Source organism: Vitis vinifera, chromosome 13 (genome assembly GCF_030704535.1).
Source record: "Vitis vinifera cultivar Pinot Noir 40024 chromosome 13, ASM3070453v1".
Lineage (NCBI taxonomy): Eukaryota > Viridiplantae > Streptophyta > Magnoliopsida > Vitales > Vitaceae > Vitis > Vitis vinifera.
In genome coordinates, this window is record NC_081817.1 from 7,967,313 (window position 1) to 8,039,401 (window position 72,089).

The window sequence follows — 72,089 nt, forward strand, 5'->3', positions numbered from 1 at the left end:
TTAATCTCACAAATGGTTATCCATTCACTTGAAGTGAAGAGAAACTCATTTTATTCTCATGAAGATGACGAATATTTACTTGTTTTTGAGTACCATATTTTAATACAATTGGTACACTTACTTACCTTACAATTGTACATGACCAAATTTTGCATTTTTTGTTAATTTACCAACACGCTACAATTCTACTTCAACTACAAGATATTCAAATGGTGTCAAGTATGTATTGCACAATCTTTGTGAAAACAACTAATATGAGTCTATTTTATTCAAGAAATTCAAAATCACAATTGCTTAAATATATAGATGCAGATCATCTTTCAAATCCTCATAAGACTCAATCTCAAACAAGATATGTATTTTCTTTTAGCAAGATTGATATATCATGGAGATATGTAAAACAAGCAATAGTTGTTATTTCTTCAAATCATTCAAATATATTTGCAATCTATGAAGTGAGTCGTGAATACATCTAACTAAAATTTGTGGTCCAACAAATTCAAGAATCATGTCGATTATACTCAATCAAAGATAGTTCTAATGAACTAAAATCATATTAGAAAATTATAAGAATATTGTACTATTTTTTCTTTGATAGATTTTTTTTAAATGTTTTAATGAGACATGTTCTCCAAAGCATGATGTATATTCAATTGGAGTGTTTTCTTTTCATTTTCCCCTCCCTACTTGCTTTACTTTTACTTCATTTTATAACAACCAGCATTTTGTATGATTTAACAATTTTAGTTGGCAAGCCTTATGACATGAGCATTTACCTCACTTCAAGCTTGGAGGTAGGACCCTTCAGAATTTTGAAAAAATACAGTACTTTTAACAAACGTATTTTCAAACATAAGAGTTAAAAACTTTTAGGCTATATTTGATTTGGAAAATTTTGAATGGAGATGCAAGAAAAAGTATAAAGAAAAAAAACATGAAGAAAAATAAAAAATAAATTTAAAATTAATAAATTATTTGTATATATTATTTTAAACTTTTTCATTTATTTAACTCTTGTATATAAATATTAAATAATTTGAAAATATTTAAATTTCTTAATAATTGTAATTATATTTGTCTTTTATTTGTATTTTTTTTAAATAAAACTAAATATGAAAAAAAATCATTTTTTTTTACCATTTTTATAATCTTAAGTGTTGAGGTTATTTTAAAAAAAAGATAATTTCTTATTTAATTCCTTTTTACTGTATTAGATTTGGTTTTTTTTTTAATGCAGGTACCTTTGGATTTTTTTTATAAGAGTACAGTAGTTTTAAAAAGTAATTCATAAGTTACTATAATAGAAAAAATATTTCTAAGTCTACCGTAATTTTTGTGAATTAGGAAAGAGAAAGTAAAAATTGTCTTTTAGACATGATTTATTTTCTTTTCAAAAAAAAATTATAGGCAAAACTCGTCTCTTCAGTCTGAAAGGATGATTTCCAAAAATTAATTTTTTTTTAATTTCTCTCTTTTTTTTAATAATATTTTAACTAATAATATATTTTAATAATAAAATTGTTATAAATATATTCATTGTAAAATTAATTGATATATATATATATATATATATATATATACATATATTATCAATTTTATGTAAAAATTGAGGTTATAAACAAACAAATTTATTATCATTTTTTAATTTATTAAATAATTATTTTCAAAATAAATTAATTTATTATTTAATAAATTTATTTTGAATAAATATTTCAGCATTAAGAGATATAATTTTTTTAGTATTAATCAATTTAAAATGAAATAATAATTATTTGTATATTAAAATATTTTATTTATTAATTATAAATGATAAAGAACTAAATTAATTTGAAAAAAAATGATAAAATATTTCTTTAAAAATAATTTAATACACTTAAAATTAGAAATAATTAACCATTTTTTATTAAGAAAAAAAGTTCTTTTTTATTAAGAAAAAATTTCGGAAACTAATTTTTTTTGTTATATCAAAATTTTTAGGGGAAAGTAGGATTTGATTCACTAATATGAAAATATATAGAAAAAAAAACATCAAAAATTTTAAATTAGTATTATCTTTATCTATTCAAAATAATTTGAAATACATGCACTTTTTAATAAGTAATCAAATTATTTCCAAAAATATCTCTTTACTTGTAAATTAATTGACAACTAGACTCCTTTATATAAATGTTTTTCTTCATTTTAATATTACTAGTAAAAGTACACGTGCCAAAACACATAAGAGGATATGAAAAAAGTTTAACAAAAAATTTAGTATATGAATTTATTCTTTCAAAACTTATATAAAAATCAAGTAGAGATTTAAAATCAAATAATTGAATTAAAAGTGAAACCAAATTTAAAAAAATTAAGATTAGATATAAATAAGATTACACTTTTTGGCACAAAATTTTATGATAATAAAATTATTTTTTAACCAATTTTCTTAGATTAAAAAAATAAATACCACCTTGGTCCTTGGTCATAACATTTACCAATTTTAATTTAAACACATTGTTTATTTCTTTTACACTAAATTTATTAAAAAAAATTGTCTTAATTATTTTATATATAGTTTAAATATTTTTTTCTTTTATATAAGATCTTTTTAATAAAAATAAGAACAAAAATGAATTAAATTGATCAAGAAATTTGTGGATTAAAAAAAAAAGAAAAATCTCAAAAACTTTAAAGAAAATAAAATTTATAATGAATGAGAAATTTGAAAAATTTTCAAACTTTTAATGATAAATTGATAACATTAATTATATTAATAATGTGGTTTTAAAGAGAATGAACTTTATAACTTTAAGACATTTTTGGAATAAAAAAAAAAGTGAAGAGTAAATAAAAAATTAATAATTGGTTTTCATGCACTTTCTTTTCAAAAAAGTAAAATAAAAAATTTATATTAAATTTAAAAATTCTTATGGAAAAGTTATTGACTTATATTATGTTGTTAAAAATTATTTTTTAAATTCGTTTTTAAAAACCATTATATATTTTGTAAAACCTATAATTATTTTTTGTTTCTAAAGAGAGAAAATATAATCCAGATTAAATTAAATAATTTCAGATCAAAGAAAAATATATAACATATCAAATTATTCAATCAACCGGACAAAATATAAAGAATATATATATATATATATAATCCAGATTAAATTAAATAATTTCAGATCAAAGAAAAATATATAACATATCAAATTATTCAATCAACCGGACAAAATATAAAGAATATATATATATATATATATTATTCAATCAATCGAAAAAGATGTAAAAGAAAAATAAGTTTTGTTTTAAGAATATTTAAAAAAAATTGAAAGAATTAAAATCTCAATAGAAAAATTTTCATCATTTTTGTAAATTTTATTTCAAAATCTTAATATTTTTAAAATAATGTTGTAATTTGAAACTTTATTTAATTATTTTTAGAAGCATATTAATTTTACAATGGTTATTTAGTTTTTTTTTTTTTTGGAAGTTTCTTAAAAAAATATCTTTTATTTAACCCTTGAAAATACTATTAAAAAAAATCAAAATTAAAAGGCACTAACAAAAAACTCAAATCAAAGCAAAATAATAATAATAATAATAATTTCAATATTTATAATTCAAATTGTAGTTGTTTTGGTACTTAATTTTCAATTTTGTCAAATACCACTTTAATCTTTTACATCAAAATCATTTCATTTTTACTATTTTTCCCAATTTAATTAATATATTCTTAAAATTATTTTAATTTTTTTAAAAAAATTTTTTTTGCTTTGATTTGAGTTTTTTGTTAGTGCCTTTTAATTTTGATTTTTTAAAATAGTTTTTTCAAGGGTTAAATAAAAGATAATTTTTTTAAGAAACTTCAAAAAAAAAAACTAAATTGTTATAAAATATGACATTTTGTACCAATATGATAACTTATGGATGATCATCCATAAATATCTTTTGTAACTTCCTATAACAGGGTGAGACCCCTAATGAAATTCAATAGAGTTTTCTCATGCATTCTATTCTCTCTTTCTTATTTTCTTCTTCTCTCACTTTGTTTTATAACACGTTATCAGCACGAATAGTCTTTTCAAAAGAAATAGAAAGATGTTCTTCCCTTTAGAGAAATAAAAATATTTTTCTCTTCTTTCTCACAAAAAGGTATGTGATAAACTGATATCATGATTTTCTACTTTATCACCCTTTAACTCTTTATTTTCACTTATTTTATTTGAATAAATAAATATGTACAATCCCTATAACCAAAAGTTATGGGATAAATTATAAATTATAAGGTAAATTCATAACCAAAAGTTATAAAAAATATGTACAACCCCTATAATCAAAAGTTATGGGATAAATTCATAATTAGAAGTTATGAAAAATATGTGCAATTCCTATGACTAGAAGTTATGGGGAAAATTACAAAATTACAAATACATGACCAGAAGTTATGTATATGATCCTTAATTATTTGTTTTTAATTATACGGTATAATTGGATGTTATATCAAACAATATTATACAGCTAGAAAGTATAAAATAAATAAATAAATGTTCATAGCATGAAGTTATGTATAAATCTATATCAAAAACACTTTATAGCCTGAAGTCATGCACAAATTTAAATATTTTCTTGTTCTGATAAAATAATCATAGCCTGAAGCTATGAAAGATATTAACTTTTAATTTCTTTAATTTCTTTTAATTATATTGTATAACTAGAAGTTATACATAAATAGTTCATAGCTCGAAGCTATGTACAAATTTGCATATTTTCTTGTTTTAACAAAATAATCATAACTCAAAGTTATGAAACATATTGGCTTTTAATTTTTATTTCGTATTCACTTATCTTTCACAACATGAATTTTGGAAAACAAATTTTATTAACAATAGTTTCATAGCCAGAAGCTATGCATACAATTTTTAATTCTCTTGTATAACTAAAAGTTATACAAAACAAAATTGTCAATGAATCTTGGAAATACCATTAAAGAAGGAAATGACGCATCCCTGCAAGATCGCGCCAGAGCTTTGATCTTCCTTCGCCATCACATTGATGAATGATTTAAAGGTGAATATCTTACGGTCAAAGATCCTTTCATCCTTTGGAATAATCTAAGGGAACGATATGACCACTAAAAGACCATAATCCTTCCAAAGGCACGCTATGATTGGATGCACTTGAGATTTCAAGATTTCAATTCTATTAGTGACTACAACTCGACCTTATTCAAAATTAGCTCACAATTAAAATTGTGTGGAGAAAAAGTCACTAAATAAAATATGCTTGAAAAAACATTTACGACTTTCCATGCCTCGAATGTACTCCTACAACAGCACTATGGTAACTTGTGGATGATCATCCATAAATATCTTTTGTAACTCCCTATAAAAGGAAGATACCCCTAATGAAATTTAATAGAGTTTTCCCGTGCATTATATTTAATAGAGAAAAATCTTTCTATTTCTTTTGTAGAGACTATTTATGCTAATAACGTGTTGTGTAAAAGCAATGAGAGCATATATAACACAATAAAACAAATATGAAAAGATAATTTAAAGTTATATATTTCTTAAATATCTCACATATTTGATTTTGTAAGTGTGGAGCAATTTACACATGAACTAACTAGGAAGTATTTCAATAATCAAACTAATTGTAGTGATGGATCAAGGTATGAGAGAGATCCATGCATCTTCAAGTATAAATAAAATGTGAAATAAATGATAAAAAATGAATAATAAACAATGTGTTCAAAGATGATAACAAAATAAATAAAAACATAATGTTTAATCATAACAAACATTTCCATCACCAATTAGATGATCAATTTTGCCATTAAGATTCTCAAAGAAATCTGAAACATCTAAATGTGTTAGATCCATTGGGTCATCACTATCAATGAAGTTCATTTCAACTTTCTTTCATTTTGTTTTTATTGAGGCTTGATAAAGGTCAACAAAATGTTTTGAAGTACGACAAGTACATGACCAGTGTCCTTTCATGCCACATCTATGACACTCATTCTCATCAGCATGTTTACTTTGTGGTTCTATGACCTTTTCAAGTTGCGTAGTTGAATTATTCCACTTCTGGTGGTTTAAGTTTTTCTTTTTACTTTGAGAACCACTACGATGAGAAGAATTATGTTTACCATGACCTCGATCATGACCACGTCCTTTACCCTAGGCCTCGTCCATATCCTCGTCTTTGTTCATGTCCAAGGGTTTGAACATATGTGGCATTGGCTTCAGGCAATGACATAAACCCAGTAGGACGAGATTGATGGTTTTTCAATAAAAGCTCATTATTTTGTTCAGCCACAAGAAAACATGAGATTAATTCCGAATATTTAGTGAAATTATGCTCTTGATATTGCTACTGCAAGAGCACCATTTGAGGCATGAAAAGTCGTAAATGTTTTTTCAAGCATATCTTCTTCAGCAACTTTTTCTCCACACAATTTGAATTGTGAGCTAATTTTGAATAAGGTCGAGTTGTAGTCACTAACAGACTTGAAATCTTGTAATGTTAAGTGCATCCAATCATAGCATGCCTTTGGAAGGATTATGGTATTTTGGTGGTCATATCATTCCCTTAGATTATTCCAAAGGATGAAATGATCTTTGACCGTAAGGTATTCACCTTTTAATCCTTCATCAATGTGATGACGAAGGAATATCAAAGCTTTGGTACGATCTTATAGGGATGCTTCATTTCCTTCTTTAATGGTATTTCCAAGATTTATTGACAATTTTGTTTTGTATAACTTTTGGTTAAACAAAAGAATTAAAAATTGTATGCATAGCTTCTAGCTATGAAACTATTGTTAATAAAAATTGTTTTCCATAATTCCTATTGTGAAAGATAAGTGAATACAAAATAAAAATTAAAAGCCAATATTTTTCTTAACTTTGAGTTATGATTATTTTGTTAAAATAAGAAAATATGCAAAATTGTACATAGCTTCAGGCTATGAACTATTTATGTATAACTTCTAGTTACACAATATAATTAAAATAAATTAAAGAAACTAAAAGTTAATATTTTTCATAGCTTCAAGTTATGATTATTTTGTCATAATAAGAAAATATTTAAATTTGTACATAGCTTCAGGTTATGAACTATTTTTTATATAGATTTATACATAGCTTCAGGCTATGACCATTTATTTATTTATTTTACACTTTTTAGCTATATAATATTATTTGATATAACATCCAGTTATACCGTAAAATTAAAAACAAATAATTAGGGATCATATACATAACTTCTGGTCATGTATTTGTAATTTTGTAATTTTCCCCATAACTTCTAGTTATAGGGATTGCACATATTTTTCATAACTTCTGATTATGAATTTATCCCATAATTTATAATTTATCCTATAACTTTTGGTTATAGGGGTTGTACATATTTTTCATAACTTTTGGCTATGAATTTACCTTATAATTTATAATTTATCCCATAACTTCTGGTTATAGGGATTATGCATATTTATGTATTCAAATAAAATAAGTGAAAATAGAGAGTCAAAGGGTAATAAAGTAGAAAATCATGATATAAGTTTATCACATACCTTTTGTGAGAAAGAAGAGAGAATATCTTTCTATTTCTCTAAAGGGAAGAATGTCTTTCTATTTCTTTGAATAGAGAAAAATCTTTCTATTTCTTTTGTAGAGACTATTCGTGTTGATAACGTGTTGTAAAACAAAGTGAGAGAAGAAGAAAGCAAGAAAGAGAGAATAAAATGCATGAGAAAACTCTATTGAATTTCATTAGGGGTCTCTCCCTTTTATAAGGAGTTACAAAAGATATTTATGGATGATCATCCACAAGTTATCATATTGATACAAAATCTCATATTTTATAATAATTTAGTTTTTTTTCTTTTGAAGTTTCTTAAAAAATTATCTTTTATTTAACCTTGAAAAAACTATTAAAAACAATCAAAATTAAAAGGCACTAACGAAAAAACTCAAATCAAAGCAAAAAATAAAAAAATAATAATTTTGAGAATATATTAATTAAATTGGGAAAAAAAATAAAAATAGTAAAAATGAAATGATTTTGATGTAAAAGATTAAAGTGGTATTTGAAAAAATTGAAAATTAAGTACCGAAACAACTACAACTTGAATTATAAGTATTGAATTAATAGAAAGAAAAGTGTTTGATATTATCTTGAACTTAAATCTTTAATGTAATTTAATAGTTTAACCTTATACTTACTAGATCAAAATATCTGTTTATATGGATATATCATAGTTTGAATTTCATTGATATATCGAGATATATTAGGAAATTTGTGTGAAAAATTTGATAAAAAATATTAGTGACACAAAAATTAATAAAAAAACTTATAAAAATATTGGGAAAAAAACACTATTACATCTATGATTTTTTAAAACTATTTATAATTTTATTTTCAAATTTATATTTATTTTATATTTAATTAGTAATGTGACAATTGTGTTTTGGATCCGGTTGATGAGAATGATATAAAATATGAAGAGACCAATATACCATTCAAAATTATTTTGAGTATTTTCTACAACAATATTTGACAAACTTTTTTATCTTAATTTTTTTTAATAATTATTCTGAAAATTTATTATTTTTAGAAAACTATTTTTTTTAAAAAAAATACATTCTAAAAAATATCATTTAAAAAAAATAATTTTGACATATTTTTAGTTATTTTTTACATACATAATTTTAAATATATATATTTTCCAAGATGTTTGATTTTTAAATAATAATAATAATAATAATTTATTTTTATTTTTTTGGAAAATGTTGTATTTTTTTTCCAAATCCCTAAATTAAATTAAATTTTATTGAGGTTTACAAAATGAATGAAATTTAAATTAATGTTTTTTTACTCTTTTTTTTTCATAGTCAATAAAGGTCATTTTTTGAAAGATAAAAAATTCATATCATTCTTTTCAATTTTCACACTTCCTCTAGGTCTTAGACTTAAATAATGAACTTATATGGATCAAACCTTAATTTTTGAGCCCAACTAGGTCCAAAACACAATTGTCCCATTAATATATAACATAATAGAAGTAAAGAAGGACTCTTTGAAAAACTATGATAATGATATTTATGTTTTAATAATCAATCAAAATCTTGAAATATCGGGAAAAGTTTACTAAAATCACCAAATTAGATATTCCCATTAAAATATCCTATCTTAATTTTAGCGAAATATCTCCCATGTTTCCCAAAATTTAATCCTACGATATTTTAAAAAATTTAAACATTATAAGTAATACCTCAAGCAATATCTCATGAAAATGAAAATGAAAAAAAATTATTTTTTTAGACAAATATTTTTATTCTATAGAAATATAGGGACTATTTTTTAACCATAATCTATATAAAAAGTAAATAAAAATGAAAAAAATTTGATATCAAACCTTCATTTAATAATGTTTCTTAATTTCAAAATTTTAATTACGATAATAAAACTAATTAACTAACATTTTTACTTGTAATTATGTTTTAATTTTATATAATAAAGACTTTATTTTATAAAAGTTCAGTTTTAATAATATAAAAAAATTAGTATATTTATCATAAATCTACCACTTTATTACTATTACTATGTTTTTATCTTAATTTAATCAAATTAAATGTAAATTTTTTATTAGATATAATTTGATTGTTCCATAAAAATATTTCATAAATAGTAAATAATAATAATAAAAATAGTGAAATGTTTAATTTTCATCATCATAATATTTTATTTGTTTAATAAAATTGTTGAGAGTATATTGGACTCTTGGAAAATGTTATAATAAAGGAAAAAAAAAAGGAGAAATGAAGTAGGAAATATATATTATATCAAATTTTTAAAAATATTTTCCAAAAAAATTAAGATTCAAATTTGTGAAACAATCGTGATTTAATTAAGAAAATCACCCAAGATGAGAGGAGAATGGTGATAAAAAAATTTCAAAAATAAATAATTAAAACAACAAAGCTTATAAATAATAATGCAAATAACTAAATAGTATAAAGAGAAATGTAATTTTTTTTATAGTGGTTTTGGCAACCCACCTATCATTCACTTTCCTCAATCTTCAAATCGAGAAAGGTTGCATTAGCCAAATCTTCCAACATAAGTGTGGGGCCATTACCTAATTTTCTGAATGCTCGACTATGTATATTTCATAAATAGTAAATAATAATAATAAAAATAGTGAAATGTTTAATTTCCATCATTATAATATTTTATTCGTTTAATAAAACTATTGAGAGTATATTTGAATCTTGCAAAATGTTATAACAAAGGAAAAAAATAGGAGAAAAAATGAGGTAAGAAATATATATTATATGAAATTTTTGAAAATATTTTCCAAAAAAAATTAAGATTCAAATTTGTGAAACAAGGGTAATTTAATTAAGAAAATCACCCAAGATGAGAGATGAATCGAGTGATAATTTTTTTTTGAAAATTAATAATTAAAACAACAAAGCTTATAAATAATAATGCAAATAACTAAATAGTATAAAGAGAAATGTAATTTTTATTATTATTATTATTTTTATAATGGTGTACGCACAAATTTCATAAATTTTGGTCCTGCAAAATTAGCAAAACAAATAGGAAAATAATGGGAACAAAATATTTATTGAAATTAAAAATATTGTGGGTACAATCTCAAAAATAATATTCTTTCCAAAAAAATATTTTCCCTTTGATTATTTTACCTTGATCACACTTTGAAAGACGACGATAACGTTTTCTTAATTTTGAAAATCAATTAAGGGTCACAAGTGGCTTATTCTCGAATGACCTTGTTAAATGACGAAGAACGCGTGTAGCAGCTCTTTTGTCGTTTACTAAACTTGTACGAAATTACTTTTGGATTTTCTCCTTAGGATTTTCCTTTCTCGATTTTTCTGATTTCTAGAATTTTCTAATTTCTCCTCCTTTCTTGATGGAAAACACCTCTATTTAAATGTAAAGATAGAGAATTTGAATTTCAAATTCCCAAATTTTAGTTGCTTCATTCAAGTGATTTAGTTCCTTGATTTTAGCAAATTTTCTTCTCTGGGAAGTTTTACCAATAAGATAATAATAATAATAATAATAATTTTCTTATTATTATTATTATCATTTTTATAGTTCGAAGACCAAATTAGTGGTAATTTAATCCACTAATTTTTTTATGTCTATAAATGCCCCCACTTCAAGACGCATCACGTACATGCATTGTCATGTGGATGGGGTGAGTTTTGAAGTAATAATTTTTTTTCAAAGAAATATTTTAATAGGAAGTTTCTTCTTTTTTCCAAAAAAAATAATATTTCTTTCCCACTTTATTTTTCGAACTCCATTTTGTTTTCCTATTTGCTTTACACTTTCAGTCCTCTTCCATTTTGTCATCCCTATATACATTTATATATATATATATATATATATATATATATATATATATATATATATGGGACAATAGTTGAGAAACTTGACTTGAACTTTTTTAGAGAACTCTTTTGGTCTTTGAGTGTTCTTCAACCCGACTTGAATTCACCGCGAGAAATCTTCACCTCTTCAAACTAGTAAGTTTTTTTTATCTATATATATATATTGACTTGTGGTTCCATCCCTATTGACTTGGGCATGCAACCACCAATCTCCAATATATATAAAGCCATTCATGTGATCTCCTCAAAAGTGAATTTTTTTTTTTTTTTTTTTTTTTTTGTGCATGGAAAAAGTCAAACCCTCTATAATGATTTTATATATATATATGTTGAAACGTGTACTTTTTTCTTAATTTTTTTTTCAAAAAAGAAAAAGACTTACTTTTTTCGAACGCCTATTAGCGTCCATTATTCGCAAAGACGAATTTGATTTAGGTAATTAAATTAATTAATTAATTTAAATTACCTTAATATTTGAAGGAGAATTTTTAATAAAATTAAATATCCATAAAAAAAATATATGAATATTTAAAATTTGATCCTCGTGTAATCAAGTCGTAGCCTTGACGCGAAGTAGTGTTGTATTTTCGGCACTTATGTGCTAAAGTCTTCACCCATGAAAATTGACTTGACTTGAATGCATAGTGGTGTTCAAGTTTTAACATTTAATTAAAACCAGAATAATACTTGGTATCTATGCAAACAAGTTATAGCCCGATGCTACGTGGTGTTGTATTTTCGGCACTTATGTGCTAAAGTCTTCACTCATGCAAATTGGCTTGACTTGAATGCATAGTGATATTCAAATTTTAACATTTAATTAACACCAGAATAATAATTGGTATTTATGCAAACAAGTTAATAGCCCTGATGTTATGCGGTGTTGTATTTTCGGCACTTATGTGCTAAAGTCTTCACTTATGCAAATTGGCTTGACTTAAATGCATAATGATATTCAAGTTTTAACATTTAATTAAAACTAAAATAATAATTGGTATCTATGCAAACAAGTTATGGCCTTGATGTTATACGGTATTGTAATTTCAGCACTTAATACGACTTGAGTGCTAAGGTTTTTACCCATGCAAATTGGCTTGACTTAAATGCATAGTGACATCTAAAAACTTAGACCCATATTTTATTCATCTCTCTTTCTACCTTTTTTTTTTGTGTAGGATGGTGTTCTTCAAATGTTTCAAGAAGAAAACCGTAACCATTCTTGAGGATGATAGTGAAGATTTTGATAAATGGACTACCTTATCAGTGCATAAGTCACTTATTGACCTTCAATCTTTGTCAATGATAGTGACAAAGGACCCATTACACATTTCTTCTTAGTCTCGAGTTGTCTCTTGCAAGCTTACAAATATCGGAAATTCAATACCTAATAAGGTAAAACCTGTTTATGATGTTTTGTTGTTGAATTCCTCTCACCCAACTACTACTAAGGTTCATGATGAATTTGGATTGTTGGGTTCTTGTGTTCGTGATGGAGAAGCCAAATGGGGAAGCTCATTCAAAGTACTTGGGGAATCTTTCTTTACCGAAGAATATTGGGAATGGGTTGAGGAGGTATTGGGTCGGCATGGACCATTTCTTAAAGGATGTAAGCTTTATAAAGCTATTTTTGCATCTTTATTCAAATATAATCATCATGCCTCTATGATTAGGGCCTTTTATGAACGTTGGTATCCTACCACTAACACCTTGCATACTTCCATTGGAGAGGTTTCCATCTCCATTTGGGACTTGTATCATATTACTGGACTACCCATCATTGGATCTTTTTATGATGAGATGGTACCGAGCGCGGAAGAGTTATCTAATAATGCAACAAATTCCCCACTCCCACCAAGTTGTCGAAATTTATTCATTGCACATCATCGAATTTGCTCTGAGATGAAAGGGAAGTCTTCAGTCAAGTTAGCCTCTTGGGTGTCATTTTGGTACAAAGGCTCCATGAAGTATGCAAAACCTCCAAAGAAAAGTACAAGGAATAAGGTGTAGAGGCCTAAGAAGACTCATAACCCCTCCAGGGAAATTGATCATGTTAAATCTTGTATTCAGTTAGAGATGAAAGTTTTTGACAACCATGGCATACCCGAGGCAGATGTTAAAGAGACTTACTTGGCTGCTTTCTTGGCATGTTGGTTATGCAAGTTTGTTCTTTCTTGGGGAGGTGTCAACTTGATTCGTCCTGGAGTTTTCAAGGTAGCTAGTAGAATGGCTCAAGGTGAGACATTTAGCCTTGTTGTTCTGGTGTGAGCAAACATTTATAATGGCTTAAATGAAATAGCTTGTCTTCGAAGCCTAGAACTAATGCATCTATTTTCCCTATTCATTATTTATACAGATGGTTAAGTGAATGTTTTGATACCCATTTCATTTCTCCTTCTTGGAACCATCCCTCATGGATGACTTATTACGCCGACGAGTTTTCTACTAAGTGTTTTGATGATTTGCAAGCTCAAGCTTTGATAATGTCTTACAAATGCGTAAAGTTAGACCACCTGGCATTGTGCCACAAGGACTGTGTGCACTGGACTGATAATGAATCTATTAGTGTTACCAAAGTTTCTTACCCCATAAGTCTTCGCTCTAGCTATTTATATTTGCGACAAGGTAACCATCAGGTGATCTAACCGTATTATCCTCATTGGTTTTCCAGGCAATTTAGGTGTCCTCAAGGCCTTTCGGGGGGTTTTCCAGAGATTTTTTGTATTGGAACTTTAGAGACGGTGTACCAACATTAGGAGTCATGCATTAGGCTTGGTACCTACTCCAAAGTTACTATACTAGATTATCATAGTCTTAAAGAGTTTTCAGTCACCAAGGCTTATGCGGTTGGTGGATCGAAGTGCGTAATCTTGATAAGGAAATTCTTACTACTGCTTGTATAGAGCCTCCTCCTGATTCTTCTCGACAAATACCCTCAAAGTCTTTAGAGAGTAGAATGCGCAAGGATGACTCAAGTGTTTCTAATAAGGAGAATGTTAAAGACAATGTTGATAATGATTTTGATGATTTACCTGATGATTCAAGAGCTTCTTCTAAGCACTCAATGGGTGGACATCAAACTAATACCTCTACACACTTAAAACATGAGGAAACTATTTTCAATGGTGGTAGTACTCACTATCACAAGACTTTGAAGTAACATAACAATGCACAAGGTCTTTATGTATCAGATGACAACTCTAAAAATACAAGTGAATGTCACTTCAAACATTGAAAGATTAGACCCAACCCTGTGTACTATGATGAGACTAACTCTCATCCTCTTGATGCAAATGTCTTCTTTGCTGACATCCCAACTTCTACTCAACCAATGAAACTTGATGGTGAAGAAGTAATTTTTTTTTCATTGATACTAACAAAAATAATTATTTGCCTTAGGTGGTGGCCGGTGACAACCAATTTGTTGATGAAGGAGATGAGTCATCTCCTAAGGATTGGTTTAAAAATGTTGTTGCTACTAGGGAGTCAATGCCCTTTACCTCGACTATGCAACGAGATAATCACTCAATCACCCCATTACCTTTGCCTCGTTCTCGTTTGGATGATGAAGGTATTACTAACATCTTAAGTGATGTTCTGATTGAATCTCAAGGTCAAAAGACCACAATTGGAGATACAACATAGGATGAATTGACACTTTTAGTAGTTGCAAGTTTAATTGTTGAACAACAATCTCCATGCCCTACTGTGGTTGCTCCTTCTACTTCCATCTACATATTCGACGTCGAACAAATCATCCTTAATGCCCAACGCTAAGCAACACTTATGATAGAAGAAGACATTAAAGAGATGATTATCAAAATTTCCAATGAGTGTCTCCCATTATTGAGAGGAAAAATTGATGAGTTTTTCATTGCTATCACGAAGATTGGAGTGGACCCTTCACCATTGAAGTCTCAGACTGAGAAGTACATGGAAAGTGTAGATCACCTCGATGCAGTGCAACACACCCATTCTATGAAGATATCTTCGAAAGTACAAAGCGAATGTTTAGCTATTGTTGCGTTTCAGATTGTGGATACTCTAAACTCTAAGGGTGTACAGGAAAACCGTCGTCAATCATTAAAGGTTGACTTAGCTACTCTCGATGCTAAACATGAAGCACTTAAGAAGGAATTGGAGCAACTAGGTATACAAAAAGAGCGCCTTCACAACTCAATCTTGGAGATCGATGAGATTATAACCAATAAACAGAATGATGTTTCTCGCTTGAGGAAAGAACACGTCATTATCGCCCAAACCCCTATGCTTACTAATGTTGATGTCAAGACTTTAGAGGCACTTCAAGAAGCCTTAAGGACTCAACGTGACGAGCTTGCATGCTTGGTGTGGATGTGATCGTTGTTCCTTTTTACTTAGTTTTAGCTCTCATTCTTTTCCTTCATTCATTATTATTTTTTATTAAGATGTAATAAAGTCTAGCATTTGTTTAGCTAGATTTATTTATTAATAAAAATGAGATTTTTTTTTTTTTTTGTAGTGATTGAATTCAAGTGGTTTCCCCGAGTTGTCTTCAAAGAGAGGAGATCGAGTCAAACGTATTTCCATTTTTTTTACGCTTTAACTTTTGTTAAGACTAAAAGAAAGATTTAATCTTGCAAGCATATGTCCTAACTTTTTCCTAAGTCACCTTTTCAAGTTTTCAACTTAGCAGACTTTTTTTTATTTTATTTTTAGTGTGTCGTACACAGTTTATGCTCATGCGGGCCAGGAGAGACACTCGTCTTGAGTTTGATTGAAGGATGATAAATTCATGTCCTTGGAACAAAGTTTAATTGAGGGTCAAAGATGACTTATTCTCAACCAAACTTGTGAAAACCTTTCTTAAGCATTTTGGAGAACAAAAGAAGTCCTTTGAATTCGTCTTGATTTTCTTTAGCCTTAAAAGTAGATGAATGACTCTTTTATATTGTGTTCGATATTCTTCCACGAGCTTGTTGAAGAATGTGTCAAGCTTGGACTTGATTTTAATCCAATGGTGGTAAACACATGTTATTGGAGCAAAATTTAATTGAGGGTCAATGATGACTTGATCTCAAGTAAACTTATAAACAATTTTCTCAAGTGTTTTGAAAAACCCAACCTTATATTTTTTAGCTTTGAAGGTGGATGACTAACACTTTTGTTTGTGTTTGATATTCTTCCATGAGCTTGTTGAAGAGTGTTTGGAGTTTGATTTTAACTTTTGAAGCTTCATTTTTGGATTTAGCTTTTGGGTTGCATCGCCTTTTTGAGAACGCGTCATGCTGAAAGAAAATAACACTTGTATGTAGAGAAGTTGGAGATTTTAGTTTGGAATCTCCGAATTTGACTTCTTTAATACAAAGAGTTTGTTCCTTAGTTTAAGAAGTTTGCCAAGAACGATTTTTTTTTATTTTTTATTTACTACAATTTAAGTTCTTATAGGATAGAAGCAATATGCAGTTTAGGCTCATGCTTTAGGTAGCATTACTGGAATGCTGAGGTTTGAAAACAATTGTGGTAAAATTTGATGTCATGCTCTCTTCATCATCACTAGTGAAAGTGATGGTTGCACAACATGTTGCACAATTGTGGCATTTGTTCTCAAACTATTTTGCCCCCTTTATTTTTGTAGCATAGAGTGATGGATTCCTATGTATTTGGATAAATGCAATTCGTGTTTCCTCAAGAAGTTGTAACATTTCATGGATATTGAAGAGCGATGGTAAGCACTGTAGGTTTGCTACTACCTCATCATCTTCCTTGGTTTTGCTTGGCTTTGTACCAAAAGTGTTTTCTTCATCCTTACTTGACTCATTTTCTTCCCAAATCTCATGACAAGAGACTATATGAGTTGATGTCACCATCTCTCTATTGAAGAACTCTAGAGGGAAGTATTCTTCTAAGGTGATAGGGGTGATGAGTTTTTGTACCAATAGGTCATCAACCTATACAATCACTTGTTTTCTTTTAGGTTTCTTTTTTTTTCTTCGCATGTCGATGAATATTTTGCTTACGTTGTTTCTTCTTAGGAAGATTTGGGTATGGATAAGATTCTTGCTTCTTACAAGGTCTTCTTCGTGTCACTAATGTCTAGCCTCCTTCGTTATACAACATTGATTCATTATCAAAATAGAAGTGAAGAAGGGTGTCTTGACATGACACTTGTGTTTGCTTTGGTTTCGGTGACTTGCATTGGATAATACCAATGCATGTCCCCAGTGTCTTAGGTAGGACATGTAACGAAACAGGATCGAGGGACCCAAATGTGACTATAGCATGATTTGACTCTACTACTTGATCTAGATCTAGATGGATTCTTCCTTGTTTTGCAAGTTTCATTATGAGGTCTTTTAAGATGAAACATTTTTCCACCGGTGACTAACGATTTGATGGTAATGACAATAGTTCAGATCATTAACATGACCCATTTCTTCTAAACCTTTTTCTGGAGCAGGTCTTCCAACATGCTAGGCACATCAGAGTCAGGAAAATGATACTTTTTCTCATCTAATTCCTTCATGGTGAACTGACATCTCTCATTTTCCTGGATTGGTCTAGCCTCTTTTACTTCCTTTTTTTTATCTTGCACTGAGATTTTGATAGGAGTCGCATTTACTATCATTGACTCCTGGATGGGTTTTATTGAATTCTTATCACTTGATTTCCCATTGTGTCTTTTTCTTTGCTGGTCCATGATAAGGTCCTTTTTAGCACCATGGTTGGCTATGTTGAGCTCCATGTCATGTGGTCGAGTAGCTAATTCTTTAAAGGTACGGGGTCGTATCCCTTGGAGAATGTATCAGAGACCCCAATGCATTCCTTGTATGCCCATCTCTAGGTTGATACATCATATAATCTATCTTTGCAGTCAATGCTTAAGGAATGCCAACGGTTGATATAATCTACAATTGACTCGTCTTTCTATTGATTAGTGTTAGTAAGTTCCACCATACTTACAGTTCATCGGGTGTTATAGAAACGGTTGAGGAATTCACGTTCAATTTGGTTCCAACTATCGATATACTCAGGTGCAAGGTCTATGTACCAATCAAAAGCATTCACTCGAAGAGAACAGACGAATTGTTTAACTAATAAGTCACCATCTGTACCTGCATTATTACAAGTTTCAACGGAATGGGCAACATGTTGTTTTGGATTTCCTTTCTCATCAAATGATTGAAATTTTGGAGGTTGATAACCCACAGGCATACATAGGTTATCAATACTCTTAGTGTAAGGTTTAGAGTACATGAGCGTACTTTGTGAGTGTCCACCGTACTGCGCTCTAATGGTGTTAGTTATCATGTCCTGAAGTTGTTGGACAGATAATGATGCCACTGAGGTAGATTCTGCCGTTTGTTTCTCAACTTGCATTGTCCTATACATATGTGGTACATCATCGAGAGGAGATGCAACATTCGGAAAGTGGTTGAGTCCTTGACTCACCCGTATTTTGTACTTATGTCTCAACCTTGTTTATGAGGGAAGCTATTTTCATATCCTTATTCTTAACCGTCTTGGTGAGTTTGGCGATGCCATGAGCCATTTCTGCTAATTGTTCTTCTAAGAATGTAGTGTCAGTTGCCATTACCGGCATAGTCATCGAGAAAAGAGAAGTAAAAGAGTTGGAACGATTGGAGTAGTTTTCCTCATTTGACATTCCAGTTGGCGATTCGGAGTGTGAGTCGGTGCTAGAGTTGGCATCGGTAACAAAGCAAGAAGATTTATCCCTAAAGTCCCTTAGTGCTGAAGGGAGTTTTCTCCTACTATAAAGACTATGCATCTTTGCTCCCAGAGAGGCCAAGGTGATGAGTGGTTGGTGCTCATCATGTGTTCTTATCGGTTTTAGCAAACAAACAGACTTGTTTGTTTTGTTGAAAATGAAGATGTTGATTTTGCTTTGCAACCAGTCATGGGGCCTGTAGTGGCATCGTGTGTTGATTGTGCAATGACGATCTAGTCATCGCCCTTATTGATATGCATAACTTGAGTTCTTTTGGGTGCCATTGATGTAGTAGAGATCAATCTTCTAACAAAAGATATGAGAGGCAGAGACGTCTCATAAGGCGTACCAAAAATTTGTACGCACAAATTTCGTAAATTTTGGTCCTGTAAAATTAGCAAAACAAATAGGAAAATAATGCAAACAAAATATTTATTAAAATTAAAAATATTGTGGGTACAATCTCAAAAATAATATTCTTTCCAAAAGAATGTTTTCCCTCTGATTCTTTTGCCTTGATCATACTTTGAAAGACGATGATAATGTTTTCTTGATTTCAAAGATCAATCGAGGCCCACAAGTGGCTTATTCCTGAATAACCTTGTTGAATGACAAAGAACGTGCGTAACAATTCTTTTGCCATTTACCGAAGTTGCAGGGAGATTTGATGAAACTCTTTCTTTTGTTGTGAAACCCTTTTTCTCGTACGAAGTTATCTTTAGATTTTCTCCTTAGGATTTTCTTTTCTCGATTTTTCTAATTTCTCCCCCCTTCTTGATGGAAGACACCTCTATTTATAGGTGAAGATAGAGAATTTGAATTTCAAATTCTCAAATTTTAGTTACTTAATTCAAGGGATTTAATTCCTTGATTTTAGCAAACTTTCTTCTTCGAGAAGTTTTACCAACAAAATAATAATAATAATAATATTCTTATTATTATTATTATTATTGTCCTTTTTATAGTTGGAGATAAGGGAAACTTATCTATCTATATATATATATATATATATATATATTAATTTATTCATTTTGAAGACCAAATTAGTGGTAATTTAATCCACTAATTTTTTTATGTCTACAAATGGTTATGGCAACCCACCTACGTTCACTTTTCACTTTCCTCAATCTCCAAATCGAGTAAGGTTGCATTAGCCAAAGCTTCCAACATAAGTGTGAGGGCTATTACCTAATTTTCAGCATGCTCAACTATGTCGCCCGAGTAAGGCACCTAACATTCAATAATAGGATAAGAGAGACGTCCATTAAAACATGAGACATATCATAATTGATGCCCTTAATATGAGGAAACTTAGAAGTGATGATTCTAACAGTGACCCCAATACCACCTCCCACATCAACCAACACTTTAAGGCCTTCAAACCCTTTGTAAATCTGGAGTATCCTTTTCATTATCAACGTAGTATGATTTGACATTGCTTCATTGAACACCCTCTTGAATCTTTGATTTGTTCTTAGGTATTCAAATGATGTCATTCCGTATGCCCGATTGAAGGTAATTCCTTCTTCCAGTATAGCATCATTCAAGTGGTACCTTAGAACAACCCAATTGATCAAGGTATAAATACAACCATACAGTGAATTCATCATCTTAGTCCTGAATCTTTCGATCCCCCTTGTGTTTGTTTCCCGAGACAATCAAAACCCCATTTTCCTCTTAAAAATCCCACTACTATTCCCAAAAAATAAAAACAAAATAATAAAAAGAGAAAAGAAAACCCCATTTGTCTATGGAAAATAAACTTCAAAATAGGGAAAAAGAACAAAGCTAACTATATAGTACCGACTTTCCATGAAGACCTTGTCGTGGTGCAATAGAAACAAAAGACCAATTGACCCATCGTCTAGGTTCTGGGTGAGGAACTTGCAAATGGGTCCAATGTCGTACAATCTCAAATTATATGTAATATGGGTCCAACGCCATACAATCTCGATTATATGTAATATATTTTAATTATTCACAACCAGCGTAAAACAGGGCTTGTGGCTGAAAAAGAGGTAATCGGTTAGGTATGATGATGGTGATGCTTTGGATAAACTGGTAAGTTGATTTATTTTTTTATTTAAGGTTGATTTATTATTATCTTTTTTTTTATTTAAGGCTTGGGCTTGCTTTAAGTATAGGGTAGGTTACAAACACCTAGCATAAATGATGGGTTGAGGGGTATTTTTGAAAATAAAAATTGATAAGGGTAGTTTTGGGAAACAAAAGATGTAAAACACCTTGTACTTTTATAAGTAGTATAGATTATTATTATTATTATTATTATTTGAAAAAAGTTTCCCTAGAAAAATTATAAAGTAAGAATTTTAAAAAAATAGAGTTTATTCTAATATTAATAAATTTAAAAAAATATCATATTCTTGATAATAAATAAATCAATAATAAATTTGTATTTATTATATAATATTAATAATTGTTTAATATAATAGAGAATAAAATTTGTTGTAGGAGTTTTTTGGATATAAAATATTTTACAATATGGTTGTACTTTAATATATAGTATAACAATAAATAAATAAGTAATTATTTTATATTAAATAAATTAATCATAATTAAAATAATTATATATTATTAAATTTATTATTTAATAAATAACCTTATTACTTTTTGAATTGGTAATTATAATTAAATAGGAAAATGTTTCCTCTTAAAATTTTAGAAAATAAAAAAATATTAATCCTATTTAAATAGGATTTTTTTTTTTTGCACAATATTTCCTAAACTTTTAGGAAACTAAAATAAGAATCTTACAATGTGTTTGTTTCTAAAGAAAAAGAATTCCCAAAAATAATAATAATAATAATAATAATAAAATATATAAAATGAATGGAAACATTTACATGGAAGATTCCAATTGTCAATTGATTTGGATGTCATGACAAGTAAACGGACATTTTTGGGAATAATTTGATGACTTATTAAAAAATGCATGTATTTAAAGTTATTTTTAAATATATAATGATAATAGTAATTTAAAATTTTTAAGGCTTTTTTTTTCCATATATTTTCATATTAGTGAATCAAATCTCACTTTTTCCAAATTTTTATATGTTTTCAATTTTTAATCTCATAGATTTCAAGAAAATCGTTCAAATAAAAAGGAATAAATAAAATAAAATAAAAATCATTTTTTCAAAAAGTATATATCCAACTTATAAAAGTCTTGAAATTCAAATACACTATATCAAAAAGTATAATCATTTTTAAAAAAAAAGTATACATCCAACTTATTTGTAAATAATTATTTAATAAATTAAAAAAATAATTTTATTTATAGTTATAATCAATTAAATTAATTTAAAAATAAAATTAGAAACAAAGACCATCTATTGTATTCATCACTCTGAGGCATTCCTCTACTGTTAACTAGCTAACTCAAATCCAAAAGAGTCAAGTAAAGAATCAAAAGAAGAGTCAAGTAAAACAAAATTTAATCAAATTTTGTTTTCTTTTGCCCCGGGAGAGGTGGAGGAATCAAAAGACTCAAAACTTCTTTTCAAGTCCGGATCCTCGCCTATAAATAGAGCTGCAAAATTCATCAACAGGCAGAGTTGGGAAGAAAGTTTAGAGAGAGCTTGAGATAGTGAGAAATTGAGAGTTCAAGTTTTGAGTCTTCAATTTTGAAAATTTTTGAATCCACTTCCACGTGCAGGAGAATGAAGTTTTGTTGCTCTAATAATTTTTTATTATGTGGAGAATTTTCTATTGTTTTTCTTGAAGTTGATGTTGCAACTCTTTTAAGAGGTTTCCTATATTTGAAAAACCAAAGGAAAAAAGGAATAGTCATCCTAACTTGTTGCATATATTTTTCATATTGTTTTCTTAAAGCATTTCTAACTTGAGAAGGAAGTTGTTGAAAATAATTTCTTTTTGCAGTATTTTCAGGAGAAAAATAATTTGCTTTGATCAATTCTACTTCAGGAACAAATAATTATTGTTTTAGAACTCTCGTAACACCACTCGGTTCTCAAACAAAGTGATACCTGTGAGAAATTGAGAATTTAAAATTTTTCTCTCTTGTAATTTTCCTCCTTCAGTCTGTTGTATTAATCACTTTGAGGCATCCCTCTACTGTCAACCAGCTTGTATTCATCAACTCACTGTAATCAAGGTATATTTTCAATAAACAATATTTTCATATTCAAATATCTGTGTTTTTATGTTTAAATCTTTGCAATAAATTAGACAGAATTAGACATTAAATATTTTTGTTTTTATGCTTGGAGATCATTAGATAGAATTAATTATTGCGTGCATGAATTGTTGTATGTTGTTGTATGTCCTGGGTGCAAATGTTCATTAGAAATAAGTGATAAACTTAAAAATTTAATGATAGGATTAATGATTGATAAAAAAAAAATGAAGAATCAAGTGAAAATTATGACTTAGAAGAAGATAATCAAATACTAATAACACAAGAAATATCAAGTGAAGAGTCAAGTCTAGAAGAAGAATCAGATAATCAAAAAGATTGTGATGGTATTTGTGCATGCTCATATAAATCAATAAATGTGATTTCAAAATATTCAAAACCTCCTTTTAATCTTATTATTCGAAATTATGTGTCTCTCATAAACTCAATATATTTTCAATTTTGGTATGATAAAGACAAAAACATTAGATATTTGTTTTATTCTTCAAAAGAGATACTAAAATTTGAATTTCCTCTATAGATGGAGTAAGAAAGGATTACATTTGGGAAATTTACTCTTCTAGTAATTCCTAAAAGTAATCTATCGTTCAGGATTCATAAAGATATAGAAGGAATAGACAAATCATAAAAATGCATTTTAGACAACCTCTGGAATCCAAAAAGTGATATTCAAAAGTTGGAAGCTTTAAATGCCTTATCTTTTTATTTTAAACAGTTAAATGATAAATTAGAAAGTTTGTTTAACATTTCAAGTTCTGATATACATTGCATCCCAATGGATATAGATCTTGAAAATTTCATTTGCAGGAAAAAAAAAAAACAAAAGAATCTATAGCTGCATTTTCAAACTCTTTTCAAAATGAATTTCAAAAGGAATTTTCAAATCAAAATGAAGTTCTAAAACTTTCTGATGAAAGCCAAGAATTTCAAATTTCTAGATTTTCATTTTTCAAGCAAAAGATTTTGGATCTTCCTCAAAACCTTAGACAGATGATCAGTGAAAAGGCTCAAGCTACAGAAGAAGCAAAGCAAGAGCATATCATGCAATTTCTTGTTGACTGTAGCACTTTTGGAATTACTATTCAAGGGATGAGCTTCACTTGGATTTCTCATTATGACAACACTTACAATGATTGTCCAAAGATCGATCCCTTGTGTAAGGAAATTCCATTAGAAAGGCATGATTGTAAGTGTGCTCTTACTTTCAGTATTTACTTACAGCTATAAACCAATAATCATTAAGTTCAATAATGAGTTAATAGAATTAACTCCTTCTCTTCTCATGGATTATGGAGTTCTTTATCAACTAATTTTCTCCCATCCTGATCAAACTGATGGATTTGGAAGAAAATTAGTAGTCTGTGTTTTAAATGCCTTCATCAGAGATTTCAAATCAGTTGAACTCATTATAGAAAGCAAACCTCCTGAATGGTCGAATGATGGAGGAGTTTACCTTGCTCAACACCTCATCCTTTTTAAAGCCAATCAAAGAAAACATCAATTGTTTGGTACAGAGAGCCCTTGGCCCTGTACTAAATTCAGTCTCAAAAAACAAATCAAACATTAGAGGTCAAGAATGATTTCAAGAAATCTTGATTATGAGATTTATAGTTCTTCTAACTATAATCTCATTGTTGAAGACAACATTCAAAAAATCATTACTTCAACTAATCTTCCAGAAGTCCCTCTTCTTTTCTACACTCAATTTACTTATCTTGTTGATAAGTACAAAAATGAATATGTTCTTGAAGAAGAAGCTCGACAAACTTTTGAAAAATATCTATTAAAAATGCCCAGTTAAGATATATCAAGAATCTTTTGTACATTTGTATTTATCTAGTAAAAAAAAAAGTATGTAAAGTCTGAAAGTGTGAAAAGTATGTAAAAAAAAAAAGTGAATAGTGTTTTTTTGTCTTTCACCATGACTCAAAAGTATCCAAATGACTCAAATGCAACGTGATGGAAAAGAAAAGAAAAAAAAGGAAAGAGACAAGAAGAATAAATATTCTGCAAGACTTCATTCATTCTCCTGCACGTGGAAGTGGATTAAAATTTTTTCATTATTTATAGTTATAATCAATTAAATTAATTTAAAAATAAAATTAGAAATAAAGACTAAAATATTTTTTAAATAAATATCTAACTTAATATAGAATAATATTTTTTAATATTAGATGTTAAACATAATTTATACTTTTATAAATATTATTGTAGATAAATATTTCAATAATTATAATTATTTTTATATATATTAAATTTAGTAAATAAACTTAATTAATTTTATAATATATATTTATAATAATTATATAATTATATAAATGATATGTGTTTTTTTATTTTTAATTAATAATACAATGCTTCATCACTTAAAAATCGAGATAAACACAAAAATAATTTTCTAATTAATATGAGATGATAAATATAATTTTTACTAAATATTGTAATTATAAACAATAATAATAAACATAAAATCAATTAATTTTACAATTAATATATTTATTATAATTTTTATTATTAAAAATGGGGAAAATGTAAAAAATTAATTTTTGAAAATTTCGCTTGAAGAGATGATTCCCCCGATTTTTTTTTTCTTGAGAAGATTTTTTCCCTTACATTTTTTTTTTTTCTCTTGAGAAGATTTTTTCCCTTAATTATTATTATTTTTTTAAAATCCCTCTTCAAGATATGAAGCCTATAAACTTTGTTTTAAAGAAATTGTATTAAGATGATTTTTGTTTATCCATTTTTTTTTAAATGGAAATAAATCGTGTCTTCAAAAGACAAGACAAAGACGAATGATTTTTTTTGGCAGGGTAGTTTAGGAATACCCTACTCTTATGGACACTGGACCCTTCAACGGTTCAACCCAAGATGGCAAGATCCGTAGGACTCAAAACCAGAAACTTGGAAAAGGCGCTAGAGTTTGTTGGGAGCTTGACCCACCAGTACCACTACTAGAATCCAGAAAACCAGTCTAGTAATCAACCCCTTTTATTTGGCGGATACCTCTGAGATCTCCGCCGCTTCAAATTCACAACTGGGCTTCGTTCCCCATCCATGGCAGATAAGGGAGGTAACATGGCGATCAGCGAACATCCTAAAGCCCCGAACCCCTTCTTCTCGCTCTTCCAGAATCTGGTGAAGAACCTCCCGCTACCCAAGTTTGAGGCCAAGCAGAGAGTTGCGGATAGAGGACAAGAAGGGCAAGGAGAAGGAGAAGGAGAAGTAATATCGAAGAAGGTTGATGTGGTGAGATTCTCGGAGAAACGTCCCATTATTCCTCCCCCGTTGAAGCTTGAGGCCGAAGAGTCCGATAACAGCTCCAGCCCCACGGTGCTCTGGCAGGTCTGTTCTATGCTTTGCGCTCATTGAAACCCTAGATTGGTCTTGAAATTTTATGCTTTATTTTGTCGTGTTGATTGTTGAATGTTTTATTTGTTTGGTTGCTCAGAAAACCGTGGAAAAGACTTGACAATACTATTTTCATTTTGTTTTTTAATTTTCAGAATTTTGGGAGATTTTGAAACCTCAATTTCATTAGGTGGAATCTGAATTCGGAATTTGACATTTTTTGGGAATACTCGGTGAACTTTAGAGCCTTGTGATTAGTTTGGTTTATGAAAATTGAAAAGCTCCACTCTAATGAAAAATCTAAGATTTCTGCATTTTTGTTTCATTTTTTTTCCCATATCTTCTATCTGGGTGATAGGAAGAATGATCTATTTTTTTTATGTGCTGCTTTGGATAACTGTTGTTCTAAATTGTGATTTTGTGTTCAAGTCTTCAATGTTCTTTGTATTGTTTCCTACATGATATCTTCCCATTTGGTATTTTAATTTTTTTTAATTATTATTATTGTATTGATAGTTACAATGAAATTAAGGATATTATTGAAGTTCCCATTTGATAATGAGCATGATTTTTTATTTTCTTTTTCTGGTTCACGGGTTCCCCTGCTCAGTCACTTCAATTTATCATCAGCAATACGAATTTCCCTTTGATATTGTTGTTTCTTTGAAAGCTTATCAGCCAGTTGAAAGTCAATATTGGCTTATCCCATAGAGTCCTCTTTCTCTATTTCAGTGTTCCAAAAGTTGTATCTTTGGTTAAACATGATATTTAATTCCATCTTTTTAATGCAATGCCCAACAACTTCATTGGTCCTTTGGTCTTATTTCAAGCACCTTGATACTATCATTTTTGTGACCCTTTCTTCTATGCACCTCTTCACTCTTTCTATTAAAGCATGAAACTTGAAGTTCTCACCCAGTTGTGATTCTGTCCTCTGTAGAACTTACCTTTTATTTTTTGTATCAACTTGCATTTTTCTCTTCAGTATTGACTTTGGTCTTGTTTGGACTTGACCATACGATCTCAATTTCTTGGTTGTCATGGCTTATAAAATTTGAATGCTATCTTTTCTGGAAATTCATCTCTCTTCCACTAATGGACTTATATTTGTTATCTTATCAATATTCTCTTTTGTGATGACAAACATTTTGATTCATCAATTGGCTTTATTATTGCTAAATAAAATGTACCTTCAGTTGGTTGAAATGCACGTGTCATATGACACCATAGAACCAATACTTGCAATTTTCATATAGCAGACTAATGTCTGTGTTTCCTTCCTATATAATACTTGGAGTTTCTACTGGTAGTGGTGTCTTGTACTGGTGCAAAATATGTGAAGGTTTTGATAAATGAAGTGAGGCCAATGTTAGAGGAGGATTATTTTCATAGGATGGGAAGACCACTTCAAATGGGAGCGTTTTATAAAATCTGCTTCTTTCCTTCATCACATAGAATTTTTTAAGAGGTTATAAAAACTTATAAAATGATCATTGTTGAAAGAATTGGTTGAGAATTGTAAGTATTTCATTATGAAATGGAAGGTAGGTACATGTGGTATATTGATGGAGGTTTTGAATGGAATTTGGATTGTGGGGTGGATAGCTATGTAAACATTTTGGTTGGAATCTGGATTAAGTGAAGGAAAATTGTGTAAGTTATTTGAAATTATTCAAATAAAGTTAACCCTGAGGGGTAGCTCAGTTGGTTCGGTCATGGGTTTGCTCCCCAATGGTCAGCAATTCGAGTCCCCTCATGGCCACTGAAGGTTTACCAAGTCGTTAACTTTAGGGCCCCGTGGGATTAGTCGAGGTGCGCTTAAGCTGACTCGGACATCCACGGTTATAAAAAAAAAATAATAATAATTATTCAAATAAAGCTGACTTGAGTAGTGCCATATCAATCTAGAAAGGCATGATCTAAAATGAACAACCATGAAATACTTTTGATCAGGGGGAGAGGATGTAAATTCCTTGAATACCTCATTTGGTGCAACTAAATGCATGGAAATGTTTTCTTAAGATGGAACTCATGAATACAAGTTTGAAAGATGTTAATACTTTGGAGAAAAAAAAAAAAAAATTTTAACTTGAAAAAGGTGATTTTAGAAGGAGAATTGACCTAGGTGGATTTGACTAGGCTACATCTCTTTTTGGTTGACTAGCATATGGATTATAGAGGTGATATCTTTGAGCTTAAGTGGGGATCCTTGTTTGTTGGAAGCAGTCACTTTTAGCTCCATGCCACCACCTAAATATCACCAAGAAGTTGAATATCCATATGGATGCTATCTTTTTTTCTTTGATAGGTAAATTTTTGTCCATATGAATGCTATCTTGACATAAGGACACGGTGAACCAATTGATAATCATTGTGAATTTGTTAGGAATATCTGGAGTTTATTGATCGTTCTTTTATGGGATAAACTGGATATTGTGGCATTCTATTATTTTTTGCTGTGGAAGTCTTTTTTGTTTGATAGTCCTGATAAAGGTTTGTTGAATTCACGAAGGAGATGATGATAAGTGATGCAATTATATTGTTGAAAAAGATCGAGAAATACAAATTGTTAATAGTTCAAAATGCTATGATGGAGGCATAGTCCTATGCTCTGGAGAAATGATTACTGCTGGGAAAGTTCGATTTTTTTATTTTTTTATTTTATTTTTATTTATTTTAATTTTGTTTTTATTTTTTTCTTTCTATTCTCTTTGTTTGTTCTTTTTACCAGATAAAGTCTGATCTTACCCTGCCAATCTTCTCATGTCTTTACTCTGAATATTCAACTGGACTGCAACGTGATTGTGAACTTCTGATTGTGTTAAGAAACTTTAATATTTGTTAGAATATAAACTGTTACTCCATTTAGCATTAATTTAATATACTTTACTTTAACAGGTTCTTTGGTTGGTTTGGTTTGTTTGGGTATGTTTGAGGGGGATTTTCTGCTGGTTTGAAGTTGACCTGTCTATGTACCTTCTGTTGCCTGCTTTAGTCATTAATGTAATAGCTTGTACGATAATAGTGTTAGGATATCAAGGATGCCTAACAGTTGGAATAGTTTTGAACTCATGATTGGAAACATCTCTTACTTGCTCTCGCTCTCATGTGTGCACACATAAACTCACATGCTTTTCATTTTTGGGTCCTCTATTTTTTAAAGAATTAATTAATATATTTTAAACTTTAATCAACTAAGAGAAGATCTGGAACTTGAAGTGTCACCTGTACCTTTTGTGGGTTTAGTTTTGTTTATTTTCTGTGGTCCTGACAGCATTCAGGGAGTTTGATGCTAAATTTTTGCTAGGTTAAAAAGTGTGTGTGCGTGTTTGTTGTGGGGGTGGTGGTCCATACTCATTCTAATGTGTTTTTCTTTAAATAAGTTTTTTTAATTAAAAATATTGATGGCCTAACTGCAATAAACAGATATTTAGAAAGATGCTGATTTCAATTCAGGAAAACTTTCTTGTTTTCACTGCTTTCTGCTTTCCTGCAAAATCTAAGTTAGTTAGGTGTTGTTCTGATACACTTCTTGTTTTCTGTTTTTAAAAAATAGAAAATGATAGTAACCTCTACATAAAATAGAAGAACTCTTTGATACTAAACTTAAAAAGATAAGGGCTTTTAAAATTTATTTAAAAAAAAATTGAGGTATCAAAAAACTTTTACTATCTCAAATTTTAAAAAATTTAAAGTAATATTTAATGATATAAGGTAAGTTTATACATTGTATATAAGTGTTACTGTATTTTATATACAATTTTCTATGTTCAAAAACATAAAATGTATGCAAACGTGCACTTACTTTGTTTGTTTGTTTTTTTCTTTTTCAATTAAAAATTTTGATGGCAAAACTAAGATAAACAGATACTTAGAAAGACCTGATTTCAATGCAGTTTTCGCTGCTTTCCAGCAATATCTACTAGTGTGCTCCATTCATTGTTATTAAGGTTGCCATTTTGATGGATGAATATATGAACACATGGCTTTAATTTGATCTATGTATCCATAAGACTGTAAAAGGTCATTTAGAATTCGCTCACATGAAGAATTAAGGGGATGTTTGAATTTTTAAAATTTTTTAATGCTCCTTGGTTGCTTCACAAGATTTCCACGTTTCTGGTCTTACCTAATTGGAGATAGCATCCACTGTTGTTCAGTTCTGATTGTTGTCGGTATTTCTTTGGGGCATCACCATCATTTTAGCTAGCTTATAATGTCCTACATACCAAGTTGAAATATTGATGCACTGAGTTAATTTGTATGCATCACGTAAGTGCATTCTTTAACCGAATGAAAATACTTAATTTAAATATTCTTTGTGCACAATGCTCGCTCTTCAGCCTATGACCTTGTTGGATTATTGGCTTTCGCACCCTCTTCTTCTCACTATCTCCTTCCCAGTTCGTTCGTCCTTCTTTTAGGCATGATATATGACACTGGACAGCAGAGTGGAGGCACATTTAAAATTCACCAGATGGTTAATAACATTTCAGATTTATGGTCTACTAAAACTGGGTTGAAAATCATGCAAAAGAATAAAGTTTATATTACAAAATTTTAATTTGAAAATAATGTCTAATTATTTCATATTCAAACTAAAATGAACATTGTTTCCCTGTAAATGTGTTTCCAAAAAGAAGAGTAGGGCTGAAGTTTAGTGGTTCCATGTGAAATATTTACATTATAACGATTAGGATAGTCAACTTTTGGAGCTGATTCAGTAAGTAATCACATGGTACCTTGTGCTACTAGCTAAAAAGATGCTAGCTTATATCTGCCCAAATTTGGTACAAAGAATGTTTTCATTCACTAAATTTTGTTATCTTTGATACTCTTGCTTTTCTCGTGGGTTGACTAGGATGACTGTGGATAAATACATCTTCAGTTCTCCACTTCTAGAGCAACTATTGTTACCCTATGTCCTTCTTAGCAATAGGCTTCCCCTCTTGCTACTTGAAGGGCCAGCCTTCTGTGTCTGCCCTCTGATAACTATGAAATGGGACTTGCACTAGGTAATGGTCTTTCATTTTTATTTTTTATTTTTTTATTTCAAACTTTTTTGCTTCACTACTTTATTGAGCATCTTCTTTGCTGCAGCTTTGTCCTAATCTGGATGCACTAATGACATTTTAGTTGATTTACTTTTCTCTCCATTCTTGTCATCGGAACTTCCACCCCTACCTAATTCTTCCTTTTCTATTTTCTTTTCTGAATTATCTTGTAAGGAACAACTAAATCCTCTCTTTTCTCAGTTTTAACTTGCTAGCTCTAGAAGTTTCTTATAACCAACATCAGTTCCTACCATGTAGTCTGTCAATTTCAACAATTTACTGAAATGGCCAAACCATTGAAACAAATACAATTGGTATGCTCGTTAACATCTAATCGTCAAAATTTCAAAGATTTACACTGCTGAGGTGAGCACCTTTTTAATTATGGCGACCCAATTTTTAGCTTCCTGCATGGTGAAGTAAGCCCTCTTTTAAATAAATAGAATTGGCTATACATTCTGTCAAACTCATTAAGTGGCCCTCCTTTGAGCATCTCTATCTTCCAAGTTGTTTAGGTTTGCTTAGCATGCTAGCAATTGGTTCAAAGCAAGGCTGACTTAGCAATGTCAAGCATCCCGAGTTGTTTAATTGCCCCATGGTTGCTTAGGAGAAACCCAAGTCTGTGAAATAATGGTCACCCCTACCTGTTAATCCTTCTTAACAATGGCTTTCATTAGTTGAAAGTGTATGCAGCAATACACTTGTGCTCTTTTCAACAGGATTATACCCTAATTAGGGTTTAGTTCCTTAGATTGACCATTGAGGTGCACATACAATTATTACGATTACAATTTGTATCAGCTTATGTGATGAACAGACCATGGAAATTTCTCTAAATAATGAACGTTAATCTGGCTTCTTTCAGGTTTATGCTCTGGGAGGGTTCATTATTCTCAAGTGGGCATGGGCCAGATGGAATGAGAGGAGGAACAAAAAAGGAGCATCTGATGAAGAACCATCTGTAGGTGAAGACTAGTTTGTTCATCTCCCATGGAGAAATCCTAAATTGCTAGATAAATTAGGAATGCAATATACCATTTCAACTCTTCTTGCTGTATGAACCTAACATTTGTGTTAGTGGATGGAGTTGTTTCTTTTCTTCTTGCCCAAACAGCTTCTAGTGGATGGTAGGGGAACACGACACACTTGAAATCCTTAATGTTTTGGCCATTGAGCAATACGGTTAAAATATATGTTATACATGAAGTCACTCTCCGATCAAAGTATTAATTGGAGCTTTACTACTATTATTAGATGGAATACTAATTCCAATGCAATTACAATATAAATCAAATAATGTTTTCATATATTGAATTGAAACAGATATCTTCTTTAAATCTGAAGGCTGATGATGTCAATACCCAAAAAATATATTTCCATGCCACAAAAATACGTGAAATTTATAGTGGTTCACTCTCAATGCGAGAGATACATTCACTTGTGGTCGCTGCAAATTTTCGCTATGATGAAATAGAGATTACAAATGTCTCACACCTTCAAGGTTTTTCTCTTTATATTTTTCTATCTTTCTCAATCACACCAATCTCTCCAAGTTTGCTACCCTAAACATAACATGATTAGGGTAACCAAATTACATATGTAAAATCTTTAATATACCCCCAACTTAAAATACTCTTGCATACAAAATTTCGTAAATCCACATGCAATCCACGTGCAATGTAATTTATTGTCAATTAAAAGTAAAAAATACAAAACTTTAAACTTATACATACCAATGTAATTTCATTAGCTCATATTTGTAGATGTCAATGTCTTTGATTTTTCCATCTTGAATTATGCAATCATCGGTAATCTTCCCCAAAAGAAAACGACTAATAAGTTTTTCATCTATTGGTCGAAACCTGAAACCAATTGGTGACAAAGTTTTTTTTTTTTTAATTCTTGTCAAAGTTTTATTACATATAAAAGAACTTCTTGCATAAGATAAAACAGAGTTTTTATACAAGGTAATAATTCTCTAGCTCTCATATTAAGATTTTCTTATTGAAGTCATAGGTTCTCTAAATAAAATTACCCGAACATAAAAGCTTTTATTTCCGCAAAATCAATCAAATTATGGCTTAAACTAGGTTTCTAATAAGCATCATCAAGTCTTCCTCTCTAGCTTTTCACAATCTCCATTTGAAATGTGAAATGTGAAATTTTTTATGGAGTTTGTTTTAGTGTCCAGTCAAGTCAACTACTCCATTTTAGTTTCAGCATATGGTTGGAGATAGGGTTAGTTGTAGTGTCCAAATTACTCATACAATGCAATAGTAGTCATTCAAATCCAAATTTAATATAAAAGTACTTATATCATCTTTACACATCAATCTTGATTAAGAATTTTTTAGGACAAAAATGATTTAGTGAAATAGTCTAAGAGCTTGTTGGATAGTAATTTTAGGAAATATTTTTAATTTTTCTAACACTTAAATTTTTTTATTATTTAATTTAAGTCATTAAATAAATTAAATATATTTGATAAAATAACTTAATAATATGATTTAAAATTAATAACAACTTTAAGTAATAAGTAAAAACAATTAACTCATTTTTAAATCATATCTTTATTTTACCTTTTTTTTACTTCATTAATCCTAATTATTTTTATGATCTCTTTTATTATTTTACGACCTCTACCGTTACTTAATCTCTTTTACCTTAATTATTATTTATGAATATAAATATATTAATTTGACAATTTTAAATATATTTAAAGTTAATTTTATTAAAAAAATCTTAATATTTAATTAAGTTACAATTTAAATATAACTTAAGTTATTAAACAATAAATATTAAGTTTTACTAAATATAGATCCTTAGTTTTTATCTTGTACTTTTATTTTTTAATTAAAAACAATCACTTGTGAGTAATAATGAAAATATTAGTAATCACGGGCATATTGTTACTTACTTTGATTTTACGTATATATCGATGAATATTTTAACACAAAATATCGATGACGTAAAAATTAATAAAAACTATGAAAATATTAAAAAAAAAAAAAACTCTAAAATATTATTACTTACTTTGATTTTACGTATATATCGATGAATATTTTAATACAAAATATCGATAACGTAAAAATTAATGAAAACTATGAAAATATTAAAAAAAAAAAAACTCTAAAAAATTATATAAGATGTAAAAATATTCATTTTAAAGTTTTTTTTTTTTTAAATTGATATGTATATAATTTGTCATATTTAATAATAATATCATCTATATTGATAAAATTTTATAAGTGGACATTTATTATTAAATTATATTATATATTATTTTGTAATAATATTATGATAACATGTCTAATTTTAAAATATATTTAATATTAAAATTATGATTCATTTTAATTTAAATGTAGTTAATAATATCAAATAAATAATAATATATGTATAATTTTAAAATTTTTATATTTAATAAATATATAAATTATGTAAAAAAGACCTATTAAAAATTATGTTTTTATATATTTAGTAATAAATTAAATTAAATGTAAAAACAAAATACTTTGAATTAATTTATTTAATAAAAAAAGCGGTAAAATATGAAATATCAATAAATATTCGAAAATATCATTGAAATACAAAAAAAGAATTGAAAAATCAATAAAATATTGATTCATAAATGTATTTCCCTAAATTCCATATCGGGATCCATTGGATATATCTATGGGTAATATATTCAGATATATGAGGATTTACGGGCAATATATTTAGACATCTGTGAACCTTCCGCAGCTCATATATTTTGAAATCTTAAAATTATTGACTTGTCATTAATATTTATGTAAAATTACTTGAGAGTCCCGTTAATGACGTGGAGCTTCATGCTTAGCCTAATTGCCAAGTTTCAAACCCAATTAGCCGTTTGGAACATGCATAACGACGCGTTTCAAAAGGCTTGACGGAAGCGTTACATTTCGTAACGATACGGTCACGGCAAACATACACCGTCTAGATTTATAACGCAAAGGCCAAACGATCCGTCACCAGAGCTTAACGTCGTCTAATCCTCACTTCTCCCTCTCTGTCCTTCTCTGGTTGGAAACCCTAACCCTAACCCTAGTCTTAACCTTAGCTTTAATCCCTCTGTCATGGCATCATGCAATGACGACTTCCCTCTAATTGAAGATGATGGCCCCCACCACGCGCTCACACACCACCACCATCATCATCACCAGCAGCAGCAGCACCAGGTGTTTCCCAGTGCCAGCACCGAGAAAGTCTCCGGCGCCGGAGATTCCGACGCCGACGCCGATTCCGGAGGCGCCGCTTTCTACTCTCAGGCCCACGACGTCAACCCCTTTGCCGTTGTCGCTGCCGCCGAGGAGTCCGATCCGGCCAAGTCCGGTGCCTCAACTCCGAATGGTAAGCGGAATCCTTACTACTACAAGAAATTAAAGCCCAGCGGTGCCTCTGAGTCCGGCAGCGGGGAGTACCGAGTGGATTACCGGAAAGACCGGGAGGAGTGGAGCGACTCAGCCATTTCGTGTCTCCTGGAGGCCTATACGGAGAAGTTTACGCAGCTGAATCGGGGGAATCTTCGGGGTAGGGATTGGGAGGAGGTTGCAGAGATTGTTAGTGAGAGGTGTGATAAGCAAAAATCATGTAAGAGTGTGGAACAATGCAAAAACAAGATCGATAACTTAAAGAAGAGGTACAAGGTAGAATTGCAGAGGATGAATAGTGGGGGTTTGCCGGTGAGTCACTGGCATTGGTTCAAGAAGATTGAGGCCATTGTTGGGAATTCTCCATCGTTTAAGACTGGTTCAGATGAGGATAGGTCTGGTGGAGCTTCGTCTTATATGCTCAGGCAATCAAAGAGGTACAAGGCCTCTTTTTTAGTCCATTACTTATATATATATATTTTGATAGGATAGTCCATTACTTATATTCTCTCTTGTTTTAAGGTAAATTGGGTGCTGAATTATGCCCTTTTTTTATTTTTATTTTTTTATGAAATTACAATATGAAGTAACTCTGCAGTTTGCTGAATGAAAGTGAGATGACCCTGGTGGTGCCTTGGCTTATATGCTTAGGTATCAGGGACACACATATGCTGAATGGTATATATCTGACTGTTAACTGTAAATGTATCATGATTGTTGTTATTTTCTTTTAAGTCTATGGTTGTTTGTTTAGTATTAATATTTGACATTTTAAGCTCAACTATTTGGTGGCTTGTGCAATATGCCTACACTATGGTTTTTGAAAGTATAATTCTGAAGTGTGTTGATCATGTGGCTTGCAAACCTCCCTCAACTTTGTGGGCCTAAAATGGGTGCTTGAGTGGAAGCTGTGGTGAATCTGTGAATTTGCTTGATATACCTTTCCACCTTGAACTCTGGTGTGAATTCCATGTTAATTGAAGCCCCTATCAAGGAAGGGTGTGTTCCCTGCTAAATGGGCATCTATATGGATGCATGTGGCTGCTTCCTAATGCTAGGATATAAATCTATATGAGAAGAAACTATAATTGAGTATATAAAAGAGAAACATGATACTCCTACTAAGATGGCGAAGAGTCAGCAAACTACATCCTTATCCACTCTTTGAAGGTTTGGATCCTTTGGAACCTCCTACTTCCTTTTCTGAGCCGTAGTTGGTGTTTCCAAGAACCATTTGAGAGTGGGTTTGAGTTGGCATGGTAAGGGTGTAAGCAGCACAAAAGGGTGTGGAGATTGGTCCCTATTGGTTTGTTTGGGTGCACTTGAGAGTGAATGCTGTGACAAAATCTTCAGAGAGGAGGAGAGTGCGCTGACCAAGCAATGTAAGGGTTTTTCCTAAAAAGTCTCTTTGATTGATCTAGGATTTGCTAGAGGTTTGAAATGTCGGTTTTTTATTTTGTTGATGGGTTGGGTTAGTGCTAGATTTGGAAGCCCTTTATTTTTTGTTGCCTTTTCTTTTCCACTCATTAGTGCTCCCTGTATACTTCTTATCTGTATGGTGTGCCTAACTGCACTTTTATTTATTTCTATATCATTTGCCTATCAGGAAAAAGTAAATAGAAGAAAGAAAGGAAACTCCCTGCAGAAAACCCAAGAATCAGTCCACCAAAACTCAAGGGGTCATGTGATCCCATTGAAACCAACTAGAGAAGACCTTCTCTTTCAGCCAATCTATCAGCTTCTTGACTTGCCAATCTAGATTTTCACAAGAAAGAGCATCTGAACACCCTAACAAGCTGCATAATTTTTGTATGTTATAGAATTCTTCTTCCCTACAAGACTGATGGCTTTTATTATGAAGGGAAGCACTTACACAATTTTGAAAAATCCATGTCCATGGATGATTTGATTTTGTAAACCAATAAAATTTCCTTCTGTCAAGAATCCTGTGCCTTCTTAATAAATAAACAAATAAATGCTTGAATTAGGGTTCCTCAATTCTCCAAATTTATGGTTGAAACTGTTTCCAGAAGGCATTAGTTCATAATAAATCACAGAAGAAGTATATGGAGAAGTATTAGATTACCCTAGATTTAACAGATTTGCAAATTGCAACCAACAGAGGAACATTTAAAATGTCATCCTACCCCTTTTGTTTCTAGGGTAACTCATTGGTCAACTCATGGGCACATTGGTCAACTCATTTAAAAGTTGGGTTTGGACTTTTTATTGGGCTTGTGAATGTTGGGCCAATTATGTAAGTTTTGAAAAAAAAAAAAAAAAAAGAGAAGAAAGTTTCCAACTAATAAGGTAGTCAGGGACTGGTTAGCTACCAAATAAGGGACAGGCTTGTTGCCTTGTTTTTTGTTCTTTTGTTCCCTGGTATACTCCGTGTATACTCTTTAGCCTCTTTGGCTTTTAATGAAATTTTCCTTTACCTATCAAAAAAAAAAAAACTAATAAGCTAGTCAGGCCGGCATACCGATTTAGCCGTTGGACTACTAGGTGGACCGGTTCAACTCAATCCCCGCCTAATTAAGTAAATCAAATACGATTAAGGTTTGGTTGACAGTCTGATCAGACGAACTGGCCGATCCAGTCTAGTTTTTAAAATATTGAGGAAAACAATGTTCCTCTCTTCTTCTTCCTTTCCTTATTTGTACCAATTAGGTAAAGTGACTTTCTTGGCCACATGGAACATGATGATGTTAGCACTCCACTAGCAATCCCTATTTAAGAGGAAAATGAAATTGAAAAATTAAAGTAAAAATTCTATTCCTAGGAACAGGAAACTTGAGCAATATTAGTGTTGTTCCAATTATGTAAACATGTGCAAAATTGTTTAGGTATGTTTTTTTCAACCCCAGTTTTAGGTATCAAGGGTTTTTTTTTTTTTTTTTGATAGGTAAAATTGAATTAAATTAAAAAGCCAAAAAACGCAACACTAAGTACATAGGAAGTATACAATTGAGCACCATGTAGAAACAAGAAAACCCTCCCCTTACAAGCATCCTAACTAATCGATGAAATCAATCATAAACAAGGAATCAACCCTTAGACCTCCTTTGGTCCAAATTAAAAAATTACACAAAAAAGAGAACTTTAACACTTGATCTGAAAGCTCAACATTTTCGAAAACCCTTTTATTTCTCTCTTTCCAAACAGTCCAAAATGGGCTAAGAGGAGCGACATTCCATGCTTTCTTTCTCTTCTTTCCAACAAAATGACCATGCCAACCTAGGAGCATTTCTTTGACTGAGGAATGCACCACCCAAACCACTCCAAACAAGGAGAATACCAACTGCCATAACAAACTTGCTTTGGAGCAATGAAGAAGAATGTGATCACAGGACTCCTCCTCACCTTTGCAAAGAAAACATCTGTTCACCAACGACCACCCTCTCTCCTCTTCAACTTATCCAATGTATGAATCCCTCTCCAAGCTGCTTCTCACACAAAACAAGCTTACTCTTGTCAAAGCCCAAGAATTCCAAAACTTAGTTGTCAAGTTGTGTGCATGTTTGCAGAAGTCCCTATTATGTCAGTTTTAATTCCCTTTTTCCCTAACCTTTGAAAGGATTAACATATGCAATGGAATATGGTAGATTGTCGGATGGATCACCTTGGACTTTATCTGGACTCTTTAATATTTATTGGGCTTGTCTGTAATTATACTATACTGTTCAGAACATCTATAATTTGCACTTGTTTTGGAATTTAACCCAATATTTTGTGGCATGATCAGTAGTAGACGACAACCCTACTCCATATTGAAGCACGTAGTGGAAGATACCCTCCCTTCCAGGAGGCTTTGTAACATGTTTGTTTCATGTTGATTGATCAATTTGTACCTTGACCTGTTATTTCAATTTTATATTTGGGTTTTTTAGATACTGTTTGTGTTGAGCCATCTTCATGTCTTTTCATAATAATACTTAAAGCTGTGGGTGCTACTTCTTATGATGATTTTTCATTTCTAATTAATTGATTTTTCATGAAAAGAATTATGTTTTAATGGTTAACTGCCACTTGTTTCCTTGATATTCATTTGACAATAAAATGACTAATATTTTTTAATTTTCCAATTGTGGATCTATTGTTGGTATGAATCGTATGATGGTGTTAAAAGACCTTGGTATCCTCTGATCAAATGTTTGATGTATTATGACTTGGCAGATATGCACCTAGCACTGTTACTTTTGCAAACAACATGAAACCCAAAACATTGTCAAATCCAAAATGGCGGAGGGTGGTGTTTAAAATTAGTGGTGCTGCGTTAGCTGGAAACTGTCAGAACATTGATCCCAAGGTGCTAGTTTTCCCTATTAAATAATTTATTCTATTACTCAGGTTTGTTATAGGTGGATTATTAATTAATATTTCAACCCAACCTTCTGTATTGCATTCTACTGTATGATAATCTGGGGAGGATTCTACAAGCTGAGATGCCTTTTTCTAATGTTAGGTGGCAATGCAGATTGCTAGGGAGGTGACAACAGCTTGCCGCCTTGGTGTCGAGGTGTTGCTTGTACTGTTGTCTCTTACAGCACTACCTGTTTCTAGTTGTTTTCATTTGCATCTTAAGATGATTATTTTTACATGATTTCACAGGTGGCAATTGTTGTTGGAGGTCGTAACTTCTTTTGTGGGGACTCATGGGTATCTGCTACTGGTCTAGATAGACCTACAGCATACCAAATTGGGTAATGATCCCACCAATTAATGGCCATTGTGATATTTTTCTCTAGGGTCTGGCTCATTCCTGCAAGTTCTGTGTTTAATATTATTAAATCGAAGCTTGTAAGGAGGTCATAGGAGAGAGAGAGAGAGAGAGAGAGAGAGAGAGAGAGAGAGTAACAGGCATTGAGATATGTTCATGATGATTAAGTAATTGTAGGTCATTGAGGCAAGCTAATAAACCCATATTATATAAGGGCAGTCCTTGGGGTCACATTAGATTGTCCACCTTTTCCTTGATTTTCCTATGTGTGGTTGTGGGAGGTCTAGGGTCGAGTACACACACACACACACACACACACACATATATATATATATTGTATATTTGTATGCATGTGCATGTATGTTTCCTTCAAAAAAAAAATAAAAATACATGATCTCATGGCTTTTACATATTTGGAGAATTTTCATTGACATTTTGTGGTATAAAAGGAAATACTATGGGGTTTCATTTTGCAACAATATGACACATGGGTTATTGTGTTCTTTCTTTCCTTACTATTTTGCATTTGTACCTCAAGGCGGTTGTTAGTGTTAATTGCCTAAGGCTATACATTATTTTCAATATGATTGTTGAAAAGCATAAATACGGTTGTACTCGGAAAATTTAGAAGGGGTTGGTTAGAACTAAGAGGCCTTCCTTTTCATTTGTGGGATGAGGATCAGCTGAGATACATTCTGAAGAAGTAGGAGAAGGTAACGAAGGTGGCACGGGACTCTTTGAAGCTTGTAGACTTGTCGAAGGTAAAGTTGTGGGTGGAGATGCTTCCAAATGTCGTGCTACCTGCGCTGCTAGAGGTGGAAGATGGGGCCTGGTCATTCACGGTTGCAGTTTCAGTCATCGGAGAAGTTGAAGAAGATGACCTTTTCAGGTCTGAGTCAACTCGTAGCAAGGACGAGTTGATGTCTACGGGAGGTTGCATCTCTCAGAGGCCAAAGGATGCTGAGGGGCTACGTGCTATTACTAGGGATAATGAGTGCTATAGTTGGAGGCCTCTTCCTCGTTCCCGTTCTCGTTTTTCAAGTTCAAATTTGGCTTCCAAAACGGAGAAAGGCTGGAGAGGGAGTCTCTTAGGCCCAATGGTGGGAAGCAATATCGGGCCCACAAAGCCAAATGCTTTGTTAAAAGCCTGATTTGTTAGGGCCCAGTTTGGGGTGAAAATTTTTGGGCCTCCTATTGGTCCAGCCCACAAAACAGAAGCAAGGTCTTCTAAGGGCGGCCCTATAGTGCTTTCGTTGTCAAAGCTCCAGTGCTCAAAATCTTCTGCAAAGGAGGTTCTGTCGATTGTACACTCTCAAGAGTTGTCAAAGTTAAAAGGCCCCTCAGTCTCTGCAAGGCACAAAGCAAGAAGCTGGCCTCCGAGCCTAAAGGTGTCGCCTTTTGCACCGAAACGTAAACTAGATGGGGGTGTTTTAGCGGAAGCAAATCTAGACATTTTTCGGGGTAGTTCAGTCTTCAATCAAGGCGTTTCTTCTTCTGTTCCAGAAATTTCCAAAGATTTCACCGTGGAGATAGAGGGAGACGAAGGGCTTTCGCGTTGCAGTTTGGCAAACAAGGTGTGCCTTCCTCTCTTAGCTTCCTTTGAGAAGGGCCATCCTTTGGTTGGGGCTTTTGTTCCAAAATCTTTTCCCATCTCCTCTGTTTCTGCTTTTCACTCTTTTCGGTGTCAGCCCATTTCTTCGATTCCGTTGGAGTCAAACTTTGTTTCTCAGGTTGTTCCCTTTTCGAATTTTCCTGGTGATGAGTGTAGTCGTCTTGTTAGCGTGTCCACTTCGAAAGGTGTGGCGTTCCCCTTAGAAGCCTCTAACCAAAGTTTTAAAGGTTGTTCTTTCCTTAGGGAACCACTTAGTAGCCCAGAGGAGCTTTGCATCTCAGGAAGGGTTTCGTCCCCAGAGCCAGAACCTCCCACCCTCCCGTTGGAAGGTTTTCAGATTGAGGGCCTCACGCCTAGGAAGATGGTCAAGGTTCAGTTGGTTTTGGAGAGTTAGAGGATTAGAATTGTCAGAGATAATGGAAAAGGTGCGGAAGTAGAGAGTAAGAGTACTCTTTCTGCGGAAAAGGTCTATTTCAGAAGGAAGAGAAAAACTGTTTGTGGAATCCAGGGAGAGGCTTAGGTCTGGTTGCAGTTTGTGCTGGGTTTTTTTTGTTTACATGAAGATCTTAAGTTGGAATACAAGAGGGTTAGGTTCCAAGAAGAAAAGGAGGATTGTCAGGAATTTTTTAAGTTCTCAAAATCCAGATGTTGTGATGCTTTAGGAAACAAAGAGAGAAATTTGGGATAGGAGGTTTGTGAGTAGTGTTTGGAAAGGTAGAAGCATGGGGCTTCAGGGGGGATTGTGATTATGTGGGATTCAAATAAGTTAAAGTGTACGGGTCTTTCTCTGTAATTGTGAAGCTTAATTCTGGTGAGGAACTTTTTGGTTAACTTCAGTGTATGGCCCGAATAAGCCTTTGTGGAGAAGGGATTTTTTTGGTTGGAGCTTCAAGACCTGTATGGTCTAACTTTCCCAATGTGGTGTATAGGAGGGGATTTTAATGTAATTAGGAGGATCTCTAAGAAACTAGGTGATTCTAGGTTAACATTCAACATGAGGTGTTTTGACGAGTTTATAAGGGAGAGTGGTTTGTTGGATCCCCCTCTAAGAAATGCGGCTTTTACTTGGTCAAACATGCAAGTTGATCCTATTTGCAAGAGGTTGGATAGGTTTTTGTTTTCTTCTGAGTGGGATTCTTTTTTCTCTCAAAGTCTTCAAGAGGCGCTTCCTAGATAGACCTCAGATCATAGCCCAATTTGTTTGGAAACTAATCCTTTAAAATGGGGTCTAACTCCTTTCAGGTTTGAGAATATGTGGTTGCTCCATCCTAAGTTTAAGGAGAATTTTAGAGATTGGTGGCAAGAGTGTATGGTTGAAGGTTGGGAAAGTCACAAGTTCATGAGGAAATTAAAGTTTGTTAAATCAAAGTTGAAAGACTGGAATAAAGTGGCCTTTGGAGATTTAAGAGAAAGGAAAAATCTCATTCTTTCGAACTTAGGTAGAATTGATCTAATTGAACAAGAAGGGAATTTGAATCTTGATTTGTTATCAGAAAGGACCTTAAGAAGAAGGAAGTTAGAGGATTTGTTATTAAAGGAAGAGGTTCATTGGAGACAAAAATCTAGGGTCAAGTGGATAAAAGAAGGGGATTGCAATTCTAAGTTCTTTCATAGAATGGCCAATGGAAGACAAAGCAGGAAGTTCATTAAGTCTTTGATATCTGAGGGGGGGGGGGGGGGGTGACTTTAAGCAACATTGAGGTTATCTTTGAGGAGATTTTAAATTTCTTTGGGAAACTCTATTCCAAACCCGAAGGTGCTTCTTGGAGGGTTGAAGGGTTAGATTGGGTCCCTATTTCTAGAGAGAGTGCGGCTTGGCTGGATAGACCTTTTATTGAAGAGGAGGTACGATTGGCAGTTTTCCAATTGAATAAGGAAAAGGCCCTTGGTCCTGATGGTTTTACTATTGCAGTGTATCAAGATTGTTGGAATGTGATAAAAGAGAACCTCATGAGGGTGTTTCTAGAGTTCCACACCAATGGGATAATAAATCAAAGTACAAATGCGATCTTCATTGCTCTAGTGCCTAAGAAAAGCTAAACTTTTAAAATTTCAAATTATAAACCTATTAGCTTGGTTACAAGTTTATATAAGATAATTGCTAAGATTTTATTAGGGTGTTTACGCAAAGTCCTCCATGAAACAATCTTTGGCTCTCAAGGAGCCTTTGTTGAAGGGAGACACATTCTGGATGCTGTGTTGATAGCTAATGAAGTGGTGGATGAGAAAAGAAGGTCAGGGGAGGAAGGGGTGGTTTTCAAAATCGATTTTGAAAAGGCCTATGATTATGTGGATTGGGGCTTTTTAGATCATGTGCTAGAAAGGAAGGAGTTCAGCCCGAAATGGAGATCTTGGATAAGGGGTTGTTTGTCTTCATCAAGTTTTGCAATCTTAGTTAATGGGAATGCAAAGGGTTAGGTTAAGGCCTTTAGAGGTTTGAGACAAGGAGACCCCCTTTTTCCTTTCCTTTTTACTTTAGTAGCTAATGTTCTAGGTAAGTTGATGATCAAAGCAGAGGAAACTGGGCTAACTGAGGGTTTCTTTGTGGGGAGGGACAGGACTAGAGTGTCTTTGCTACAATTTGTAGATGACACCATCTTTTTCTCTAAAGCCTCTTTGGAACATCTTCAAAACCTCAAGATTATCCTTTGGTTTTTGGGCAAGTATAAGGATTAAAAATCAACTTAGAAAAAAGCACCATTTCAGGTATTAATACAAGGCAGGAGTTGTTGTCTAGTTTGGCCTCGGTTTTTGGTTGCAGAGTGTCAGAGTGGCCTTTGTATTATTTAGGTTTTCCATTGGGAGGGAATCCAAAGACAATAGACTTTTGGGATCCGGTGGTTGAGAGAATTTCGAGGAGGCTGGATGGTTGGAAAAAGGCCTTTTTGTCTTTGGGAGGGAGGATTACTTTAATTCAGTCAAGTTTGTCTCACATCCCTAGCTACTTCCTCTCCCTCTTCAAAATCCCAGTATCAATAGCCTCAAAGATTGAGAAGCTGCAAAGGGATTTTCTTTGGTTTGGGGTGGGGGAAGGGAAGAAAGATCATCTTATCAGATGGGATGTTGTTTGTAGGCCAAATGAGTTGAGAGGTTTAGGTTTCGGGAAGACTTCTTTGAGAAATATTGCTCTCTTAGGGAAATGGCTCTGGAGGTTCCTTAGAGAAAGAAATGGTCTTTGGCATAAGGTTATTGCGAGTATTTATGGGACACATCCTAATGGATGGGACGCCGACATGGTGGTTAAATGGTCACATAGGTGTCCTTGGAAGGCTATTGCTCAAGTTTTCCAGGAATCCCCTTTTGTCCGCCTAGTGGTGGGGAATGGGGAGAGAATACGTTTTTGGAAAGATCTTTGGTGGGATAAGCAAACTTTGTGCTCTCGATTTGCTAATCTTTATAGAGTTATTTTTGTGAAAAACCTCACTGTCTCAAATGTCCTTAGCAATTCCTTTCCACTGTCTTGGAATTCTAATTTTTGTCGCAATCTTACTGATACAGAAATTGATCTCCTTTAGATTAATGTCCTCCCTTAGTTCAGTGTTTTTCTCTCCTTCTTTGGCAGATTCAAGAGCTTGGTCTTTGCCATCATCAAGCTTGTTTTCAGTGAAATCTTTTTTCTTGGCCTTGTCAAAATTCTCAAATCCTACTTTGTTCCTTCCGGCCAAGTTTTTGTGGAGTTCAAAAGCCCCCTCAAAGGTTAAGGCCCTCGCTTGGTTAGTAGTACATGGGAAGGTAAACACCAATGACAAGTTGCAATTGAGAAGACCCTACAAATCCCTTTGTCCTCAATGGTGCATTCTGTGCAAAGGAAATGGAGAATCGATCGACCACCGTTTTCTTCATTGTCCTGTTACCATTGGACTTTGGCACAAGCTGTTCAATCTAGCAGGTTTGGCTTGGGTCCCTCCAAGGAGTATTGTGGACATGATGGTTATTGCTTTTAAAGGTTTGGGGAATTCATTAAGAGGCAAGACACTTTGGCAAATCGCTTGCCTTACTTTGTTATGGATGGTGTGGCAAGAGAGAAACAATAGGATTTTTTAGGATAAGGGGAGAATGGAAGAGATGTTATGGGACTTGCTTCTTTTCTATTCCTCTCTTTGGGCCTCTTGTACTGTAGCTTTTAGTGGAGTTCCTCTTAGTGTTTTACAACTCAACTGGATTGTGGTTTGCACTTCAAAAGTTTGAGAGTGTTGGGGTTTTTTTTTGTTTTTAGTTTTCTAAAGTTGGGTGTTTTCTCTTTTGTTCAGTTTTTGTTTTTGTGGGAAGGACCTCTCATCCTTCTCTTGTTTTCTTCTCTTTCTCTTGTATCTTTTCTTCTTTTAATATAAATTTCTTCGTTTCTGATCAAAAAAAAAAAAAAAGCATAGCTTTTACTAACAAAATTTATTGTTAAGTGACCAGTATCTTGTTTTTCATATTAATTTCTGAGAATTTTTTTCCAATTGTTATATGATACTTATTTCTCTGAAATCCATTATTATATTCTTTTGTTTTGATAACAAAACATTGGCAAAATTAGAAAAATTGTAAGTTGTAGTGGCTATTACAGCATAACATCCTTGTTTTACCTTTATCACTAAAAGAAAAAAGAAGGAAAAAAAGAAAGAAAACTGTCATCCTGTACCTTCCATGAGATAAAAAGCAACAATGTTATGAGTGTTGGGTATATGATGTCAGTGTATCCTTGTCAGATGATTTGTTTCTTCATGAATCCTTGGTGGTTTGTGACCTGTCCTTAAAACATCCATTTATATCATAAAATTTATAGATGAAATACTTAGCTTCTCATAATCTTTGGCGGTATCATCTGTGCTCATCATGTGGTAACTTGATTTTTTATCAGCATGATGGCAACTGTTATGAACTCCATATTGCTTCAATCAGCTTTAGAGAAGTTAGGTGTTCAGACGCGTGTGCAAAGTGCATTTCCAACACCAGAGGTTGCAGAACCATATAGCAGGCAACGGGCCATTAGGCATCTTGAGAAAGGAAGAGTAGTCATATTTGGCGGCATTGGTGCAGGCACTGGAAATCCTCTCTTCACCACTGATACAGCAGCAGCTCTGAGAGCTTCTGAGAGTATGACTATAATGTCCTGTTTTTAGCATGAGAATTTCCATTTTTAATTAGCTTAAGATTATTATGAAGATTTTATCCTCTATTTGAAATCCTCATTTTGCCGCCCTCACACACTCAGGCGACATCTGGACCTGTACATATTGAGATAAGATAGAACCTAATTGTTGGAACTTAGTGAAATGAGAACTAATGTAGGTGACAGAAATCTTCTGACATCCTACCATCCTAACATTTTCATTTTCATATTTAACAATAAATTTACCGATCTTTGGAAGGAAATTTTAACCTGGTATACTTGTTTTTCTATTTTGCTAGTTAATGCGGATGCAGTCCTTAAAGGTACAAATGTAAACGGAATCTATGATTGCCATTCTGCTAATGACAATGTGGTGCTGGATCACCTCTCCTTCAGAGAGGTGGCTTCGAGAGGCATTTCCTCCATGGACATGATGGCAATAACATATTGTGAAGAGAATGGAATTCCTGGTTGGTTTAATCGGCTAATCTTGTTTCTGGTTTACTGTTGGTATATTAAACCCTTAAGATTTTTTTTCCTTGTTTCTTTTGCCTAAAGTTATATACATCTCAATGATATTTGTAGTTGTGATCTTTAACCTGCTTGAGCCGGGGAACATTTCAAGAGCCTTATGTGGAGACCAAGTTGGCACCTTGATGGATCAAGCAGGAAGAATTAGTTGATGCATATAGATATGGCCTCTGGTGGATCGATGCATGCTTTCATACGCATATTCTCCTCCCTTTTTTCTATGTATATTCCTCTTTCTAGGTAGTTGTGGTCTTTAACCCCTTCTACCTGAGATGCTGCAACTGTTACATGGAGTCAGAAGTTGGAACTTTGATTGATCAATTGAGAAGGAGAAGTTCGTGAATATGGAACCTTACCCGATTTGTTGTTTCTATTTTATTCCATGGAAACACCATCAGTCTGCTCTCCAAACTTCAATCACAAGACAAGCAGCAAAAAAATATCAGCAAGGGAGTGCATTTGATTTAGAGGTGCCTGTTATAGACAGAGAATGTGGAAGGTTCTCTTATGTATGTTCTTCCAATTTGACATGTACTGTTAATACATGGCTAATAAATGCTTCAATTGTTGTTGTAAATGAAGCTTCTTGTTCATAGATACTAGAACCTCATTTTATTTCCTCCCCCTCTTGTTTCTCTACATTTCTGTACATTTTGGACTTGTATTTTTTCAGGTCATAATATTGTATACTATAATTTTAGATCATGTTTGATTGGCTGGCAAATTGATGCTATCTCTATAGAAAAATTTATGAATTTTAAATACTTTAATCATCAATATTATTAACTTAGAAATAAAAAATTACTTTCTAGGTTTTTAAAAGAGAAAATGATACTAACTTCCATATAAAATGATTGAACTCTTTGAGACTTACTTTAGAAAGATAATAATTTTAAAAAACCGTTTAAAACATTGGAGCGTGATTAAAAATGGGTTTTCTATTTTTAAAAACAAAAAAATTATTTTTAAAAATTTATAAAATTGTTTGGTTGTTAGTCTTTATTTCCAATTTTTAAAAATAAAATGGAATAAAGAAAAGTTTTAAATAATAAATAAAATTTGTTTTTACCCCATTTTTATAAAAAAATAAATGGGAAACAAAAAGAATTTTTTAAAAAAAATCATAAAAAAACAAATAAAATTGAATATTCTATCATTTTTATTCTCTCTACTATCAACTATCAATACTAAAAATCTTCAATTATATTCTTCCTTTAAATTATAGGTGGTTTTATAAATTTCTTTGAACTTCCCTAGAATTTTTCATTAAACAAATAAATTCCAAATCAAATTACACTTCATACAAAAAAATTATTATTTTCAAAAATAAATTATAATTCAAAAATCAATTTAATTAGTACTAAAAAGTCATAAAATTCAATAACATTTGAAAGTTATAGATCAAAATTTATTTTAAATGACTTGGTTAGTTTCTTCTTTACATATAACATATATTTTCAAAAAAAATTCTTAAGCAAATAAATTCCAAATTAAGCAAGATTTAATATGTTGGATTAATTAATGAATCTAGTAATTTTTAAAAATAACTTAAAACTTAAATAATGTTTTAATTAATACTAGAAATCTATGAATAAAAATTGGTCTAGAATGGCTTTACTTTTTATATATAAAATCACTATTTTCTTTTTCTTTTTCTTTTTTTCACTAGGAAAGTGAACTTCAAATTAAATCAGACTTAATGCGTTTCATTCACTAATGAGTTTAGTATTTTTTTTAAAAGAACTTAAAACTTAAGTAGTAAACCCATTAATATAATAAATTTATGGACAAAAATTAGTTTAGTGTGACTCTATTTTTTTTCACCAAACAAATAAACTTCAAATTATGACTAATGCTTTGGATTAATTAACAAGTCTAATAATTTTAAAAGAATAATTTGAAACTCAAATAATAAATCCATTAATTCTACTTATAGTTATATTGTAGACCCTCATTTGGGGCTCATTCTCTTGCATTTCTATAGGTTTTTGTTTTGCTAGGTATAGGGCTCTCAAGGAGCCATGTGCTGCCTCCCGTTTGGCTGCTATAGAATCAGATGGTGCTTTTTGAGGAACTATGAGATTGAGACACTTGGAGAGAATATTCAAGAGGAGCGGGTCTATTATGAAAGGTTTAGGAGGTCGTTAGGAGGGGGGCTTTTGTTGCTAGGTTAGAGGGAGTGTAGCCAGCTGGGGTAGGGGGTAACGAGAGATATTTTGAGTAGTATTCTTTGAAGCTTGAGGAGAAAGCAATGGAGTAAGGTAGCAGATTTGATTTCTGGGGGGGAAGTTAGCTTGAGAGGCAAGTTGGGCTAGGAACGGAAGGAGACTGGTTTTCTATGTTAGTTTGAGAGGAAAAATGGAAGGAGAGAGAGAGAGTATTACGTTTGGGGGGATTCTTTTGGCTCGAGGATTTTTTTGGAGCTTGGGGTGGAAGCAACAGAGAGGTTTGAGCATGCTAGAGAGATGAGAGTATGAGCAAGCTGGAGAGGTGAGGTTTTCAGCTGATTATAAAGAGATTTTTTGGGACTTAGAGGGGTGCTACGATTTTTACCGTACCTTCCCGATAAGTAACCTAACCCCCAAGCCAGATCCGGTTTTTCACAAACCACATTTTCCAAAATAAGGAGTCACACTTAGGGTTTTCTTTCTTATTTTGTTTACCCTTTAAAAATAAAACAAAAATAAGTGGTGACTCCAAGTCATTTTTTTTAATAAATAAAATCATTTTCAAAAAAAAAAAATCGAGCTCGCCATCAAGTGGAAGCGTATGAGCCGAAATACGGGGTCCATAAAATGGCGACTCCACTAGGGATCATTAGAGGGTTAAGCTTGAACTTAGGATGAAGCAAATGTGGCATTTGATTTTTCGATCAGTGGGTACCTATCTCTTGATTGCACATTGAGAGGTTTTGATATCATCAAATGCATGTTTAGTTGTTGTATTCGTTTGAGGCATTGGTATGTTGATTATATTGATTGATGTTTTCACTTATCCTTACATATTGACTCTCCTTGTTGTATGATCACTCTACTCACCTTGGCATGTACATTATTCTTGTTGCTTATCTCATTCACTTTGACATGATTGATTCTCTTGGTTGTATATTATCTTCATTATCATGGAGCATGCTATCATTGCCAGATATTCTTCTCAATTAGCTTGTGTGTAGATTTGGATGATATATACCTATTTTGCATGATTGTCTGTTGCATGACTCCTCTCATTCTGTGTGATTGCATGAGTTGCTTGTCTGTGTGGGTTGTACATCTATCCCCTTATCTCCAAGTCCCTAGTCTCGGTCGACCTTATTTTCTGGGGTCTCGTATTTGATATGAGACTTGTTGATTTGTTTGATCTTTGATTGAGCTAGTGATTAGGAGTAGGGTCTAGCGATGAGCTATATCTATGTTTGGGAGGAGGTGGTCAACATATTGATGCTGATTGGAGTCTGAACTTTGAAGACTTGTATAGCCTAGAGCTAGATTTCAGGATATTTATGTGGCCGGTGTGTTTTTTTTTAGTTTCATAGGATTTTCGGATGCACCCACACAACTCACTGTGCACCTTAGATCGTCGATGAGTGATCAAAGTTGTGAGATACGCTAGCCATTAGGAGAGCTTTCACTATAGAAGCCCCCTGGGATGTGAGGTAGTGCATGTGTGGAGATGATGACCACCTTGCATGGAAGCGCCCCGTCTCTTCGAAGGTGTGTAGAGGGTTGTGTACTGTCGAAAGGTATGATCGCTTCTGCTAGGGATCTTTTCAAGTCCACCCATCTCATTTTAAGGTCACCTTAACTTGGTAGGATGAGCTTAGATCCTTTGATTAGGATTCCTTCCTCACACGTGGGTGCATCTGAGAGCCTTTAGAGCCGCTTTAGTCATCACCTAGGTTCAATGTTTTCCCTTTCGGGTTTCCATTTGAGAGGGCTCAGAGATCAGTATGAGTTTGAGTATCGATTGGATCACATTTCGTCTTGTCACCTTAGTTTTTCTTTTCACTCAATGAGTTTAGTATGTTTTCTTCCTAGGGCTTTCGTTCCCTCTCTTGGCTTGGCACACCCCTTCACTTTATTGTCACTTGTTGGATGCTTTAGGATATGTCCATTGATCATCTTTTTATACTGTACACCTATCACAGGCTCAGTACCCCATCCTTTGTTTGATCCTGGATCCGATTTTTGACTCAATGCTCATATTTTTATTACGAAAAGATGAAAGTCACGTTTTTACTTTCACATTTTTTTTTCGAGATTCGCCTTTATCACCTTAATCATTTTTTTCTCTTATAGAGCTCGAGTTTGAAGGTTGATTCAAGGATATGTGGGTATAGATGGAGTATCGATCTCGTGATAGTGTGTTTCTCACACTTTTTTCATCTTGGATTATTGATGGGAATTCTCTAGTCACATTTGTAGCCATCTCACAATGGACACCTTTGTGACTCCAGAGTTCTCATCATACATCCAGATTTTGGATTGCCACCTCAGGACCATGTGTTTGCATGTTGTATTGTCGTCTTTTAGAATTCTATCTCGTGTCCTTCATCCATTTTGTTTGCATTGTAGGGAGTCAGTTTAGGAATCGGTTGAGTCTAGAGTCACATTCTTGGAGGAAAGTTGGAGGTCGATTAATCAGAGCAGATTCACACCAGAGTTCAGATAGTTCAGTTGAGATGTTGGACGAGCTAGGTTCCACACTTGCTTCTATTCAAGAGTTCATGGCAGGAGTCAGTAGACGCTTGGATCAGATAGAGAGTTCCCACCAAGATCCTCATCCAGTTGGCATGGTCACTGATGAGATAGTTCCTCATGCATTTCATACGACACAGGCTCTTCCACTTGGGACTTCACTTGGTACTCATTCCATCTAGAAAATCATTATGAGACCATTCCGCCACCTACTGTCACAGTGTTGCCTCCCGTGGTTCCTACTACTGATTATATTAGATTGGTCGAGCAGGAGGCCAGGGTCGAGAGACTTGAGTCCAGGATGAGACAAATTAGATTACAGGATGGAGGTTTGACTTGGGATGATAAAGATGGTACACCGACGGCTAGCTTGCCCGCCAAGTTTCACATGCTAGACATTGAGTGTTATAGTGGGATTGGTTGTCCCAAGATCCATTTGAGACTATATAGCACAGTCATGAGAGCACGCGAGATAGATGATGCACAGTTGGTAACCCTCTTCCCTATGTCACTTAGTGGGGCAGCTCAGAGATGGTTCGCTTCAATTGAGCCTTCGAGACTTCGCACCTGGAAGGATGTGGCTCATGAGTTCCTGACTCAGTTTGTTTTTAGTGCCGACATAGATGTATCCAGACGAGAGTTGGAGGCCACCAGACCAAGGCCAGATGAGTCTATTTCTTTTTTTGTCAATCGTTGGAGGGCAAAGGTGGCTGGTATGATAGACTGAACTAAGGAGTAGGATCATATTGGTATGGTTCTTCGGAACCTACAGTCGAGGTTTGCTAGGTGTGTTGTGGGCATTCCATTTCAGGATCTTAAGAGCCTAGTTCATGCAGCTTTCAATGTTGAGGAGGTCATTGTTCAAGGATTATGGACAGACACTGCTCATTTCCCTGACAGTAAGGGGAAGAAGCCGATTGGATCATTTAGTAGATCTGGAGAGGTTGGCACTATTAGCTATCAACATTAGCAGCCCGCACATCACTCACCTTACAGGTTTCCTACAGTCAAAGCTCATTTCTCTCATCCGTAGTATCAATATCAGCCAGTTTATGTTTAGGAGCCTTACATTGCTCAGACTAGCATGTAGCCACGACCACCACATCCGAGAGCCACTACTCACCCGCCACCTTGACCATATGCATAGAGGCCCGTGAGACAGTTCACTCCATTAGGCATGACTTTGACTAGAGCTTTCAAGAAGCTCAGAGACGTTGGATAGATTGTTCCTTTGGCACCACGCCCCTTACCACATCCTATTCCTCCTCATTTCCGCTCACATGAGCACTGCTTATTGATTACTACTCAAAAAGCGCTATTTCATAGCTTGTAATTAACTCGTTTAAACACTTTTGAGTAGTAGTTATTGCCTTTTAACCCAATTAACATGTTAAGGACCCTTGCAATCAATTCTAATCAAATTGTGTTAAGTTTTGGTGTTTTGATAGCTTTTTGATCACCAAAGCAATCCAAGATTGAGGAGAGTTATTTGGAATCCATGGCAAAGATTTTGGAAGCTCAAATTCATGAAGAAACCAAGCTTTGGAGCCTCATAGTCCTTTGCCTTAGTCGTTCAAAGTATGCAAGGAAAGAGCACTGGAGAGAGGAAAACAAAGTGAAGAAAATAGAGGACAGCAGCTGCAGTCTTCTTGCGCACTTTTGGAGCACTTCCCGAAGTCCATTTTGTGCATGCTATATACCATTTTAAAGCTCAGGAAGTCAACAATCCAATGCTTCAAACGGTATGCAATTTGGAGTTGAAACGAAGAAGTTACAGCCACTGCAAGTCAATCACTCTAAGTTGAAGAAAGCATTTTGCAAAAGTGTTGCGGAATCACCCTTTTGTTGCGAAATGATTTCGCAGCCTTTTTGTACAGTGTTGTGGATTCCCTCCTGAAGTTGCCCGATATATGCCGCAAGTTGGAAGCTGAGCACCTCAAGATGAAAGCCAACTTCACAGCCCTACGAGAATAACCTTTTGCTGCGAAGTGATTTCGCAGCCCTTTTTGTGCGTCTACGAAATCTCGCAGACCTCGTTTTCACCTGTGAAATGGTCCTTAGTGCTTCCCGATATTTGCGACCGACACTTTGGGATATTTTTCTTCAGATATTTTTGTATAAATTTCCATTCTTCTCCTTGTAATCCACCAACCATAAGATTCCTTAGTTATTAAGTTTGGAAAATGGGTGAATAACCTCAGATATTTTGTTTTGTAATTTTCTTTATATATAGCTCTCGAGAGCTTGTTCTCAGGAGATCATGTAATAGAATCATGTAATCCAATATATAGAAATAGATAGATATATCATATATAGAATCAACGAACAGAGCACTTGCTCTGTTTTTCTTATATATTCTTGTTTTCTCTGTTTGTTTTCTTGCTAGCCAAACATTCTCTAAGGATTTTTTCTCAAAGGATGAGAGGCTAGGCTCTTTGTCTCTTGAAGTGAGGAAAGCCGGGTAAGTTTCCACATGTATAATTTGGAAGTTTTGTTGTTTTAGTTTTTAATGAAGAGAAAGTGTAACCCGTTAATGGTTTTTATCTTTTTAGTTAACTTAAAACGCCTTTAAATCACTTGGGCCAACACTTGGTAAGGCAAGTGATCTCCGTCCATGGAGATGCACTAGTTTACCCCTTACGAGCCTTTGGTAGGTGGTTTGAAGGTAGGATTTTCTAGAATTTCCAACACTTGGTAAGCTTTTGGACTCCAAGGAGACATCCATTAGTTATCTCTTGCGAGCTTTTGACGGGTAATCCAAGGTTAAAGATCACTTTGAATGGCAAGTGCTAGGTGAGAGGTATGAGCCATTGCAAAGTGCATCAGTGAGAGGGATTTAGTGTTTGAACCCATTAATGGGAAGCATCTGTACAACATCGATTAGAGAATTAACTATATGTTAATTCTCTAATGCGAGGAAAAGAAACAAGTGACCGGAACTCCCCTTTTGTATGAGGAACCTGAGCCTAGTGATCTAAACTCCAAGAAACACTTTTCTTTGTAAGTAAAATCAATTACTATTTTTGGTTAGTTTAAAACCAAACCTTTTCCAACTCAAGTTTATGTTTTCTTTTAAAGCTAACCTTGAAATGAAAAGGCACCAATTCAACTTTGAATTAATATCATTTGTGAAGTGAAAACTCATCCCAGTGAACGATCCTAGAGCCACTATGCTATAGTAGCTTTGTCTTTGCTACCCTAGTATATGGTGTAATAGGTTATAAATTTTGTTGATTACTCCCTCACTCAAGGAGCTCCAGCTGGACACGAATCAGCTGAGACACCAATTGGGCACGAATCACTTATACCATCAGATTCAGGAGCATGATATTGAGTGTTGTTCAACACTCCATCATATGATACAAGACTTGATCGATTCAAGGTTGGTCAACTTGGCTGGGCCAAGTGTGACCACCAATTCTCTGCCTACACATTCTACACATGCAGTTCCTTCTCCTCCTAGTCTTTAGTAGATCGATTTGGATGTTGATGATATTGATGGTCGCATGGTATTTTGAGATATTTCAGGTTGAGGACTTGGTTCGGTCGACATGGATACATCACTTTGCAGCAGTTCACTTTAGAGCACCTTTTCATTCTGATTATGGTCGTCATCAGAGTCTTTTTCGTTTTGTTGAGTCCTATTTTTAGTTCGTCAGAGTCATCTTTGCTTTGTTGAGTACAGTTTGGTTTTGGTTCAAAGTCGTTGTTTATAGTTCATGTTGAGAGTCCAGTCGTTTGTAGTCATTTTTCATTTCACACATGATGTACTCATTGGTTCATTTAGTGATATGATCTTTTATCTGAGTATGTGGCATTTTTCTCGTGAGTGTGCTTTACATATCTTGTGTTGATGTGTGTTGTGCTTTCGATATGAGACATCTTTTCACTTATACATCCTTATCACTTTAGCCTGACCTATCATGGAGGATATTGAGCCTATTGACCTAGGATTAGGAGATCAATCTAGGGAGTTCGAGACTGTGACCCATTTCACCTTCTGATCAGAGCAGTACCATATCCATATCTATACCCTAACTCTGTGGACTTGATGACTTACCCATTTGGGCTTGACATGACACCACCTCTTGGTACCATTACACGACTTTACTACCCTTGTTTGCCTTAGCATGCTACAGTATCATTGCCTTTCCTTTCCATCATTTCCTTGATCTGACTAGGTAGTGTCTGAGATGGTTTGACCTGAGGTAAGCTCTACACGATGATAGATGGATCATGATGAGAGAGTGGTTTGACTGCTTGATGATATTGTTGAGACAGAAGGGTTATCATGGAACATCTAGATTTGAGACAAAGGGGTTATCATGGAACATCTAGATTTGAGCCATTGCACATGACTTTAGAGAGTTGGGATGATTAGAGATGTTGATTTTATGAGACGATGGTGAGTGGCTTATGATGATATAGTGAGGTGATTTTCGAAGGACATTGATGGTTATCATAGAGCATCAGTGGGGGGCTTTCACACAATTTTAAAGGAGTTAACAGGACTATGTTGGACAGATGCCAATCTTTAGTATTGGCCATGTGAGATCTTGAAAGCACGATGTTCGAGGTTGTGGTCAAATGATGGGTGGCCATCATTTTAGGAGCTTATTTACCATATCATCCTCACATATAGAGTTACCCGTTGCTAGCCCTTTGAGCCTCGCATAAGCATCGTAACCTTTTCTTTCATCACCTCATTTACCTATTACATCGGGTTGGAGACCCTTTAGTGCTTGCATGCTATGATTGGATACGTCATGAGTCTTAGACCTGACATACATATTCAAGCCTTATTCCTCATTCTTCATTGTGATATTTTCCACTTGGACATCATTTCATCACTATTTCCGATATCACATATCACCACTTGTGATATTCGTTCTCCGTCTTTTCTTTTATCATTGCTTACTCAACATTATCCTTGTTTCACCTTAAGTGGTGGTTTCTCACACGTCACTGCATGGCGGATTGTCACGTTCTTTCACCCCGTTCGCATTATGAGCAATGATTCAGAGATCTCATTTTGAGAGGTTATCTTATTAGTGAGGATTCATGTTACATCAGTACATGGGGAGAGTTTATTCATTTGGCTATGTATTTTATGGGAGATCATTCATTATTGATCAGAGTATGCGCAAAAAAATAAAATAAAATAAAATAAAATAAAATAAAATAAAATAAAATAAAATAAATAATAATAATAAATAATAATAATAATAATAATAATAGATAGCGCATTGTTCATTTTATCATTCTCCATTGGCCATGTGTATGGACGTGTTAGTTTGCTTCATTGAGTTCATGTGTTAGAGAGAGTTCGTATGAGAGCTTCTTTCTGAGATTCTATCTTAATATATTTTGGGTGAGAGTATGAGTCGCCCATTCGATTTTTGTGAGAGAGGTGAGCGACCTTTCTTTAGTATCTCTAGATCCTTGCTCTATCCATCATTCCATCTATTTCAGATGTGACTACTTTCTATGCTTTGATGCACATTGACCACCATCACTCACTTTTCTATCTCTTTGTTTTCTTCTATCCTTATTTCATCCCTCCATTTCACTCTACCTCATCTTATTTCATTCTTTTCTCATCCTGCTTGATGTTTAACATGGGTTCAACATCCACACTTTATTCTTGCTTATTCGATATGACCATTCATTTATCATCACTTTTCGTGTGGGAACCCTTAGGTGTGGGACTCATGACGTTTTCTACGCATTGCATCTCATGCACGAGGGCTATGGGGATTATATCATTGAGATCTTTGAGCCTAGTTTCCTTTCATTTCTTTGACCTTATTACCTTAGCCTACGTTACGTCTCGTGTCTGAAGACCACCCTAAGGCCATTACTTCACATTGTGTTTGACAGCTCACACGTGGGCAATACTTGAGCTTTGTTGGAGATAATTTCTTAGAGCATGATGGATGAGGAGCTATGATATGGATTACACTGGAGCATACCCCCCTTATTAGTGATAGATTTTCAGATGTGACGTTATCTACACTAGGGCATACCCCGCTCATCGATGATGTTTTCTTTCAGGATGATGCCTTGCACTGAGGCATAGTCAGTTCGCTTTTTCACTTGGATTATGATGGATTAGGAGTTGTGGGATGACCCTACACTAGAGCATAGCCTTTTTAGAGAGCGCTTTTATTGGAGATACAAGCACTCTACTCGATACTCTACATTGGGACATAGTCTACTCATTGATGGTTGATTTTTGAAATGACGGTTTATTTTGAGGCGTAGCCCTCTCATTGGTGATGGACTTTGATTTTTCATTGGAGCATAGTCACTTTAGGTGGTTTATTCGGGGGCATAACCACCTCATTCACATTCATAGAGCCTAGGGATTCTAATTCATATGGATTATGTTGAGATGTTTCCATTTTGGCACCAAGAGTAAAGATTGATCGATTTGTTGACCCGTACTAGGCATGGCCTTCCTCGACAGCTGTTGACTCGGATACACTACTTTACCTTAGGACATAGCCAGGATGGAGAGCATTTTTCATTAGAGCATAACCACTCTATTTGGATCCTTTACACTAGGGTATGCCCATCTTTTGGAGGGAGATCAAATTGATTCTTGATGTTGGAGCATCTGACAAGTGATATGGAGATCATTGGATTATATCATGTTGTCTTCATTGCATACTAGGGCATAGCCACCTAGTTGGATGTTTTGACATCGAGATTTGACTTCCTATTTGTGATTACTGCTTTCGATGGATTATGGAGCTATTGACGCCTTGGGTCTAGTCTTCTTGGCATACTTGGATGATCTCGGATACTTACATACCTTTCATTTCGTACTCAGATATTTCACCCTGGATACTCTCATGGCTTCTATCATGCCAGAGCATGATCATCACCTTCTTTTATCCTACACATCCCATTGTGACACATGATCTCACCCCTCTCTCGATTAGGAGGAGATGTAGATCAGTCCTCGATCACCTTGGTTGTGCTTTCATACATCTTTCAGACTTTAGGTTCAACATCTTCCATGATGGCAGGGCTTGACAGATTGTTGACTTATTAGTGACAATGCTTTCATTTTGATAGTTGGCATGTTGGGTGTTGATTTGCTTTCTCTTCGTATTTTGAGCATTGGTCATCATTGTTTTTATTCATCAGTTAGTTTTGTTTTGTCAACATGGTGTCACGATACATGGTCCTATTTGGCATTACCTATATGAGGTTAGACATTTTCATTACATGATGGATGAGCATATTTTAGAGTATAGTGGTTTGGAGGCATTTTGCATCTCTGTCTGTTCATCATTGCATACTAAGGCATATCCTCTTTCCCCGAGAGCACTAGACCTTCCACAGGTTTCATTCACTTTTTTTATCTAGTTGTTGACCCCTTCGAGTTGTCATATTGGGGCATATCTTCCTTCCCCAAGAGCACCGAACCTTCCACAAACTTCATTCACTTTTTTATCTAGTTGTTGACCCCTACGAGTTGCATACTGGGGCATTTTCTCCTTCCTTGAGATCATTGGACCTTTTAGAGGTTTCGTTATCTTTCGATCTAGTTGTCGATCCTCATGAGTTGTCATACTGGAGCATATCCCTTCCGATTGAGTTTGCTTGCATCATTATCTTAGTTATCCTTTGGTTTTGGGACACTTGATCAGATCTTTTATCTCGTCAGTTTCAGTTAGAGTTTCGGGGCCGCACTTATATCGATCGGCCATCTTCCTATCATTTCCATGTCAGTTTAAGTCGGGACCGCACCTATATCGATTAGTCATATTCCTATCATTTTGTGTTCAGTTTAAGTCGGGACCGCACCTATATCGATCGATCATTTTCCGTGTTAGTTTGAGTTTTCGAGGCCACACCTATATCAATCGATCATATTCCTATCATTTCCGTGTTTAATTTAATTCGGGGTCACACCTATATCGATTGACCATGTTCCTATTACTTTCCTTGTTCAGTTTGAGTTGGGGCTACACCTATATCGATCGGCCATCTTCCTATCATTTTCATGTCTGTTTGAGTTCAATTTGAGTTTCGAGACCGCACTCATATCAATCGGCCATATTTCTATCATTTTGTGTTCAGTTTGAGTCAGGACCGCACCTATATCGATTGGTCAACATCTTGTCAGTTTGAGTTTGCGTTTTAGGACAGCACCTATATTGATCAGTCATTTTCATGTCTGTTTGAGTCTGAGTCGGGACCGCACCTATATTGATCGATCATTTATCGTCTTGTTAGATTCAGTTTGAGTTTTCGGGGTTGCACCTATATCAATCAGCTATTACCCTATCAGTTTGAGTATGAGTTTTCGAGTTGGGACCGCACCTATATCGATCGGTCATTCGTCGTGTCAGTTTGAGTTGGGGCCGCACCTATATTGATCGGCTATCTTCCTATCAGTTTGAGTTTGAGTTTTTGAGTTGGGATCGTACCTATATCAATCGGCCATTACCTTATCAGTTTGAGTTTGAGTTTTTGAGTTGGAACCACACCTATATTGATCGTCCATCGTCCTATCAATTTGAGTTTGAGTTTTAGAGTTGGGACCGCACCTATATCGATCAGTCATTCATCCTATCATTTCCATGTCAGTTTGAGTTGGGGCCGCACCTATATCAATCGGTCATCTTCCTATAAGTTTGTGTTTAGTTCAAGTCGGGACTGTACCTATATCGGTCGGTCATTTCCATGTCAGTTTGAGTTTTGAGTTTGAGTTTTCGAGGCCGCACCCATATCAATCGGCCATCCTCCTATCATTTTGTGTTCAGTTTGAGCCGGGACCGCACTTATATCGATCGGTCATCATCTTGACTGTTTGAGTTTGAGTCGGGGTCACACCCATATCGATCAATCATTCATCGTTTTGTTTGTTTGAGTTTGAGTTGGGACAGCACCTATATCAATCAATGATTCATCCTATCAGTTTGAGTTTAGTTTGAGTTTGAGTTTAGTTTGGGTTTTCGGGGCCGCACCTATATTGACCGGCCATCTTCCTATCATTTTGTGTTCAGTTTGAGTCAGGACCGCACCTATATCGATCAGCCATCATCTTGCCAGTTTGAGTTTGCGTTTTGGGGCCTCATCTATATCGATCGGCCATATTCCTATTCGTTTGTGTTCAGTTTGAGTCGAGACCGCACCTATATCGATTGGTCATTGTTTTGTCATATTGAGTTGAGTCTTGTTCGCCTCCAACTCGTGCCTGCATAGTTGAGTCTTGTTTGATTTTAAGGCACCACCTTTTTTTAGTTTTGGCATTTAGAGCCATCGTACATATCCATTCAGGCACCTTGAGTCACCGTCTTTCCCTGTTTTTGACGCTCAGAGTCATTTCTACTCAACTGTATCATTCAGAGTCATAGTTCTTGGTATTCATATCCATTGGCATCGCACATCTGACCTTCATAGTTTTGCACTTGTCCTCATTTTCCTCACCTCATTACCCTGTTGCTTATCGCCTATTCATCATTATTCTTCCAAATTTCCCTTTTCACTGCATATGACATGGTCCTTCAAGTTCACAACACATATTTCAGTCATGTTGTTTGATTCGTTCCCAATTGGTGTATCAGCTTATTCATGTCCTCTCAATGGTCCCTGACAACGGTGCCATTTGATTCGTGTCCAGCTGGTGTTCCTTGATTGTGGTCCTTAGACGGAAGTAATCAACAAAATTTATAACCTATTACACCATGTACTATGATAGCCTCAGCTAGCATAGCATAGTGGCTCTAGGATCGTTCATTGGGATGAGTTTTCACTTCAAAATTGATATTAATTCAAAGATGAATTGGTGCATTTTCATTTCAAGGTTAGCTTTAAAAGAATGTATAAAGATGTTTGAAAAGGTTGGTTTTAAACTAACCAAAAATAAAGTAACGGAAATTACTTACTAAGAAAAGTGTTTCTTGGAGTTTCAGATCACTAGGCTCAGGTTCCTAATACAAAAAGAGAGTTCACGTCACTTGTTTCTTTTTCTCTAATTAGAGAATTAACATATACTTAATTCTCTAATCGGTGTGGCACAGATGCTTCCCGTTATTGGGTTCGCAGCTCAATTCGCTCAACTTTGCGTAGTTGTCTTCAAACGGCCATAACTTCTTCGTTTCAACTCCAATTCGTGCAGCGTTTGAAGCGTTGGACTCTTGACTTCCCAATCTTCGAACGAGATATAGTATGCATGAAATAGACTCTAGAAAGTACTCAAAATGTGTCCAACAATTGCTGTCATCTTGAATTTCATGTTAGATTCCTCTCTTTTTCTTCATTGCATTCTTGATTGGCTTTGGCAAAGAACTACAAAGCTCCAAAGCTTGAATTATTTATGTAAATGAGCTTTCATTTGCTTTTCCATGGATTATATAAAGCTCTCCCTCATCTTAGATTGCTTTGGTGATCAAAAAGCTATCAAAAACACCAAAACTTAACACAATTTGATTAGAAATTATTGCAAGGGTCCTTAACATGCCAATTGAGTTAAAAGATAATAACTACTACTCAAAAGTGTTTAAAAGAGTTAATTATAAGCTATAAAATAGCACTTTTTGAGTAGTAATCATTGTTGGTCACCTTACGCTTGGCATGCTGATGTAGTTCACATAGGGCAGTCTTCTTTGGGCGTAGTCTTTTCCGTATTCCAGAGTGGTTCGATTGTTACTCATCTTTGACATCGACCTTTGAGTCACTTTTGAAGACGTCTTAGAGAGAGCTTGGGGCCTTAGTGTGGCTTTAGAGACATTTTGAGACATCATTTTATGTTAGGATTAGAGCCTCGTTGTTCATTTGTTGGCCTCAGTGACTTTGTGTTCCACTAGTGTCCCTATGGGGGTCTCCTTGGTTCTTTGGTAGAGTTCACTTCATACCACTCACTATTCACACTTTTTTTTCACTTCGTGTTCATATTATTTACACTCGTGAGCTCTATCGAAGAGGGACATATTTGTAAACCCCCATTTGGGGCTCATTCTCTTGCATTTCTACAGGTTTTTGTTTTTCCAGGTGGAGGGCTCTCAAAGAGGCATGTGCTGCCTCCAATTTGGCTGCTATAGAATCAGATGGTGCTTTTTGAGGAGCTATGAGAGTGAGACACCTAGAGAAAATATTCAGGAGGTGCGGGTCTATTATGAAAGGCCGCAGGAGGCCGTTAGGAGGGAGGCTTTTGTTGCTAGGTTTGAGATAGTGTAGCCAGCTGGGGTAGGGGGTAACGAGAGATATTTTGAGTGGTATTCTTTGAAGCTTGAGGAGAAAGCAATGGAGCAAGGTAGCAGATTGGTTTTCTAAGGGGGAAGTTAGCTTGAGAGGCAAGTTGGGCTAGGGACAGAAGGAGACTGGTTTTTTGGGTTAGTTTGAGAAGAAAAACGGAAAGAAGAATAGAGAGTATTATGTTTGGGGGGATTCTTTTGGCTCGAGGATTTTTTTTGGAGCTTGAGGTGGAAGCAACAAAGATGTTTGAGCGTGCTAGAGAGATGGGAGTAGGAGCAAGCTGGAGATGCGAGGTTTTCAACTGATTATAGAGAGATTTTTAGGGACTTAGAGGGTTGCTACGATTGTTACCGTACCCTCCCGATAAGTAACCTGACCCCCGAGCCCTATTCGGTTTTTCATACACCATCTTTTCCAAAATAAGGAATCACACTTAGGGTTTTCTTTCTTATTTTGTTTACCCTTTAAAAATAAAACAAAAATAAGTAGCGACTCCAAGTCATTTTTTTTAATAAATAAAATCATTTTCAAAACAAAAATCGAGCTCGCCATCGAGTGGAAGCGTATGAGCCGAAATGCAGGGTCCACATATATTTTTATATTTTTTTTTACTAAAAAATGAACTTAAAATCAAGTAACACCATGTATTGAATTAATGAATGGGTTTAACAATTTTTAAAAATAATTTGAAATTTAAAAAATAGATTTGATTACTAAAAAACAACATATCAATATTGATATGTTATGAGTTATAATTTCTCTTCTACATACAATTATATTTTTTGAGTTTCACATTGGGTAAATAGATTATTAATTAACATGTGATTAATAATTTAAATTCTTTAATAGGTGTAGACTCCAAATTTGCCTCATACCCTTACTTTATTTTATTTTATCATTAATTTTTATTCATGATTAGTTAATTATTTTCAGAACCCATTTGTTAATGTTTTTAGGCTTTTTTTTTGTTTTGCATTTTGGGCCAAAAATCCAAGCCTATTTCTTATTTTGGAGAACCAATACTACCCGTTCATCTCAAGACCCCATCCCCACCATCTATTTTCTTGAAAAAAAAAATTCTCTAACTTCTCTCTTCCCTCCACAGCTACTGGCTCACCTTCCCATTTTTTCTTCTCTTCTTCCTTTCTCCCATGTTCTCTTCTCCATTCACTGCTCCTTTATTTTTTTTCCCATTTTTGTTCTTTCCTTCCCATTTCTTTCTTTCTTTCCTCTTTCTTTTCTTCTTATTTTGTTTTATTTCTTTTCTCTTCTTCTTTCTTATCCACAACACCTCCACCTCCAATGTCAGGAGCATCAGCCCACGCATCGTCACCAACGACAACCAGTTATCGGCAGCCCTGCATGTCGTCGCCGACAACAACTAGTCACCGGAAGCCCCATAATCGTCGACCTCTCTCCAACCACTTCATCCCGCATCTCTCTCTTATCTTTTATTTATTTATTTATTTATTTATTATTATTATTATTCATTTTCTTCTTTTTTTTTCTTTTTTTTCCTTTTGTGCATCACCATAGGTGCGCCTCTATCTCCATTGTTGCTCCAATGGCTACCAATCTCCCATTGTTGAAGCATTTCTATCCACAGTTTTGGGAGATAGGTAAGTTTTCATTTTATTTTATTTCATGTATTTTTACTTGTATTTTATGTTATGTTATTTAATTTCTACAATATTCATTTACGAATTTGGACTTGAATTTCATTTAATTGGAATTGTGTTTGATGTATTTATTCTATTTGGGTTTTTTTATTCGTGTTGCTTTGTATTTATTGATTTGGGCTATTGAAGTTAATTCATATTGGGTTTTCTTGCTATTAGGTTGTGTTTTGTCACTGCTCTAAAAGTGGAAAGAGCAAAATGAGAGCAATTGGGGGTGGTTGAAGCAGGGTATGGGCATGAGCAGAAAGTTGGAGCCTAATTGGATATATATATATATATATATATATATATAATCACTTGCAGCAAGGAAAAGATGGAAGAGGACGACTCTCAGAATTTTCTCTTCTTTCTGGATTTTTTTTTTCTATGTGAGGGAGCCATAGAGGGATTGCATTGTAAAAGGGTAAATGTGTATTCTTCCCTTTTTTTTTTTTCTTTATTTACATATTTGTATGTGTTTCTATACATATATGCATTTGTTTCTATTTATTTTTGTGTTTATAATTGGCTGTTTTTTGGTATTCATTGTCCTGTAGACATATTACTGTTATAAATATTCCAATATTATTCCATTTATAATTTTTGTTTAATATTTATTTATTTTGTTATTAAAAGAATAATGATATTGGTCATAGGTTATTTAAATGAATAAGGATTATTTGATCATGGATTCACTATATGATTTTTTTCTTGTTTTGAAATTTTTATAGTAAATAATTTTTATTTTATTTATTTATTTTGTCTTTTGTTTAAATAAAGTGTTAAAGTTGATTTTCTTTAATAAACTAAATTCATGGGTAATGCATCTCGAATTAAAAAAAAATGATTTCAAAACCTTCTTGTTTGAAATAAATTAACAGTCAAACTATTTTTTTATGAAAATAAATAATTTTTATTAAATTAAATAAAGTTTTTTTTTAATAAAGAAAAGTCCATTTTTCGTATAAAAGTTGTTAACATTTATTCTTAAATAAATTGGGTTGATTTATTTTTGTAAATAAAATTACAAAAATCTATCTTTATTAAGAGTAAATTCAAAAGTTCATGCACACAAAAGATGAATTCTATCTATGAACTCAAGTAGAAAACAGAAATATTTAATGTCTAATTCTGTCTGATTTATAACAGAAAATTGAACGTAAAAACAAAGAAACTGATTTCAAAATAATACTTTTATATTGAAAATTATACCTTGATTACAAGAGATTTTTAATTACAAACTGATTTATTGATGACAGATGAATACAAATGAAGAGTGTGGACCCTACATTTTGCTCGATGACGAACTCGTTTTTCATTTGTGAATTTTTTTTAAAAAAAGACTTGAAGTCGCCGATAATTTTTGTTTTATTTTTAAAAGGAAAACAAAATAAGAAAGAAAACTCTAAGTGTTATTCCTTATTTAAAAAAGATGGTCTATGGAAATAGAGATGGGTCCGGGTGTCAGGTTACTTATCGGGAAGGTATGGTGAAAGACCATAGCACCCTTCTAACGAGGTCTCTACTAATAAAGGTGAAGCAAGTGTGGCAATTAGTAAGGAAATCAATGGATACCAAGGAATAGTCATACAATGAAAACAAGTCATGCATGGAGAATAAACAAAGTGAAAGTGAGATTGTAACTTAGTAGCAAGTAATAATGCGCTATCATGAAACCCGGTTAGTGCACAATAATGAATACAAAATATATCACATGTGTCATAAAATAGATCAGGAAACCATCAATGACAATTATGCACTTCACTCAAATTATTTTTAAAGAAAATGTCACGGATGTTGGGCTACCACCAAAGCTTAATTTATTTTTTAATGAATTAATTCTACAAATTTCATGTTTTTTTTTTTGGAATTATCGAATTGCATTCATGCTTATTTAAAAATATCTATAAAAAAAATGAAAAACGCTTGCCAGAGAGAAAATGGCATCAAAAATTTTTAAAATGGATTTTTGTAGACCTAAATTTCTAAGAAATGATGAAGAGTTATGGAGTTAAATTATTTGAAAACTGGATTTTCAAAAATTATTTGAAAACTAGAGTTTGAAAATCAAATGTTGAAAGCAAAATATGAACAATTAGGATAACAAAGGCATGTGTACTTCAAGGTGGTACACTAGAGGGTAGCCATGTATGACCTTGTGGGAGTAAGTCTCGGGTAGAGAGATGTTGGCAAGAATGAGGCTTGTTCTCTTGAGTCCAATATTTCATTTTGTCTCCTCTACTTATGTCACATGAAAACCCAAGCTTGGGCAATCTCAGGTGGATCAACTTCTTAAATTCAATAAGCTCAAAGGTAGCCACATATCTTGTTTGAGTTTCTCGCTCAGTCCAGAATAATGACTACCCCTTTGACGATGAAACCTTCTCTCATAGACAGAAGATCCTATTGAAACCATACTGATCACATTTGGACTATATGTAGCCACATACTAATAATCTAATCTAATCTTCTTTCTCAATTGATCTGACTGTCATCCAACATATCCAACAAAGAATATGAAATCCTGAGGCTTAATGTCACAGACTTAATCTTTTCCTAAGCTCGTGCGGCACTTGATCTTGTTAAATCAGTCTTTCTCCCAATGCTTAGCTTGCTAGGCTAAGATTCTAACGACTCAGAAGCTTTAGAAGGCGTAGTAGGCAATGGTTAAAGAATGGAAGCTTTATTACTCAAAGGAAGCTTTACAAGTGCTTTTGGGGACTCACTTGCTTTGTGCTCTGGTCAAATGAGACCCTTACCTATTTATAGGCACCAATGGAACTCTCTGGAACCTTAGAGGATTTCTTACAAATCAATAAGATTATAGAACACCCTACACCATTCTATGTACAAGTCTATGTACAAGAGACCTCTAGAATTCTCTAGAAAGCCCTAGACTCCTCTCATGCCTTCCACCATAGTGTAGAGATGTGTGGACTTCTCTAGGCATCTATAGAACTTTCCACACTCTTCCCACTAATGGCTAAGTGTAGGAGTCTCCAGAAGCTTCCTAGGCTCTACATAAACCCATGGGAAGGCTCATTTGAAGCATCCTGTGACACTCTCCCCTACCTAAGCCACAGACGTCCTCATCGTGCCTTCTACCCGGAACTGCTAAATCTACTCTTAGAACTGCAATAGTGCATCTGTTGGCTCCCAGCTAGCCTCGCTCTTTGGTAGTCCTTTCCATTTCACTAAGTACTATGTAGTAGGAGGCACACCTCGTCTTTTGATGACTTGGTCTACAATGATGTGTTCTACCTCATTGTCATAGGAGGTCACAACCACTGTAGGTGCCCTCTTAGAAAACCCTCAGCTTGGATCATCCTTGTCTTCGTGATATGGTTTCAAGTAGCTTTCGAGGAAGATGAGATGAATCTTCAACCTTGGTAGTAACTCAACTTTATAGGACACCTTGCCGACCTTCCCAAGTATAGGGAAGGGTCCTTCATACCTTCTCATAAGGCCCTTATGCACCGACCTTAACGACTTGAATTGTTGAGGAATGAGTTTGACAAGCACCATGTCTCCAACCTTATACTTTGTGTGATGTCGCTTCTTGTCAGCCCACTTCTTCATCTTCTTAGTGGCCTTGTCCAAGTATAAGCGTGCTATGTCATCTTGCTTGTGTCATCCCTTCGCGAACTTGAAAGCCGTCGGACTTCTCCCCATATAGCCTATCGTTAGTGTGTGAGGAGTTAAGGGTTGCTATCTTATGGCTAGCTCAAATGGGGTCTTGTTGGTTGTCTCATTCCTTTGCAAGTTGTATGAGAATTGGGCTATATCTAGCAACTTAGCCCAATCCTTCTGGTTGGCACTCACGAAGTGCCTCAAGTATAGCTCTAGCAAGGCGTTCACCCTCTCAGTTTGCCCATCTGTCTATGGGTGAAAGCTTGTGAAGAAGTAAAGCTCTGACCCCATAAACTTGAAGAGCTTCATCCAAAACTTCCTAGTGAAACGCAGATCGTGATCACTGATAATGTACTTAGGTAACCCCCAATACTTGACCACGTGCCTTAAGAATAGATTTGTCATCTCTTCTACAGTACAGTCAATAGGGGTTGCTATGAAGGTCCTATACTTAGAGAACCTGTCCACTACCACTATGATAGAGCCATTGTACTCCGACTTAGGTAAACTGATGATGAAGAGTCCATGGTGACGTTATCCCATGGGCGCTCTGCTATAGGTAGTAGTTCTAACATGCCTCTAGGTTGTCGTTGTTCCACCTTGTCTTGTTGGCACACAAGATAAGTCCTCACATAAGCCTCGACTTCATCCCATATTTGAGGCCAATGGTAAGTTGACTCAAGTAGTGCCCTCATGTATCGTTGCCCAAGGTACCTAGCCCACTTTGTGTCATGGCACTCCTTAATTAGATTTCATCTTATGTTCTCCTACTTAGGCACATAAAGTCCTCTCCCCTTAGTGTAGAGTAGGTCGTACTCCACCCAAAACCACTTAGTTTTCCCTTCATGAGTCAGGGCGATAAGGCTCTTAGCCACTAGATCATGTTGCAGCCCCTCCCTTAGAAGCTCCATTATGTCTTATTAGGGCTAGTTCATCATGAATGCTAGTTCTGCCTTACCTATTAGGGCGTCGACCACATGATTAGCACTTCCTAGTTTATACTCCAGCGTATAGTCGAATTCGGCCAAGAAGTCTTGCCACCTAACTTGCTTAGGATCAACTTCTTTTGTGTTTGGAAGTAGCTAGTGGCAACATTGTCGATCTTCACTACAAAGTGAGACCCTAGAAGATAGTGTCTCCAATTATGCAAGCAATGGAAGATGGAAGTCATCTCCTTTTATTGAACCGTGTAGCACCTCTTCGTGTCATTTAGTTTGCAACTCTCGAAGGCGAACAAATGCCTATCTTGCATAAGGACTCCCCTTATAGCGACGTCTGAGGCATCCGTGTGTACCTCAAAAACCTTGGTGTGGTCGGGTAGTGCCAACACTAGCTCCTCAATCACAGCCTTCTTTAGATCTTCAAAGGCTTGTTGGCACCTTTCATCCCATTCTCATACCTTATTCTTCTTAAGAAGATCAGTGAGTGGAGTTGCCTTTATCGAATAACTTTTGATGAACTGCTAGTAGTAATTAACTAAACCAAGGAAATATCTTAGTTAAGGTACCTTGGTTGGTGGATCCCATTCCTGGATGGCTTTCACCTTGCTATCATCCATCATCAGATTGCCATATTTGATGTGATGCCATAGGAAGCTCACTTCTTCCTTAGCAAATGACCATTTCTCCTTCTTGACATATAGCTCGTTTTGTATTAGGATCTGAAGGACCTTCCTCAAATGCTCTACATGCTCTTTTAAGGTGTTACTGTAAATGACTATGTCATCCAGGTATACCATCACGAACTTGTCTAACTAGGGGTGAAAGATTTTATTCATGAGAGTGTAGAACGTCGTTGGGGCATTGGTGAGGCCAAAAGGCATCACTAAGAACTCATATGAGCCATACCTGGTCACACATGTAGTCTTCGGCTCATCCCCTTCTGCAATCCTTACTTGGTAGTAGCCTGACCTTAAGTCTAGCTTTGTGAAGTATTTCGCCTTACCAAGTTGATCGAACAAGTGGTGATAAGCGGAATAGGCTACTTGTTCTTTACCATCACTTTGTTGAGTGCCTGATAGCCAATGCACATTCGTAGGGACCCATCATGCTTCTTCTAAAACAAGACTGGCGCACCATAAGGAGCCTTGGATGGTTGGATGAACCCGACATCCAACAACTCCTTAAGTTGTCTCCTTAGCTCCTCCAACTCGAGTGATGCCATTCTGTATAGCCCCATAGTAAGGGGCTTAGCTCCTAGCTCCAACTCAATCTTATGATCCTTCTCTCTTCTAGGAGAGAGTCTCTTGGGCAATTTTGGAGGCGATCACGTCCTTGAACTCATCAAAGCCTCCCTCGATGTCCTTAGGCATGGGTTTTCCTAACCCATCCTCCCTTTATTCCTTAAGAATGGTGAGGTAGGTTACATCTTTCCTCTTTAACCCTTTCTTTACTTGCATGGCCGATAACGTAAGGGTCTTAGGCGAACCTTCAGTGACTATAAGGACCATGCATGACTTCTCCTCCTTTAAGATAGCCATTGAGCATAAGAAGGGTAGTGACACGGCCTTGACCTTCTATAGGAAGTCCATTCCCAATACCATCTTGAAGTCATCCATGGGTGCCACTATGAAGTCGACCATTCCTGTCCATGAGCCAATGTGCATAGCCACCACACGAGCTACTCCGTGTGATGGCTTGACAACTGAATTAATTACCTTACGCCAACCTTCTTCCTTTGATGCTTGGAGCTCTAGCCGCTTTGCCTCATCCTCCGAGACAAAGTTATGAGTGGCACCAGTGTCTACCAAGGCTTTGGTGGCCTTCCCATTTACAAGGGTCTCTACATACATTAGCCCTTTGCTTAGAGGCATCTTAGGCACTGACTTGGCCTTGAGAGCGTTT

General features: G+C 33.9%; 2 protein-coding genes across 3 annotated transcripts; both read left to right on the top strand.

The window, feature by feature from the left end:
• Nucleotides 1-26,100: 26,100 nt before the first annotated feature.
• On the top strand, nucleotides 26,101-32,921 carry LOC100247238 (uncharacterized). Its single transcript, XM_002271611.4, has 2 exons — nucleotides 26,101-26,638; nucleotides 32,564-32,921. Exons 1-2 carry the CDS (start codon nucleotides 26,351-26,353, stop codon nucleotides 32,672-32,674), a joined length of 399 nt encoding a protein of 132 aa, XP_002271647.1. The 5' UTR covers nucleotides 26,101-26,350; the 3' UTR covers nucleotides 32,675-32,921.
• Nucleotides 32,922-35,485: 2,564 nt separating this feature from the next.
• LOC100260933 (uridylate kinase PUMPKIN, chloroplastic) lies at nucleotides 35,486-48,755 on the top strand. Of its 2 annotated transcripts, none has more exons than XM_059742078.1 (7): nucleotides 35,486-36,526; nucleotides 40,266-40,398; nucleotides 40,555-40,617; nucleotides 40,701-40,792; nucleotides 47,268-47,503; nucleotides 47,819-47,989; nucleotides 48,105-48,755. In XM_059742078.1, the coding sequence occupies exons 1-7, from the start codon at nucleotides 35,796-35,798 to the stop codon at nucleotides 48,200-48,202; spliced, it is 1,524 nt and encodes a 507-aa protein (XP_059598061.1). In that variant the 5' UTR covers nucleotides 35,486-35,795; the 3' UTR covers nucleotides 48,203-48,755. The 2 variants fall into 2 exon arrangements, with proteins under 2 accessions (XP_059598061.1, XP_002268973.1); XM_002268937.4 differs by having other exon boundaries at nucleotides 35,487-36,526; nucleotides 40,555-40,608.
• Nucleotides 48,756-72,089: the final 23,334 nt, after the last annotated feature.

Excerpts from the sequence above, each read along its gene's own strand:
- LOC100247238 (XM_002271611.4), top strand. The coding sequence starts at position 26,351 with ATGGCAGATAAGGGAGGTAACATGGCGATCAGCGAACATCCTAAAGCC. Across the intron at positions 26,639-32,563 it reads GCCCCACGGTGCTCTGGCAG|GTTTATGCTCTGGGAGGGTT; the intron begins GTCTGTTCTATG and ends GGCTTCTTTCAG.
- LOC100260933 (XM_059742078.1), top strand. The coding sequence starts at position 35,796 with ATGGCATCATGCAATGACGACTTCCCTCTAATTGAAGATGATGGCCCC. Across the intron at positions 40,618-40,700 it reads TTGGTGTCGAGGTGTTGCTT|GTGGCAATTGTTGTTGGAGG; the intron begins GTACTGTTGTCT and ends ATGATTTCACAG. Across the intron at positions 47,990-48,104 it reads TGAAGAGAATGGAATTCCTG|TTGTGATCTTTAACCTGCTT; the intron begins GTTGGTTTAATC and ends TGATATTTGTAG.